Source organism: Gorilla gorilla, chromosome 6, assembly GCF_029281585.2.
Source record: "Gorilla gorilla gorilla isolate KB3781 chromosome 6, NHGRI_mGorGor1-v2.1_pri, whole genome shotgun sequence".
Lineage (NCBI taxonomy): Eukaryota > Metazoa > Chordata > Mammalia > Primates > Hominidae > Gorilla > Gorilla gorilla.
In genome coordinates, this window is record NC_073230.2 from 49682377 (window position 1) to 49754465 (window position 72089).

Below are 72089 nucleotides of genomic sequence, written 5' to 3' on the forward strand. Positions count from 1 at the left end.
GGTTTGTTTATTCTTTTACAAATAGCCCACTGGCTTCATTGCTGTAGCTTTATATTAAGTCTTGAAGTTGGGTAGTGTCAGTTCCTGACATTATTTTTGTCCTTCAATATTGCATTGGCTATTCTGGGTCTTTTGCCTCTCGATATAACTTCATGTCAATGCCCACAAAATAACTTGCTGGGATTTTGATTGAGATTGCATTGAATCTATAGATCAAGTTGGAAAGAAACAACATCGTGATAACATTGAGTCTTTCTATCCATGAACATGGAATATCTTTGCATCTACTTAGTTCTTTGATTTCTTTTATCGGAATTTTTTAGTTTTCCTCGTATAGATATTATGCATATTTTGTCAGATGTATACCTAAATATTTCATTTTTTAGCACTAAGGGTAAATCTTTTCTTAAACGTTGTAGTCTTTCAGAGTTAAGGTAGATAAACTTCAGGAATATTATTAAGTGAGGAAAAGACCAAACCCTAGATATTCTGGAGAAAGATTTTTGACATTTATATGTATGACAAATATATGGTATATATATGTGTATACGTGTGTGTGTGTGTGTGTGTCTCCAGAGAGAGAGACAGTTTGGTCTCTAGATTTTTAATTGTCTCCCACTTACAGCTTCTACAACCAAGGTTATAGGATTATAATATTTACAGTGTTACAATACGTTTTATTATATTTCACAGAGGAAATTGTATCCTATTCTAACAACATTCATTTCTGATTCTTTTTAGAGAGATCTTGGCTACTTTAGCATATTTATTTTTCCAGTTCAACTTCAAATCTTTTTGTCAAGACCCACCCTGCCCCCAAACATCTCTTTGGGACTTTCACTTCAATTTTGTTAAATTTATTAAGTAACTTGGGAAGAATTGACATCTTTACAATACTAAGCCTTCCCTTCAAGGAGTGTGGTATAAATTTCTAGTTCTTCAAATATATTTTTATGTCTCTCATTAAATTTCTGTAAATATGCCATGTTCAGGCACATTTCTTCATAAATCCCTAGATACTTTATACTTTTTTTTTTTACAGTTGCCAAGAGGGTCTTATAGACAAAGTTATACACAGACACACAAAAACACATTCACACATATAAATACATTATTGTTGCTGGTATATAAGAAAGCTATTAGTTTTCACTTGTTTATTTGTAATGCAAGCCTATAATAAATTCTCATTCATTCTTATAGGATTTTAGACTAATATATGGTTGTATATTAGTAAAATATTTTTATGCAAATATTTTTATCTCTATCCTATTCCTTTACCTAATTCCTGTTTTTTTCTATCTCATCAACTTCACTTAAGCTCTTAGAAAATAAGAAAGCAGAAGTGTTCATAAAGGGGATAACTTTGATATTCCTAATTTTAGTGGGGTATTTCCTTTTGACCATTTCATATAAGATTGACTCCTAGGCAGGTTTGAGATAAGTATTATTTGTCATGTTTGGAAAATATTCTTCTCATTAAGTTTTATTTTTTGTGTTTGTTTTGTGTCCTCCTTTAAATCAAAAATGGATACTGAATTGTATCAAATATCTTTTGAAGCACATTAATAAGAATGATAGTTACAATGGCCATCCTTCACTGTGGGAAGACGATTGTCTCTCTCCTTTCTTCTTTGTTTTCTTCCCTGTGGTGTGCTGGCCTAAGTCACTGTCCTAGCCACACACCATGTGTTCTAGGCCTGTTCAACCTCAGGCATTGTGAGCAAATGCTTTCTTTCTTATCATGCCTCAATTTATTTTTTGATACTAGAAAAAATAGTCTTTAAATTGTTATTTCCCAGAACATAGACAAAATTCTCTTATGTTTGCAAGACAACCAGAGAGAGACCCAAAAACAACCTCTAAAATATTGGTCCCCTATGTGGACTTTGGATGAAAATGTTTAATGACCAGCATTAGGGGCAACAAAACAAGGCTAAACTAAAGAAAGAGACATTTTCCTATCTCTATTATTATTATTCCAGGACTTGTGAACTCATCTCTGTCATCCCCATCTTTTCCTCCTTTCATCTCCAGTTAATAATCTGACAAGACAGAGAACAAAACCTCTATTTGTCCATTTTTATTATATAGAGAAAATAATATGTATGTTGGTAGGGTGGGGGCAAATAGTCAGAGCTATTGGATGTCTATGTGATAACTGCATTAAAAATGCCAAGCAAATCTTGGCCTCTCTTTCACTTCCTGGTTTCTTATGTTTAGGTGGGTCAATTGGTTGAGAGATTCTCTCTCTCTTTGTTCATTTGTCTCTTTCTTCCCCATGTCTTTTTCTCAGCACAGAGAAGAAGTTACACTTTTGCACTGTGATGAATCCAGTACTTGAGTCCCAAATTTTACAAGAAATAACTCTATTCAATAATAATGTTTAGTAATAGTACTTTTACCATTTATTCCTGCTATGGTTCCCTCAAGAAAGATGCTAGGAATGAGTAGGTGCATGATTTATGGGAAATGATACATCTAATGTTTTTGCTTTCATTGTCATTTTTTCCGAGTAAAATCTGCTTTATACAGTAACACTATTGTGCAATCTCTGCTTTATTTAGTTTATACTTTCCAGGTTTTTAGATTTCTTAAGTCTTGCTTTTCATTTTTCTGAGATTTTTTGCTTATGGGTCACTTTTGAGCCTAGCATAGAGTATATGTTGTCTCTCTCTCTCTCTCTCTCTCTCTCTCTCTCTCTCTGTGTGTGTGTGTGTGTGTGTATCTTTTGATAGGGAAGTTTAACCTACTTGCATTTATTCTCATAGCTGATTAGCTTGGTTGTCTGTCGCCTTATTTTAGGCTCTGGTTTTAATATTTTTTCCCCCTTACTGTCTCCCATGAGGTCCATGTTTAGCTATAGTGGGAGAGCAGAAATATTATGGACAACTCATTGCACTCTATCAGGTGGTTCACAATTTCTATTTTCCTTATTACTGATTATCTTTACTCATTTGACTGAGGTGTTATTATTCAGCCTTCTCCACAGTAAAGTTGCACTTTTTCCGTTTGTATTTAAGAAGTATTTTGTAGAGAAATACTTTGAAATTCTGTATAGATCATATTTTTCATAAAACTTTTTAAATATTTCTGTCAACTAATCATTTTCCATATCATTCCATGGATTATAATCTATTAACACTGTTATTTATTTTAATGCTCAAATTGCCCCCTCAATTAGGCAGTGGGAGTTCCTTTAAAATGGCACCTGCATCCTTTTGCTGTATCGCCATAATTTCTTGCACAGTAAAATGCTCAATATTTATCTTGTATTTTTCCTGCTCCAGTCCTGAATCAGCCACTTCTCCAAGAAACCCTTTTAGTGGAGAATGGTATTTAGAAACCAAAATCTGGGTGCTAGGTGTGCTCATTACTATTGAGGTATTGCTGCTTTCCAGCATTCTCATTGGACAGAGCTAGCAAATATATGTAAATACATATACACACAAGCACACACACATTTTTAAAGGGCAGAATCCGATGGCAATGCCAGCATCCAGGTATCCACCCACTGCATGCAACAGAAGGACTTTGGCAGAATTACTTTGGGAGGGCAGGAGGCAGGAGAGAATCCCAGTAACTTTCCTTGGCATAGTGAGGAATATTCCTTGAAACAGAGCCAGCTTGATTTGGGAAGTAACTGTTCTGGGAGCCTTGAAGTCTGAAAAGGTGAATCTGGAATCCATTTAGAGTGTCTGTGGTATTGAAAAATGTGATTAGTGATGTGGAGAGCCAGGTTGAGAAACAGAATGTTGAGGCAAAGGACAATAATCAGAAAAAAAATGTTGACCACTTAAAAGTAAAGGCAACAGAGATCCATTGAAGAACAAACCATATGAAGTAGAACAGAAATAATACAGAGAGGCATAAAAGCACACTATTTTGTCCTAAAAAAGATCTGAATTTGGGTACTTAAAGAAGTCCAGGGCTATCCGCAAAACAGTAAATATAGACCAATGCATACAAATAAAATTTTCAACTACTAGTACTACAACTACTATGATTACTGCTAGCTGTACATATACATTTCTGAATATACGTGTTACTCTCTGATGCCAACACCCACCTTAGGCCTTTAGACCAGGGAATGTTCCTGGGGTTTATTATCTCCTCTGTTGTTTTCTTATGAAGTCACATTGTTTTCTTGGCTTTCTGGGGAGAAATTTTGTAGGAGCCCTGGGTGTCCTTTTAAAACTTGATTTCATCTGTAAAACATCTAGTGGAAATTCTTGGACTTTTCCATCATTTGCAAGGCAATCTTTCCTAATTTATAACACTAGGACAAGTTTTATAATGATGATGATGATGATTTTGCTTTTCCTTCATTGTAAAAGTTATTTGGTAAATTCTCTCTTTTGAAATTGGAAAGGAAGGGGTCAAATATCTCCTCTCATGCCACTAAATTTTGCAGACATCTATTTGATCTTTGTACAACATTTCCTTTTATTATTATTATTATTATACTTTAAGTTCTAGGGTACATGTGCACAACGTGCAGGTTTGTTACATATGTATATATGTGCCATGTTGGTGTGCTGCACCCATTAACTCGTCATTTGTCATTTACATTAGGTATATTTCCTAATGCTATCCCTCCTCCCTCCCCCCACCCCACAACGTTTCTTTTTAACTACTCTGATAAGATGAAGAAAATGTCACAGCCAAGACAGGAAAGTAGATTAATGTAAAGTTAGCTTCTCCTGTAATATCTTTCTCTCAGAATGAATTGGCACAGACCATTGACCACTCAGAAAGCCTTACTCCTTGATGACAAGTGGAAAGTAGATGCTGGTCATTGGTTATTTGGCTCAAGTTTCCCCAGAGGTGAGCTCTGGACAGTGTACTAGGCTTACAAATAAGGACCCTCTTGTTTATCTCTTGTCCATTCAGAATGGTAGATTTAAAAAATTCCCAAGCAGTCTATGGCAGTCTCACTTAACACAATGTTTCTGGCCTTTTAAAAGCTCTGAAAAGTTTTGCTTTGTTTTGTTTCAGTGCCACTGTTGTGGTTAATGGAATATTGTTAGGAATTAAAAACAGAACTTGACTTCAAGGCCAAAAGCTGAAATTCTGATAACAAAAGTCCACCAGAAGATCAAATCTCTTAAAAACTGTGGTACATTCCTGTGAAAATCCAGATTCTGAAAAGGTAAAAAAAGATCTGACCTTCAAAAAAGAGAATGTTCTCTGAAGATAATATTTTCTCAGCAAAAAACTTGAGCTCTAGCTTCTCTTCCAAAGATAAGTATATTAAAAAGATTTCTAGAGTTCTCAGCTATTACTGCAAGATTGACCACTTAAGGTTACATGGTTATAGAAAATTCATTACACCAAAACTTCCAAAACTGAGTTTTGGAAACAAAACACTACTTACTCTTGATTATATGACATATATGTTTCTATGTCTCAGTTTACTCATTTGAATAATGAAATAATTTTATCTGTCCTGCCTTCTTCACAGGATTGTTTTCAGAATCAGATACAGTAATGGAAATTAAGATCCTTTGTAAAGAAAAAAGAAAAAAAAACACTACACAGATGAATAGTATTATTTCACTACGATTACTGTCGTAGCATCTTCCTAAATTGATTCTGAGTCCTAGAACTAATTTCAGCATGTGGGCCTAGAACTCAGTTCTGCAATTTCTTGAAATGGGCAGTTTATCCCAAAGCATTTGCTTTGATTTCAGAAATAGAAAATGAAAAGAAAAAATGATTCATAAGGGAAGTTAAGAAATGATAAGATTAGAGTCAGTCATGCAACATAAAATTACAGAAATCTAAGAATTGAACTTGATTTTGGATGTGATCTAAGCTAGTGGTTGAAATCTTTTTAACTGTGTAAACGTTTATACAAATGAAATTTACTCAGAGGCCCTATGTGTGAATCAGGAAGCATCAAAGCTGCTCTGCTGAAGCAGTCGGCCCTGGGCCCCTCTTCCTGGTTTTCTGTGCTCTGTTGAAGGGCTCAGTTTAGAAGCCATCGATTTTCTTCAAAATGATTTATTTAGCTACAGGATCCTTGTTCAAGTTATGCCTTACATAAAGGCACAGTGCCAACAACAGATAAAGGAGTCATTGCTCTGTGGAAGCATTTGGGAGTTTTGGGGCTCATTTCTCCTGCCACACAGCTTTAAGTGGCCCTGAGAGAAGGGGTTCCATCTAGCACAGTTAGGAAAGCTTTGATCTCATTCACTCTTTCATCCAATCAAAAAATAACTTGGATAGCATCTTTGGCTAGCCGTCATCCATTGACTGCTGTTCTCTCTCACTCCTTAAAGAGGCAGCACACTCTGACATTCCCCATGGTTCTAGCTGTTTAAAAAATCATCCTGGCGTGGGGCTGAAAGCACAGTGCCTGCAGTGCAAACACACTGCCCCTGGCTGTGTCACTCAGAGCCTCTCAGACTCAGTTACCGTTTCTTCTCTGTGGTTGCTCCCCATGTTTTTGGAGCCTTTACATCTTCTCTCCAGTGCAAACATTTCTCGTTTCCTCCATTTTCTCCAACCTCCTTGTTATGCTTGCTACTTGCCATGGGGCTAAGTGTTCATCAATATCCTTCTTAACATGTGGGACTCTGACATGCACCCAACACTCCAGATCTGGTCTCCTCTACACATGTTCACTAGAAGCATTGCTACCTGCAAACTGCACATTGTACATCATCTTTTAAGGTAACTATAGCTCAGAGTCCATTTCTTGAAGAGTTATTGTTTATTGAACTCCTTTCAAGTTCAATAAACAGTACACTGGGCTGTGATTTGTTATGAAGCGTGAGAAGTCTACCACTGTTATTAATGCATGCTAGCAGGGGATGATGTTGTAAAATTTTATCCTACACACTTTGCTTTTTTCGCTGAGTTTTCTTTACTCCTTTAATGCTTTCTTCTTATTTAAGTTGCTATTCAACTGCCTATCAGCTAGTTATCAAGGCGGCCCAATAACATTGTTAGATCTTAGCAATCTTCTCTTGTGTAGTCATCAGGTAGGGGCTAGAGGTCATCACTGAGATTTTTCACTGACCAATGAATGGGCCTCACCTGGGCCCAAACACTTAGCCAGCTAGAATTGTGGAAAAGTCTTGAACCTGTTTAAGAAAGTTTTAGCTTCTTCACAGTTGTACAATCCATCAAAAATAAATAAATCCGTATATTTTAGAATTTTCAGATTAGGAGTTTTTGACTTTCACAATAGTCACCCAATGCCCTTTTAGCACCCCAGATGGAGACATTTTGAACTAATCCAATATTGGAATTACATTAAACAGTTTAGGAGAGTCTGTGAGTATAGTAGCAGCGGAGCAGGGTGTTACTGCTTTTTAAAAATATCTCAAAGGTCCACATGTGTAATAATATTTACTCTTGTTTTAAGCATTCTCTCCTGGGTCTCTGTGGAGTTGTGAGCTTTGAGACACAAAGGAAGGAAAAGAGAAGTAAACAGTTTCTACAGCAAGTAGAAGACTAATAATTCTGAAACCATCTTCCTCCCTAGGGTGAAAACTGGGGTCTTCTACTGAGAACCTGTAGTGGAAAAAACAGCAGTTAAACCATCTCCCTTTTGCAATTGTCTCTCATTTCTGAGATCACACTGTGTGGTAATTCTAAAACCTCTGAATGGAAATTGCTGCCATCATTATGTAATCCCTCTAAGCCATCAGTAGCACCTTTGGCTCCCCGTTTTGTTTTCATAATTCTAAATACACAATTTAATGAGTGACAGAGCTAGATGAGAAGTCCCCAAATAATGAAATCCAAGAAGGGAATGGCTGGCTGCAACCTTGGCTAATGCCAGAGTCTTTTTGTTGATCCAGATATTGTCCTCCATGTCTCCCCCTCCTGTTAGTCCAGGAACTAACCCATTGACACAGAAGTTACTTTGTGACTTTATCTATAACAAGCAGCATAATGTGAGCATTTAGAATGCACATCTAGTTTTCAATATGTCAAATCTAAAACTTTTCACCACAATGTTACAAAAGGAAGCAAATCAGTGAAAAACAAATGTTGGGGGTCAAAATATTGAAAAGGTTTCTGTAGTTATGTGGAAACATTTTTTGCTCGGTCAGTTATCAGCAGATGGATGCATATCTTGAGTCATTTAATCAAAGCCGGACTGTACTTGTCCAATATATGACTGTTTCCTGTTTTGGGGTCTAGCTTAGATGACCCTGTCTTCTGCTTTCTAGTTCTGATTTTCATAAAATCAAATTCCTCATTTTATCTTTGGACTTTCTTCTTTGGGAGCCAATGCTGGTTGCCTTCCTCCTGGGTAAACTGATATTTTAGGGGTGAGGGGATGCAGGGATAATGTGTTGGTAGAAAGGATTTTTAAATAGCAATGCCTAGGGGCCACTTCCAAAGACAGAGAACTTGAGCTCTTCAGGTGGAAAGGAAGCTCGGTGAGGAAGGTAGAGGTCTGTCTCTACTCATGCCCCAAGTTCATTGAACCCTTATCTTTTCTGGATAAACCTAGAGTTGTCACCCGATCCCCTGATCGTAGGAGCTCCCTGAGAACCACAGGGCTATCGGAGCCAGGAGGCTGGGAATTAACAATGGGGTTAAATAAATAGATAAAGCGCTGACATTGGTTATATGATTATTATGTTAAAGTTTTTACATGCATTAGCCTCTCTAATGCTTACCACAACATCATGTTATTACTGAAGGACAGAGGAGTACAATAGATATAAACCCACATGTTCTAGAGCAGGGCTGCCTTGAATAAGCTGAGTGACCCTGGGGGAGTTGCTTCACCCCTCAATGGCACAGATTTCTCATCTGTGAAATAAAAGTAAAAACATCAGCCCTAAGTATTCATACCCAATTTACAGACAAGGCAACAGAAGTTTAAGACCTTACTCATGATCTCATGATAAGTAAGCACGGAGATTTGAGCCCAGGGAGTCAAAGTCTTTTTAGTTGACCATGATTCTATCTGGCCTGTGGCAGTTACATTTATAAATTGTTTTCTCCTTTTTAATTTTCTCACCCTGAAATAGTATCTAAGGCTGTGCTTCTACCGCTGGGATATAATAAGATGGTTCTAGTGGAATTAAGCGTCTGTCTATGCATTTTGGTCAGCTATTCCCAAAGTTTTTCAGCTCCTAAGAACCTTCCCAGAATAGATCCCATAGATTTCCTGGGTATGATGTGTGAAAGGCTTCTTGCTCACATCTGGGATGTGGTATTTCTTTAGCCACTGCTGCATAATAAGTTACAACCAAACTTAGTAACTAAAACAATAATATGCATTTATTACTCACATGTCATTTGAGTATATGAACCCAGGCGCAGTTTAGCTTGGTGCTTCTGGTTCAGTGTCTCTCCTGAGGCTGCAGCCAGGATGTCAGCCTGAGCTGCAGGCACCTGAAGGTGACAGGGGCTGGAGAAACCACTTTCCAGATGGCTTGCTCATGTGGCTGTGGGCAGGAGGCCTCAGTTCCCCACCACATGGACCGCTCTGTAGAGTTGCATGACTATTTTCATGATTTGGCCGCTGACTTTTTCCAGAGCAAGTGATCTGAGAGAGAAAGAGAGGGCAAGGCAGAAGACACAACGTCGCATGCTGTCACTTCTGCTGTATTCCACTGGTCCCACAGACCAGCCCTGGTATCATGTGTGGAGACAGGGGGTGGGGGCCTATAGCATAGATTACACAGGAGGTGGGGCTTATTGGGGTCCATCTTAGAAGCTGACCTTCTGTCTTAACCTTGTGGGTCTAGTCATTGATTGCAAGTGAAAGATAATTGACTTACATAACCCCATATTTTCCTAAAAATTGTTGTGATTCTTCATGGTACATAGCATATTGTGGGTCAGTTTTCTCCCCCGGAAGTGGAGAGGATGTCATTTAAACAGTTGATGACCCTTCTTCACACATCTCTTCTTTCTCAGATTGAGACAATCGAGGAAGGAGATCACATGAAGTGAGTCAGCTTTCATGGCAACGGAGGTGGAGGAGATGTAGGAGGGCACAGCACATGTGGTGTCTGGAGAAAAAAAGACTGGCATGCTTAGGGTAGCTCCTTATTACCGAAGACTAATAAAGATGGCATTGCACCCACGGAGTGTCCATAAAGTCTGGGAACATAGGTGAATATGCATAATAGTATCAAAGGCATATTCACTTTGTAGAAGAAACTGTTTCCAGGATTTACGGCCACACACTTTTTTTTTTTTTTTTAGACAAAGTCTTGCTCTGTCACCCAGGCTGGAGTGCAGTAGCTCTATCTCAGCTCACTGCAAACTCTGCCTCCCAGGTTCAAGTGATTCTCCCACCTCAGCCACCCAAGTAGCTGGGATTACAGGTGCTCACCACCATGCCTGGCTAATTTTTGTGTTTTCAGTAGAGACGGGGTTTCGCCATGTTGGCTAGGCTGGTCTCGAACTCCTAACCTCAGGTGATCCACCCTCCTTGGCCTACCAAAGTGCTGGAATTACAGGCATGAGCCGCCGCACTCAGCCTCTTTTTTTTTTTTTTTTTTTTGAGACAGGGTCTCGCTCTGTTGCCCAGGTTGGAGTGCAGTGGAGCGATCATGGCTCACCGCAGCCTCAACCTCCTGGGCTCAAGTGATCCTCCTGCCTCAGCATCCAGAGAGCTGGGACTACAGACGCATGTCACCAAGCCCTGCTATTTGTTTATCTTTTTGTAGAGAAGGGGGATCTAGCTATGTTGCTCAGGCTGGTCTTGAACTCCTGGCCTCAAGTGATCCTTCTGCCGTGGCTACCAACACACACATTTTAAAAATGCATTAAATAGAAGTTTCAGGAGGCTTTGACTCTCAAATAAGATGCATTTAACATGGACATCTTATTTGTTTTGAGAGTCAAAGGCTCCTAAAACTTCTATTTAATGCATTTTTTAAATGCATTGATATCAAAGTTAACTGGGGAAGACTCTCTTCCACAATTTTTAATTATTTAGCCTATACTTTATGTTTCTTTTTTTTTTTAACTAGGTTCTAATTGCTTGAAATTTAATGCATTTTAGACTTGTAGTCTCCTTCGTTTCATGTCTGCTTGTCTTGGGAAAATGTTTGCATATAAAGTGAATTCTGTCTTAGGGATCTGCTTTGCTGTGTCTAGTCTTCCCTGCATATGCTCAGAGGGCAGAGCCTACCTCATTCTCTCCTCCCTTTTCTAACCCTCTGTCTGCCCACAGGCCCACTGCAAGGAGGAATGTAGTGAGGGTTCATTTTGATTAAGGGGACTGGACTGCATTCCATAGAGAGCACACAATATCAAATAGCTAGACTGCAGAATGCTAGGGAAAACCACTATTGGTGGAGGACTAACTATATTGCAACTTCAAGAGAGAGTCCCAGCCCCTTGTTGCCCATGGTCTTCATGCTGCACAATAAGAATCTCTAGGACAAAATCCTAGAAGATCCTATTAGATTCTACTACCCTCCGCTGAATGACTAGGACTTCTTGAACTGATCATGCTAGGTTTGTAAACCTTGCTTTCTTAATATTTTTGCTTTGGGTGCCCTTTTAAAAATGAGTCATCAAGAGTCTAAAATATAACCAGCTGTTTGGAATGTAAGAACATGGGTTATTATATTAACTCCAAAATGTAGAGAGGCAAATTGTAGGTACGTAGTTTCATTTCAAGATCTGGTTCCTTCGGGTCTTTCTTTCCTTCTTCCTGTCTCCAGTTTCCCTTCCTAATACTAACTCAATTATTTCCCAGGGCCAAACTAAATTGTTCTCTTTGTCAGCACATTTACGTCTAAAGAAGCCTGTCTGTTTTTCTTAGCCTGTGAACTTCAGGTTTCATTCAAATCTACTCTTAGAAGCTTCTGGACATCCTTGTCAGCAAAGCCCACTGATTTTCCTGGACCAGAAATTTCCCTAACTGTCTCTGTAAGTAGAGTGACTTGTTCTCCTGGGACAATTCCAGTTTCTGTGTGTTGTTTTGGCGTGATTATTAAGAGTGGACTTCTTCGGTCACAAAGGTGTTTTGGTTTCGACAATAAATTATACAGTCACTTTACTTATAAGGCGCCTTTCTTATTAGTTCACAGGATAAAATACTGGGCAGGCAACTGTGGGAGATGCTTACTGAGATCCTATTTCCTAGCAAAATAGAACAATACATCTCATGTAAAATTTTAATCAGTCCATGCTTTGGGGTTAATATCATCTCCATTTTTCTAATGAGGAAGTGAAAGCTCAGAGAGGTTAAGTAACTTGCCTAAGGACACCAAGACAGCTCATTGCAGAGATCATGTCCTGGACCCAAACTTTCCTTCCTTCATAGACCACTTTTTCCATATGTCCTCCGTCACCACTGTCAACCTAGTCAACATGGACGCAAAGCCAGACTTTTCCTTTCTTTCTTTTTTGAGACAAGAGTCTCACTCTGTCGCCCAGGCTGGAGTGCAGTGGAGCGAACTCGGCTCACTGCAACCCCCGCCTCCTGGGTTCAAGTGATTCTCCCTGCCTCAGCCTCCTGAGTAGCTCAGATTACAGGCACCAGCCATCATGCCCGGCTAATTTTGTATTTTTAGTAGAGACAGGGTTTTGCCATGTTGGCCAGACTGATCTCAAACTCCTGACCTCAGGTGATCCGCCTGCCTCAGCCTCCCTAAGTACTGGGAGTACAGATATGAGCCACCGCGCCTGGCCCAGACTTTCTTTCTCTGTGACATCCTTTGTTGTTGTTGTTGTTACTCTCACTTTTGTTTTTCCTATAACTCCTGAAGACAATCATCAAGATATTCCTCATCTTCCACTGACCTCTGTAACATGTGGCACGCAGCATACAACAATGCATGTAAAATGAGTTCTGCCTGCCTGCCATGATCTAGAGAATGTGCTCAAGGAAATCATAGTTGTAAACAAGGTTGCCCTACACTCCTCTGCAGCTACTTTCCTCTTCAGAACCAAGGGAGGTCTATAGAGGGAATCCTGAACCCTCAGCAATTTCATCGACAGTAATTTGCAACAGGGATGGGCAAAGGTTTGTAACAGGTGAGACATTATATTAAATAGTGGGAAAGTAATTTAAGTCATTTTTCCCTACCTGCCTCATCTGTGAACCAGGAGTAAAGATTTCCTTAGCTCACAGAGCTGTAACTGACATTATATGCTCAGCACAGGGTCTGATACAAAGTAAGGGCTCATGAAATGGGATTGCCTTTCTTCTTTACCCTCCAAATGTTTGCTACTGCATTTTCATGTACCCTGAGAGATTTTGGGGAAAGGAGAGAAATAAATATAAGTTGTGAAATTTACAAACAAAATTAGAAAAAAATTATTTTTTCATTCAAAGAAAATAGCTCTTGGTTTTGTACAGCAAATATGTGGGCCAAGACCCTTTTTTGGCCCCCTCAAGCCCTGGAAAAATTTAGTTTACTCAATACGGAGACAACTTGCTTGCGGAATACAGGGTTAGTGGGGGCTCCCTGGGCACTGCCTCCTATCAGGTGAGGTCCACCCGGACTCGGGCAGTGAAAAGGGGTCTATTTACTTTTACATTTTCGATCACAACAGCTGATGGGCAAGAGTTAGGTGAGATGGCCTGTCGTCATTCTGACCTCATCTGTGCACACTGACACTGTCATTGTCCCCAGAGGTTCTGTGGAGGTAACAGAATGTGAGCTTCGAATGTGCCAGCCTGCCTAATTCAGAGGCTTGTGAGAAGCCATCTCCTTTTTTTGTGAGGTATCACAGAGGCTCAGGAGAAAGTGTGACTCGAGGCTGAGTCCTTGCATCCAAGGGACGGGAGCGGGCAGTGTAGGTGGCAGAGCAGAAGCCAAGAGCAGAGCCCAGGTCAGAGCCTGAAGGAGGAGGGAGGCAGCTACAGTCGGACAGGGAGGGTGCAGACTTCAGAGTCTCCAGGCCTGCCAGGGGACCCCTGCAGTACCTGAAGTCTCCTGGCAGCTCCAAACAACAGCTAGTCCTAAGCCATGGAGAACTTTTCATTTCCTAGAATTCCTCTAAGGAGACATGATCTTGATAGGAAACTCTGATGTGAGTTTCCTCAGAAGGTAGGATTCGGGTCCCCGGCTGTGTCTGTTGGAAACCATCACACTTTTGTGAGGATTAAATGAGATATGTGTGAGGTGCTTAGACAGTGGTGGGCTCGATGGGGAGTGCTATGCAGAAATTTGCTACACCTCATTGCTGCTGCTTATGTTGTTGCTATCATCACTCAGCCACTGACTGCTGCTCCTTCTGTTGCCCTTTTTAACTTTTCTACTGCTAATATGGAAATGGTTTCTTGTTTTCTTTTTGCATTAATTAATTTATTGTCATTATTATTATTATTATTATTTTGAGATGGAGTCTTCCTCTGTCACCCAGGCTGGAGTGCAGTGGCGTGATCTCGGCTCACTGCAACCTCCACCTCCCGGGTTCAAGTGATTCTCCTACCTCAGCCTCCCAAGTAGCTGGTATTACAGGCATGCACCACCACTCCCGGCTAATTTTTATATTTTTAGTAGAGATGGGGTTTCACCATATTGGCCAGACTGGTCTCGAACTCCTGACCTCAGGTGATCTGTCTGCCTTGGCCTCCCAAAGTGCTGAGATTACAGGTGTGAGCCACCACACCTGGCCTTTTTACATGAATTTAAATTATACAAAGTTCATGAACAGTCTCCTGGCAGATTTTTTAAATATTGTAGATAAGACAGAAGCTTTTACTGCTCCGAGTGTTGTACCTTTCCCATCTCCAGAGAAGTAACCACAATTTTCCATTTTCAAACGTGTATATATATTTTTCCAGAAAATATACTCACAGGATATTCACAGGGATATATTTATACTCCTGTATATAACAAGGAGTGTATATTTACATACAGATATTTGACATATAGCAAATGCCTGCATAGCACTCTCCATCATGCCCACCACGGTGCTAAGAACCTCACACATATCTCATTTAATCCTCACAAAAGTGTGCAGATTTCCAACTGGCACACCCAGGGCCCGGAATCCTACCTTCTATATAAAGTCCCATCAGAGGATATGTGTATATTTATTCCTGTATAAAAGGAATATATGTACACACACGTCACTGTTCTCTTTATCTCTAGGCACACTCACTCATAGGAAATAGATGGCATTGTTACTTTTAAATAATTGTCTTTTAGATAATTGTTAAATATTGAGCTACCAGTCTGTAACCTGCTTTTTGTCTCAGTAATACATTTAGAAGATGCCTCTGCATTAACGGGAAAAGATCCACTTCCTTCCCTTAAACTGCTATAGAGTAACCTACAGAATGGCTGTAACTAATTTAATTTGACACTCCACTGCTGAAGGAGATTTAGGTTGCTTCAACTTTTTCCTGATTACAAGTTATACTGCCAATAAATATCCTTGCCTACATGAATGAGGGCTTCCGTAGGGAACTTCTGTACCACACAGGATACATTGAACTAAGTTGAAATATAAATGAGCAGCAGAGAGAAAATATTTGCAACATATATAACAAGCTGTGACATATATTGCAGTTCTGGATTATGATCCAGAATCATATAAAGAATGCTTACAGATCAATAAGGAAAAGGCAGAAAGAACCAGAGAAAACAATGAAAACTGGGTAAAGGGCACAAACAGGTAATTCTGAGAAGAGAAAATTAAATGATTGATAAATATATAGAAAAATGATCTTCCTTTCTTGCCAGCAGGGAAATACAAATAGTAACAGAATATCTTTCATACACTAATTTCACAGAAATTAAGATCCTGATGCTATCCAGTGTGTATAAGAGTAGGAGGAAGCAGGTTTTCTAATCCACCACTGGTAGGAGCGTAATTCGACAATTCACTACTTTTTTTCCATTTATCTTTTATTTAATTGTTTAATTTTCTTAAATTTTAATTGACAAATAATAATTGCATATATTTATAGGGTACAATGTGATATTTTGATATATGTATACATGGTAGAAAGATGAAATCAAGCTAACTAACATATCCATCGCCTTACCTACTTTTTTGTGGTGAGAATGCTTAAAATCTACTCCTTTAGCAATTTTGGAATGTGTGTTATTATTAACTATGGTCATCATGCTGTGCAATAGACCACTAAAATGGATTCCTCCTGTACAACAGAAACTTTAAAACCTTTGACCAGCGTCTCTCCTTTCCCATCCTGCACACTCCCCGGGCTCTGGCTTTTAAAGCAGGACACCCAGGGGCCCAGCACGCCTCCTGCCCCCACTGCCAAATTCCCTTCCACCTGCAGATTCATGGCTCCTTTCAATGTGCCCCTTTCAGCCCAGGGGCTCTGCAGGGTGGGGAAGTGTGGGGAGGGAAGCCTTGATCAGCCTGGAGGCAAATACCAAATGCCCAAATACCAAATAACTGTTCTCCTCCCAATCCCAGGCCCTGTGGCTGATAGCTAATCACCCCTCATTCCTCCCCCACAGGGTAGAATTTTTCTCCAGATTCCTCCAGGATCCCATTATAGTATAGCTTCTTTCATCCTCTCTACGCCTCCTCCACCAACATGTTCAAGGCAGACTGCCCGAGTTCAAGTCTCACCGTGTGACTGTGACTCCCTTGTCTAACTCACCTAGGTTTCCTCCCCTACCTAATGGGAGGCTATTCAGGGCACCTGCCTTATGGGATGATGGTGATTACGTGATGAACTACGCCATTAAAACATCAGAAGAGGGCCTGGTATGAGCAAGAGCTCAACAAGGTTAGCTCCATCAACTGTCTCAAGCCTATCTGTGGATGAGGTTTCAATTATTCAGTGGGAAACTCCTAATCCCCCCTCTCCCCAGTAAAGCAAATGCAGTGGGATCTGGGGAAGGAGATGAGAGCAAAGGGTGTATTCGTACCCAGCATGGGCCTAGTGCTCGTTTCTACTTCCTCCCGTGAAGTTTCAACTTTCTTTAGGTCATTATGCTTTATTTTTTGCATGTACCACGAACCACAGAATAGGACCAATGACTTGTATACCACGCACTTTAAAGATGTAAGGTATGTGTTGATCACACAATGGGTGAATACTTGAGGGCTGGCAGGAGCAGGAAATGTGAGGTACAGAGCTCTTGTGAAGAGAAAAAGACAATTTGGTATAAGGCGAGTGGAAATGCAGTGGGAGGAGGAGGAAAAGCGGTAAGAAATGACAGGTAACAAAGGCATGCTACAAAGTTCAGTGACTGACATTAAGTGGGGTAGGGGACAAATATTTGCTGAGCACTTGCTCTGTGCGAGACATGTACTGGGTGAGTTCCTATATGTCACATGTAACCCTCACAATAATAATGAGGTCATTTTGGCCAAACTCATTGCTTGTGTTTGTTCGCATTTGTTTTGTTCTGAATGAAGAAACAAGGCTATCCAAAAGTACCTCTGACTGATCCCCGATACTCTACTGCACCTGTTTTCTAGGAAACCTTCTTGAGAACTTTAGTTAGGGGATGGTAGATTACATGTAAAACCAAGAATGGAAGAAACAATTAATTCTCTGGCAACAGCAGGATGAAAGCACTTTTGTGCACCAATGATTAGCAGATGTTGATCTGGGGTTGCAGTTACTGATGGAAGAGGAAAGTGGGCAAAGGGTTAAAAGAGAGAAGCAAAGTGGGGATAGCGGATTTAGGAATCATTTACTAAGAAATCTACAAGAGAAAATGAGAAAACACAAAATGCTTGAAGCAGTTTTAAGCAAGTTGGAAGCAGAACCCCCCAAAAAGCCAAATAGGTCGGAGTAAGGTGAAAGAGAAAGTAATCAAAGCTGTTACAGAAGAAAATAAGAACAAGGAGCCATGAGTTTTGAGTCGAGGATGCGTCTGAATAGCCATCTGCTAATCTTAGCCTGAAGGAGAATAGCCCAAAATTCATGCTCACTTAATAAGGACAGAAGGACTAGCTGATTTCATAGACACAGTGGCATTGACAGAGGGTGTTATTTCAGTAGATTTGTTATATCGTTTTCCAAAACCAAAGGCACAGTGTGGTGCTGTGAAATAGAGTTTTTCAGAAGACTCTGATTTTCGGTGGCACAGTGTTTCCTGGCACTGTGGTAGTTGAGTAAAGGGATGTTTGGTTGTCATTACCTGGAGAGCAAATTGTGGCTGATTTCAAATGGAAAGATGCTGATGCCATGTAAGTAGCACCCCCCAAGCAGTTACAACTCCTCCACTTTTGATACTAAAAAAAGGAAATCAGTACTATACGCTGGCATAGCAAAATTTTCTTACCTTCTAAATTGGTTCCCTTTGCTCTTTCTGTGAAAATGCCACACAGTCCGTAACCTTCTAATGTCCACATTGCTGGGAATTATTAGGAGGACAAAAGTTCCCAGGACAAAGTTTCACGCTTTATGCAAACACAACCTCATTTCTATTATTTTCCTTTTAACCCTGAGCAATTAAGCTGGAAACACAAACATGAATTTTATTTGTGATGACTTTGCATGTCCTCTGACATGAACCTCATTCTCTTTGGGATCAGCAGAACCCTTACTGCCATGTACCGATGTCTTTGTTGCACTCCTCCACTCTTGCATGATTAAGTCATTTATTAACTTGATAAAACACGAAGCTTGATTGTATAAGGCCAGAGTCGAAGTCCTGAATTAACATTCTTGTCTAAAACAAAACTCTAAATGACAAGTACTGGTTTGAGGAACGTGACTTGCTCTTCTTCATGCCAGATCTCCTTGGGGGTTACTGCTGCACATATGTGGGTGAGAAAGGGCTTAAGGGGGGGGATAGATTTTTTTTCCACCTGTATCCCATAAAACGTCCTGCAGATAACTGTGACCTAGTGTAACAAGAGATTTGGAAAAAGAATAAGAAGAATGTTAAGAGAATATGAGAAGAGAATGAAAGCAGAAAAAAAAATGTAGAAAGGCTCCAGAAAGATTCGTTTTTATTTTTAGTACTTGAAGATATCTGCAGATTTTCTTGTAATAACTTGGAAATAACTAGAATTAAACTGCCATCAGAGAAAGGAACACTGAATGGTTCAGAGATTATATAAATACCCTACAGAGAAAGATGTTACCTCATCCTTATCCTCATTAACTCTTTACCTGATTCATGAAATTAACACGACTAAAGAGAAAACAAGTTACTTGTATGTGGGATCTAGAAAAAGTTGAACTCATAGAAATAGGAGAAGGATGGTCACCAGGGGTCAGGGGTTGAAGTAGGGGAAATGGGGAAATGGTGGCCAAAGGATACAAACAAGTTATAAGATAAGTCAGTTCTGGAGATCTGTTATACAGCATGATGACTATAGTTAATAATACTGTATTATATACTTAAAATTCTCTAACACAATAAATCTTAAGTGTTTTCACCACACACGCAAAAGGTAACGATGTGAGGTGATGGATACATTAATTAGCTTGATTGTGGAAATCATTTCACAACATATACATATATCAAAACATCAGATTGTACACCTCGAATGTATACTATTTTTATTTGTCAATTATACCTCAATAAAGCTAGGGAAAATATAAGCTTAAAAAAAAAAAGAAGAGAAAACAAGTCAATCCAGGGGGATGGTGAGAGAGATTGACCAGACAAGAACAAATGAGTTACTAGGACACATAGTCGTTGTCGCTGGAGGAATATGTGGGGAGATGGAATAGTAACCAAAGGATTTTGAAGATTCCAGGCCCCCTGGCAAGACTACAGACTACCCTCCATGTGGGGATAGACACAGGGTATTGTAACCAGTGGAGTTCAAAGATTGCTGAGCTTTTGGCAAATCCAACCCTGTGGTGAAATGGATTTTTACCTGATCCTTTCAAAGGTTCCATTCAAATTACTCTTCTTTATTTGGTTCCATGTTCACCCAAAATACCCTCTAATTATGCCCTTTGTCCCTGGGAAACTAAGCCTAGGGAGTGGAGTGACTATGCCCTGACCTTACAGACTTTGAACATGGAAATGCTTGCAGAGTCATTTGCATCATAAATCAATAGATTGGCACTTTGTGTATTGCTCTGTTATTACAGTGAGACAAGCAATACATATATGGAATCATACAGATGACAAGAATCCCTCTTTATGTGACACTTACTTCCATACAATTGATATGTTGGCATTCTTGTATATGCCTCAATCTGCCCATGAGAGTGGAAACGTCATCAGTGTGTTTACAGAATCAAGCGTCTCTGCCTATATGTTTGGACTAGACTCAGAACCATGGAAAATTTCCCAAAGCAAGTGCCTCCCTGCTAGAATTCTCTCAGAAGACCATCAGCTGACCTCTCAAGCTCTGAAAGCAGAGAGTTAAACTGTGCCCAAAGCAATGCTCAAGCCTTGTTTCTTCTAACTCAGGGAAGGGGCTGGAGCTGTAACTGTGACAGATACCATATGAATGCAGTGCCTGGGCTGGGTGGAACATCATCCATTCTTCTACAGCATCATTACTAAGTGTACAGATTGTTAGCTTATATCTAGACAGCCATGTGCAAAACATTGGGCAAAGCCTTTATGTGCATCATTTCATATATCCTTCATAGCAATTAAAAGAGAAGGCTGAATTATTGCCCCATCAGGGATTTACCTCTACTTTGATCATGACCCTTCTCCAGTGGAATTTCTGATTTTTCTGCTCTTTCTCCTTTCACAGATGTTAAATATTCATCTTCACTTAGACTTCTCCCAAATCTTACCACCCTTATAGACATTCTACTCACATCTTCATGAGACTCAAAACCCTTCTATTTTCTTTTTATAAATCCATACTGACCTGGACCTCTGCATTTATGCTATCGCCTACGAATAATGAGACCAGAACCCAGAAAAATTATGAGCGTTTTCTAAGTAACACAGTGGTGCCACCGGGCATTGAACACACCAAGCTGCAACACAGTGGTGCCACCGGGCATTGAACACACCAGGCTACCTTTTGCCAGAACCCATGTGCCTACTGACTCTCTTGTTCTAATGACTCATTTCTTTTCTTTCTTTTTTAACACCTTTGGTTAGCGAATGATACCATTCAAGTTTGTGGCTCATGATCAACCTAATTGGCTAAACCACTCCATCTATGTCAGAGGGATGCTCTGCTCCCGGTTGAGTGTGACTGCATTTGAGTCTTCCCAAGCTCACTGTGGCTGGAGGGAGGGCTTCATGCACCACCAATAAAAAGAGACATTGCCATACTGACTGATATGCACACTGTGTGTGTGGAAGAATGCAAATACAAATATCATTTTATGTGAGGTCCACGGCTCTGTTATTTTCATCTGGACTTTAGCCCATAATTTCATTGCCATCAGGGATTTACCTCTACTTGGATCATGGTCGTTCTCCAGTGGCATTTCTGATTTTGCTTCTCTTTCTCCTTTCATAGATATTAAATATCTATCTTCACTTAAAATTATCCCAAACTTCATGTCCTTATAGGAACTCTACTCTCCTCATTTTAAGACTCAAAACTCTTCTACGTTCTTTTTTTTTTGAGACGGAGTCTCGCTCTGTCACCCAGGCTGGAGTGCAGTGGCGCGATCTCGGCTCACTGCAAGCTCCGCCTCCCGGGTTCACACCATTCTCTTGCCTCAACCTCCCGAGTAGCTGGGACTACAGGCGCCCGCCACCATCCCCGGCTAATTTTTTGTATTTTGTTTAGTAGAGACGGGGTTTCACCGTGTTAGCCAGGATGGTCTCGATCTCCTGACCTTCTGATCTGCCCGTCTCAGGCCCCAATCTACGTTCTTTTTATAGATCGATGCTCACCTGGATCTCTACATTGACACTGTCTCCCTCAAATACAGTCCCAGGACCTGATGTGCTCCATGCACCTCCAAATGAACGATGAGCAGGTTTCCAAAAATTGTGCTGCTATGACACAACTCCCAGTCAAACAACTCTTGGGTGTAAGCGACTAATGTCAGAGAGCATTCCCCTTCTCAGAGCCAGACATTTGACTACTGTCTGGAAGTACAGCTGGAAGAGACTACACAGGGGAGCCTGTTTTATAGTTATGGAAATGGGCCCACTGAAGCCATTTGATTTTCCTTCCTTGCTAGCTAGTTGACAGGTGAGTATACAGAAAGTGTGGAACACATATTTATTGAATGAATACATGAATGAAATAATGGATAATGAATACATGCTTGACTATTGCCTCCATCTAGTACATTCTAAAACATAAACCATATAATATCTCTTCCTGCTTGCAACCCTCCATCAGCTTCCAGTTATTCTTGGTATAAAACAGATAATTTACCATGACCTCTAGGGACCTCTGTGATCCCTGACTGCCCATCAGACCCAGTCTCTTACACCTGGCTGTCTCCTTCATTCCATTCCAATTCTAGTGACTTTGTTGCTCTTCAGATATTCCAAGTGCATTCCCATTTCAGGTCTTCATGGATGTTAGCCCTACTGCCTGGAATAATTTTCCCTCAGACCTTCACGAGACTTAGTGCTTTAGCTCATCAGGTCTCTGCTCCATGTCACCCCTTCAGGCAGGTATCATTTATGTCTGTCTTTCCTACTCAACCAGAAGCTTCATGACATGGCCTGCCCTAGTTATATCTCCTGGACCTGCATCTCTAACACTGTGCATGGAACATATTTATGTCCAATCAACATGTGTTGAATAAACTAATGAGACCACATTGCCTCCACAATAAAATATTATATGATCTTCTGAGACAATGGCTACATCAACTTATAAATAAACATTACACATTATACAAGAAAGTGAGATCATCAGATATCAAATACAGAAATATGGCCATTCACAGCTGTTAGCTTTAGGGTGAGACATTTATTCGATCTGGAGCTATCACACGCTTGGAAACTAAAGGATACATGTGTTTCTACAAGCATTGTGGTGTATAATAGTTTGCATCACATGTAGAGAGCGATGACCAGTTAATTTCCCACATAGATGCCTTTAAAAAAATTGTGAGGCCTACTCTCATAAATTTTTAAGGGCAACATATAATGTTTACTATAGGCAAAATGTTGTACATCTGATCTCTAAAACTTATTCATCTTGCATAATTGAGACTCTACACCCTTTGAACAGAAACTCTCCATTTCCTCCTGCCCCCAGCCCCTGGTAACCAACATTCTACTCTTTGTTTCTATGAGTTTGACTGTTTTTGATAGTTTTGATATCCTAAGTGGAATCACGCAGTATTTACCCTTCTGTGATTGACTGGCTTATTTTAGTTAGCATAATATCCTCTGGGTTTGTACACATTGTCACGTATTGCAGGACATCCTTCTTTTTAAGGCTGAATAATATTCCACTGTGTGTATGTACCACATGTTCCCTACCCATTCATCTGTCAATGGATATCTAAGTTGTTTCCATAACTTGGCTATTGTGAATAGTGCTGCAATGAACCTGGGAGTGAAGATATTTCTTTGAGATCCCGAATTCAATTATTTTGGATAAATACTTTGAAGTGAGGTTGCTGGATCATACGGTTATTTTTAATTTTTTTGAAAAACCTCCATACTGTTTTTCCTTAGTGGCTGCACCATTTCGCATTATCACCCATAGTGTACAGGATTCCAATTTTTGCACATCTTTGCCAACACTTATCTTTTTAAAGTATAATAGCCCTCCTAATAGGTGTGAAGTGATATCTCAGTGTGGTTTGATTTGCATTTCCCTGATGATAAGTGATGTTAAGTTTATATTTTCATTTACTTCTTCGCCGTTATCCTTAGTTCTACTTCACCTATAGAGACCAATTTTCCACTGACTGTAGAGGAATACCAGTCCCATTTTCCTAAAGTTACAGCACATCTCTCTTCTAGATGGCCTTGACCCTTGTACATCCAGGAACATCTGCTTAGAATGAATCCACTTAGTTTACATTTATTCAACCCAGAGCCTTCTCCTCCATAATTTCTGCTGGTCACCCTTGAGGGTTCTAGGATAAGGAAGGTAAGACCCCTGCCCTGGAGGAGTGCCCACACATGAGCATGTACAAGTCTGGGAAGAAAGTTGAGTGGGGAGTAGTAGACACATGTGGCAAGTAGAGTTTCCTTTTTTTGCCCCAAGCCTCATTTCCTGTTTCATCATCACACTGAGCCTGTAGTCCCATGCCGAAGAGCAGGCTCACAGGACAATGCTCTTCACAAAAGGAGCCAGACAGTAAACATGGTTGTGACATGATTCTGGAGCCTCATCATTTTGTCCTTTATTCTTTTTAAAGCCAGTTCTCTCACCACGCATTCCCCTCTGTTGGCTGGGCAGGGCACCTGGTCTCTAGGAAACCACACACTGTGTAGGCTGCTTCTGGCCAAGCTGGATCCCCTCGCAGGGTGATGGCTCCCCAACTCTGCTGAGCAGCTGTGAGGTCTGAGTGTCTGCCGGGCCCTGACCTCTCCCAAGGGCTCCCGCAACTGCATCTGATTACTCTTTGGCCAGGGGCAGAGACCTACCCTGGGCATAGCCAGTGCCCTTCCTGAAGCTATGGAGATGATCTAGTTCTGCAGAAACTGGAGGCAGAGCCAAGAGAGAGCCAGAAACAGTGATGCTCTGATCTCAGAGATTTGTTTTTCTTCTTGTGGCTTTTCAGAAGAGAAAAACCTTAAGGTTGCTTAGGACTTCTGAATCAAAAATACGGAAAAAAAAAAAACAAAAAAAAACAAAAACAAAAAAACAGAAAAAAAATCAACTCTTTCCCTGAATTATGAACTCTCAAGAGACAGAAAAAGAAGGTAGCTCTCCAGGAGGAAGAAGAGCCAAGTTGCTGCTTCAATCGCTTCCCCCAACCACACCAGGAAGTCATAGTGTGGGTCATGAGGCTTCGGGAAGGGTGACAGAACAGTTCTGCTCTGCCTGGTATGGGGCTTACAACAAAGCACGTATTAAATTGCCCAGCATAGGGCAGACTAGAATAAAAATATTAAGATATTCAAGTATTTTTCTTTTCTTTAACTTCTCATTGCCCACTCCATTTTAAAGTGAAATGTCGGTAAGGGAGGTACTTAATGAAGCCAATGGTCATGTCTTCATTTCTGGATGAATGCCTATTTTTAGATAGAGACACATCTTGAATGAAAGTTCATCTCTTCCCAACACCTTTATCTTTCTACAAAAAATGGATAATTCAGGATTTCTTTTGTGATGAAAATGGTGAATAAATGATGTGCCATTCTTTGAACTACCAACATCCTTGGATGTTGGCTGCACCTGGGTTCCCTGCCAGGCTTGGCAGCCTGCTTTCTAGCTATTAATTATTTCTACTGGCCAGGTGCGGTGGCTCACACCTGTAATCCCAGCACTTTGGGAGGCCAAGGTGGGTGGATTACCTGAGGTCAGGTGGTCGAGACCAGCCTAATCAATATGGTGAAACCCCATCTCTACTAAAAATACAAAAATTAACGGGCGCATGGTGGCATGTGCCTGTAATCCCAGCTACTTGTGAGTCTGAGGCAGGAGAATCACTTGAACCCAGGAGGTGGAGGTTGCAATGAGCCAAAACAGTGCCACTGCACTCCAGCCTGGGCAACAAGAGCGAAACTCCATCTCAAAAAAAAAAAAAAAAAAATATATATATATATATATATATGCATATATATATATATATGGTTGTTGCCATTACTCTGGTTTCCAGAAACAAAACACAGAAGATTTCATAGTTCAAAGAATGGCACATCATTTATTCACCATTTTTATCACAAAAGAAATCCTGAATTATCCATTTTTTACAGAAAGATAAATGTGTTGGGAAGAGATGAACTTTCAATTCAAGATGTGTCTCTCCTATTCCTATCTAAAAATAGGCACTCATCCAAAAATGAAGACATGACCATTGGCTTCATTAAGCACCTCCCTTACTGACGTTTTACTCTAAGATGGAATGGGCAATGAGAAGTTAAAAGAAAAATATTGAATATCTGAATATTTGTATTCTAGTCTGCCCTATGCTGGGCAATTTAATGTGTGCTTTGATATTCTCATGCTTATTTACTGTCCACAAAAAAAAGGAAGAAGAAGAAAGGAAAGAAGGAAGGAAGGAGAAAGAAGAAAGAAAAAAGAAAGAAAGAGGAGGGGAGGGGAGAGGAGGAAGGGAAGGGAAGAAAGGAAGGGAAGGGAAGGGGAGGGGAGGGGAGGGGAGGAGGGGAGGAAGATAAGGGAAGAAAGGAAGGGAAGGGAAGGGAGGGGAGAGGAGGGAAGGAAAGGAAGGTAAGGGAAGAAAGGAAGGGAAGGGAAGAAAGGAAGGGAAGGGAGGGGAGGGGAGGGGATGGGAGGAAGGGAAGAAAAGAAGGGAAGGGAAGGGAAGAAAGGAAGGGAAGGGAAGAAAGGAAGGGAAGGGAAGAAAGGAAGGGACGGGAAGGGAAGAAAGGAAGGGAAGGGAAGAAAGGAAGGGAAGGGAAGAAAGGAAGGGAAGGGAAGGGAAGGGAAGGGAGGGGAGGGGTGGAAGGGGAGGGGAGGGGAGAGAAGGGGAGGGGAGGGGAGAGAAGGGAAAGGAAGGGAAGGGAACCTTGAACAAGTAATGTTGCATAACAACCAGTTTTTATTATGACTGGAGTTCAGAGTCTCATGAATATTTCTCTTCAATAAAATTTTAGATATGAAATATGAAGAGGACAAAAATAATATAATGAATACTGATATTACCACATCCAGAATTAACAACTGTCAACATTTGTCTTATTTGCATCTAACAACAAAACATACTTTATTAATAATAACAAATTTTACCTAGTGCTTACCCTGTGCTGGTTCCCTTTCAGCACTAGAACAGTTTCACATCCTGTCCAGAGAGGAAGCCCTGCCATGAGTTTAGATGTGGATATTTAGTCTTTTTAAGTACTTACATGTGTTTGCACATATAAACATGTATAAACACATCTCTATATAAACAACATATAGTGTTGTGTGTGTTTTTAAAATTTTCATGAATAGGATTATGTTTGTGCAATTTGGGAGTTTCCTTTTTTCACTCAACATTATGGGTTGATCTAGCCTTGTTGATATAAATATCTCAAATTCATTTCTTTTAATTGCTGTGTTTAATTCTGTATGAATATATCATGTGAACTATCCATTCCCATAAAGATTAACATTATTCCAAATCATGCTTTAGTGAACACCATTTTACATGTCTCCTTGTGCTCATATTGGATAACTTCTTTAGATTATGTATTTAGGAGTTGAAATGTTATAAACACTTTCATTTTTCTTAGTTGACTACAACATTTTCTCGAAATCACCTATGCCAATTTAAGCTCTCAACAGTAGTAAATGCAGTACATTGCAGATGGAATTTCAAAATGGAATAACCACTATGGAAAGAAAATTGTCAGTTGTTACACAAATTACAAATTCGCCTACTCTTTGACCCAATAACCCTACTTCTGAAAATTTGTCCTACAGATATCCCTGTATATACATTTGCATAATATGTGAGCAAGATTATTTACTGAAACATTTTTTATGACACCAAAAGACTAGAAACTACCCAATTATCCACCAAGAGGACCCTCTCTAAATTAATTATGGTATATTTAAATGTTAAATACTATGCAGCTGAAAAAATGAGAGTCTTCCCAACAAACTAGCATGGGAAAATCTCCAGAATACATTAAAACAAGCGAAGTGCAGAAACAGTGTATTTTTTTTTGGTGTAAGAAAGGGGAACATATAATCATATTGCTTGATTTTGCATAAAGAATTTTTTTATAAGCGAGAAACAAATAAAAGTGGTTACCTAGAGTTGAAGATGGGGAATGATGTAGACTAGGACAGACGTAGGAGCAAGAGTTCTATATTGTATTTTATGCCATTTTGGTTATCATACCATGTAAAAGTACTGCTTATAAAAAGTGCACAAGTGTATATTTTTTCACATCATCACCAAAATCATATTGTTTGGCTTTTAAACTTTTGTATGATTTACATTGATCTGCATTAATTTCTGTTATTCTTTAATAATAATAATAATTGTGATGAATATTATATTTGTAGATAAGAGTTTTATAAGATGTATAAAGCACATGTTATATGCCTATAACTGTTTTAAGCATTCTATATTTAACTCACTCATCACAAAACATTGAAGTAGTTGCTATTGTTGTTTACAGCTGACAGATGAGAAAATTAAGGAAGAAAGGTGCTGACTTGCCCAAAATAATTATTTTAGTCTACATTCTATTTTGACTTACGTTAATTTACAACCACTTTTTGGTGGTGCGGTATTTATTTTTCCTTGTATTTGTGCTCACCTTTTTATACTGTCTTGTTTTAAATGTATGTCTTGCAAATACTTATAACTGGATTTTAAACAATCTAACTTGAGGTCTCTATCTTTGAATTGAGGGAAATTACTGACATTATAGTTGCTGAAGTATTCTTTATTTATTGTTTCAATCATATTTTATGCTTTATATTTATGATTTCTTCTTGCTTTATTTCTTTATTAATTTTCTGAATTCTATTAAGTTAATTACATTTTTATTCTCCTCTCCCCAGTTTGGAAGTTACCCTTTTGTTCACCATTAACTCTTTCATTCTATATTCATTGTTCATTGAGAATAGCAAACTTTTTTATGTCTACAATATTTTTAATTTCTACTATTTCATGAATAATTGTTTTCTGTATTTTATGTAATATTGTCTGTAATTATATTTTCCCTTAATGCATTGAAGCCAGTGTTCTATTGCCTTAGGTTATGTATTATTACTATTGAGAATCATCAAATGATTGTCATTTCTGGGTATTGTCTATTTTATTAGCTTTTAGAAATTTCTCTTCATCTTCAGATTGTGCATTTTCTCTACCATGACTCTATGTAATATAGTCTCTGTTTTTAATCCTCAAAACTATCCATCAATGGAAAATATTAGGGCTTATTTTCAGTTATGGAAAATTCTAAGCCATCATCTATTTGAACTCTGTCTCTTAACTCTTCTCCCTATTCTTTCTTTCTGAATCAGAGAGTTAAGTTGAACTTTTGATCTATCCTGTGTCTCCTGCCTTTCTTCCATATTTTCCAAAACTTCATCTTTCTATACTGATTTCTTAGTTTTGTCTTCCGTCTTAAAAATTCTGTCTTCATCTTTTCCCAGTAACCAGTTTAACTCATCTAATGAAACTTACATTTGGTTTTTTGATACATACATCTGTTCTTGTTTTTGTAACCTTCTGTTTTGTTTTTGTTCTTCATTTTTCATGAATAGTATTCCATCTTTCCTCTCTTTGAGAACACTGTATTTTTTTATGAATGAACATTTTTCTATTATCTCTATTTTCACATGTGAATTTTTCAATTTGGTGATTCTTTTTATGCATCTAGACTTCCTCATCTGCTTTGTAATTCTCATTTTAGAGTCTGTCTGTGGGGAATTTTTTCCAGTCTGTGGTATGGGCTGCTGCCACCATAGTCTTTAGAAGACACATGGTTCTAAACTAGATGTCAGACTTTACTACCACAAAGATGGCAAACAGGTAGGCCTTCTATTATGCATGTTGAGTCCTGGCCTCGATTGGTAATTCTGCTTCTATTCCTGAATATGGAACTCCTCCTGCCTTCATTCATGTGAGGCAGCTTGGTCCTACCTCCCAAACTTCATGCAAGGAGCCTGCCACATACGGTGTGTGCTCAACCCTGTCCATCCCCATGTAGCTGTAAAACCCAAGGGCAAGGGTTTAAGTCCTTCTGATCTTTAACCCCTGCTTCCTGCTGTGGATTTGATCTCTGGTTCTGGCCCACAATACATCTTGTAAAGTGCTTTGTCAATTTATTTGTATTAGAAGCTTCAGGTTCCAGTGAGTGTTCAATCTGCCATCTTGAGCTTTCCTTTCCACATATATCCAATGTCTCCTTCTGGAAGAAGAAAAATCTTTTAGGTGAAGGATCATAACAAAAGCTATGTGAGCAGAGCTGAGGTTATGTTTGTCAGGTTATTTATAAGAGAGAAGAGATAAGTTGGAGGAAGAACACACAAAGCTTCATCGTTATTGCAATAAACTACTGGCTTCAATGTGTTAAGGGAAAACATAATTATAAGCAATAATATGTAAAATCCAGGAAACCATTATTCATCAAAAAGTAGAAATTAAAAATATTTTAAACATACAATATATTTATGTTTTTATAGTGCTTTTATTTTTGGTTTATAGAAATGGAAATTTCAAGTGCAGCCTTGTTGGTGGTGGAAGTGGATGAGGCAAGCACCCATTCATCACAGCTCACTGCTCTTGTCACTATTGTCTCCCTCACAGAGAGACATGATGCTCTGTAGCCATGTCTTTAGCAAAAGTCAAAAGGGGAAAACAAGATTGTCTCCAGAATGTGTTTTTCAAGAAAAAAAGTGAGACTCCATTTCTGGAGAATGAGCATGTGTTCCCTATGCAGAATGGTTTGTCTCTCTCAATGGGATGAGGCTGCCTGTTTTGCCTACCACTGTTTGTGGCCTGCAGGCTTTTCTATTTTCCATCCCCATTTCAGACTTTACCTGTGATACACAAGGTTGCCTATCAAGTTACAGAAACTCTGCTCCAGATGGGAGAGACTCTTGAGGATTGTGGATATTTGTTTTACGTATTTTTAATCGTAACTTGAAAATGGACATTCATGTGAACCTAAGTGTAAATAGTAGCCAACTCTTCTTCCTTTCTTCCTAATTCACATTCTATGGTACGTATTGCAATTGAAAATGAGATTGATTTCATTGTTTGAAGTATTCTTTACACTACTCTCCTGATTTTTTGTTTGTTTGTTTGTTTGTTTAAGTCTAGTTGGATCCAACTGAGACCAGGACATGGTAAGCATTACGGAAATACTACTAAGTAGGCAGAGTGGGAAAGAAAAATGACGGGATGAAGAAATGTCTGAAGGAGATGAGTTTATTTATTCCTGTTTATACATCTTCAGCTCCTTTAATATACCTTCAACTCTTAGTTCATTCCAGTTGTTCTAATAAAATACCATAAAGCAGAAATTCACTCTTCACGGAGACTGTGAAGTCCAAAGTATTGGCAGATTCCGTGTCTGGTGAGGGCCCATTTTCTGGTTCATAGAAGGTGATTTCTCACTGTGTCCTCACATAGTGGAAAGGGCGAGGGGTCTCTCTAGGGTCTCTTTAATAAGGGCACTAATTCCATTCATGAGGGCTCTGCCCCATGACCCAATCACCTCCCAAAGACCCCACCTCCTAATACCTTGGGGGCATGTGGGAAGGATTTCAACATATACACTTTGGGGAGACATAAACATTCACACCATGGCAAATGCCCCTTTTCAAAGGGAATGCTGACTCTGACAACCACAGGAGCCCAAAGGAAAGTTTCCTCTGGAAATTAGGGACAAAGCTTACTGGTAATGCAAGTACACCGGGGTCACGCATTGGTTTTGCTCCTTCGCTGGCACATGAAGAGAGAGGTTATTTCATCCTTCAAAAGTATCTGCTCATGTGTAACATAAAAACACTGAAGTCAGTCCTACTGTGTTAGGAGTGGCTGCCACACCCCGAGTGCTCAATGTCGTCGTGATCGTTGCTTCAGAAAGATCATTTCACCTCACCAATTTAGCAGCAAAATTGCTATTAAAAATGGGCGACAATATAAATAAATATATTTTATTTTCTTTTTTTTATTATTTTTTTGAGGTGGACTCTCACTCTGTCACCCAGGCTGGAGTGCAGTGGCGCGATCTTGGCTCACTGCAACCTCCATCTCTTGGGTTCAAGAAATTCTCCTGCCTCAGCCCCCTGAGTAGCTGGGATTACAGGCACATGACACCATGCTTGGCTAATTTTTGTAATTTTAGTAGAGACAGGGTTTCACCACGTTGGCCAGGCTGCTCTCGTACACCTGACCTCAAGTGATCTGCCCGATTCAGCCCCTCAAAAGTGCTGGGATTACAAGCATGAGCTACCACGCCCAGCCAATAAATATATTTTAAAGTAGACAAAAACTCTATTCCGCAAGGAAGGCTTACTGACTCCTCTTCTGCACTGAACCACAATGAAGAATTAGACTGTGATGACAGGGGAAGAAGACCCTAAAAACTGAGGAGCTGTGAGACATATGATGCGTTACTATACAAGGTGGTGGACTGCTGTTTCCCAACAATCTCTAGGAAGGCTTGGAGATTATGTGGACACACTGGGGCCTCGGATGGTTTCCTGAATTCCATTTTTACTCTGATTTCTTCCTGTTTCTTCTACTTTATCCTCGTTTTCTTACCGAGACTCTCTCCTACATTAAAGCTGCCTCTTCATTAATTTCATTCTAGATTTTTGGCTTTTCCTTGTACTTTTCTTCTGCTCTGTCTCTGTGCTTTCTTTCTACCCATCAAAGGTTAACAAATAATAATAATGGTAACGATAATAACAACAATAATAGAAAACCAGTCAAACAGCTACCATGATTGGACATTTGCTGTGCAGTAACAGATGTTATCTCGTAACAGCCATGGTTAGTGGGTATGAGTCTATCAGATCTGGAAAAGAAAATGAAGCTCAGGTAGGTGAAGTGATTTGCCTCATGTCCAGGTAGTAGCTGACAGTAGAGTTGGGATTTAGACATAGATTGGTTGCTCTAACTCATCTGTGCCCTGTGCTTAACCTAGATGTTAAACTAATGACTCATATAAAATAAAATAATAACATCCACTTGTTAAACATGCCAGATAGTTTACTTAAATTCTCTCATTTATGAAATGGGTACATTCTCCAATTCTACCAGTAAGAAATCTCAGGTTGTTTAAATATTTTATCTAAGGTCAAATAACTAGGAACTGGCAGAGTTAAGTCAAATTAGCTTTACCAGACTGTAAGCCACATATATATATTTTCACTATGTTAATGTTTACCCATTTTTGGAGGCCTAATCTTTTCCAAGAAATCATCTCCATAGTAGACTTTCTTTTTTAGAAAATATGCAGGGTAGTTTATCTACACATTTTGGCTATTTAAAATAACCTGTTTGGAATTTCCTTGAATATTTCTTCTGTGTCTGTGTTCTATGAGTTCCAAATATGTTATTTATCCCCATTGAGACTGGGAACACCCTGAGGCACACACAGAGCTTGGTTTTCTTTTGTATTATATACAGGGCTATACGTCACAGGGCTAGGCACTTAGCCCCCAATTCAATTTTTTGTAAACCAATTAGTTCATTATTACTAAATTTTTAAATTCCAGTAAGTTAATTGATGCCCTATCCAGGGGATTTTGGATTCTTGAATAACAAATATATTTCTGGATTAATGCATTTTGGATATAACAAGCATATATCTCACTAACTGAGGAGAGGAAGAAGATGGCTTTTATGAAGTGCCAGCCCATGTCTTGGGTCAGGAAATGCCAACCTCCCATTTACACACACAATAAGGGCAAGTGTTTCCTGAGCATCTCACTATGTGCAAGGCACTTGGCTGAGCAGTCCATAGCATCCTCTCCTTTATTCCCTACATCAAAACTTTTACATACCATGCACACAACCAAAGCTTGAAAATGTCAAAGGACTTATTCCAATTCACTCACCTGCAAAACGGCCAAGCCGGGATTTGATGTTTGCCTCTTCGCAGTCAAAGGGTACAGTGGGTGTTTTTTTCCCTGGACTGCATTCCCAGAAAAGCAAGGAGATGTGCCTACATAGAGCTGGGTCAGATAGGGCAGGCTTATGAGCCCATGCTTAGAAGCAGATGTGAAGGCCCAGGCTTTTGAATCTGGGGTAAGAAGTGAAACATGAACTCTAGCACAGAAACCCAAACTACAACGCATTGGTAAGGCCTTGTTTCCAGCTTCCTCCCCCAAGCCTTTTGAGCTCTACCTTCCTGCCGCACTGGAATTCCAACTACGCTGGAGCCAGGAGCCTTTGCATTGCTGTTCCTTCTGACGAAAATCCTCTGATTAAAATCCCACCACAACACACGTGCACCACACATGCATGCACACCCCTTCAACTAGTCAGGTCATTCTCATCTTTCAGCTTCTAGTTTGAGATCACCTCTTTAGCAAAGCCACCCCTGAAGGCCACCCCGCCCTCACCCTGTCCAGTGTGGGTCATGATGTTCGTGTGTTGCTGACTCCTCCTGAAATCTGGAAGAGTTTTTCCTTCAGAGAGTCGTCTACATGTGTAGTTAAACAGTCATCGGTGTGGTTATATGATTAACTTTTCCTTTTCCCTATCAGAAAGCAAGCCTGTTGAGGATAAAACGTTAAATTTTTTTGCTCTTTATTCTATGTCTACCAGCTGGCTGTGTAAAATAGTTAAGTGTTCAGCAATTAATTGTTCAATGGATGAATAAATCAATTAATGAAGTTTTCTTTGTTTGTATGTTTGTTTGTTTGTTTTTTCAGATAGGGTCTCACTGTCACCCAGACTGGAGTGCAGTGGTGCAATCTCAGCACACTGCAACCTCTGCCCCATCTAACTCAAGTGATCCTCCCACCTCAGCCTCCTGAGTAACTGGGACCACAGGCACACACCACCATGCAGGGCTATTTTAATGAAGTGTTTTAAAGTCCCAAATAATGCATCTCTAGATTAAGGATGGTAATCCTAATTCCTAAAGCTGCGATGAAAATAAAATGAGATCACCTGTAAAGTGCCCAAGAAAACATTGCTGTTCAATACATGAGCGTTCTTGTACTCTTTGGCACCAGCCAGCGGACCACGTCAACTAGTGCCAGCAACCCAGGGTCCCTCCCACTGTGGGAGGTAACATTGCGGGTGGTTACAGTGTGCAGACCTAGTTCAAGTTTCAAGTTCCAGATTTTCAATGTACACGTGTGTGAATTTCAGCAACTTTCTCTCTGAGCCTCACTTTCCAGTCTTAAAAATGGAGTTAATACTCCATATAAAACTCTCAACAGTGCCAGGCAAATAAACATGCCCCATGGATATTGTTGGTATTCTTAGGATTATTTCCCTCTTCAGAACTGCTCAGTAGCAGAGCCCACACTTCCTACATGATCTGCATGGTTTTTTCCGTTTTCCATACCTATTTCTCTCTATTACCCTCCTTAACAATCATTTCCTTTTACCCCCTGATCTTTCCCCTACTTCCAGTGGGGTGGGGGATGAGCTGACAGGCCAGGGCACTAGGGGACTCCCCCAACGTTCATGAAGCTGGGTGAAATTCCAAGCTCTGGAAGCTGTTGGCACGAGAAATCACATTCATATGCTGGTATCGTTATGAAGGCTGATGCTTTTCCCCATTCCAGATCCCAGAGGCTTCTGTGAATTATTTTAAGACTGCATTTATATTGGAAGCAGGAGGAAAAGCTGTAGAGGGGCATCATTTTTATTGGCATCTGTGAATTCTTTGAAGATTTTATTGTTGAATTCAAAGTTTCTAGCTGGGCAAGGAGAGGTAGCCACACAGTAAGACTGGTCCATTGTCACCTGCCCCCTATTGCCATCCACTCCTCCTGCCAACCCCCCAACCCATACACACACCTATCTTCCATAGGAATAGTTGACTGTTCTCTCTCAGCCCCAATATTGAGCTATTCTCAGCTTTTCAACCTGTCTCCCACACCTATCATCTCAATCCAAGACCTTCTGCAATAGGACGTTTCAACCTAACAAAGCTGGCATGAGATCTGACAAGGTTGCAAGTGCTGTGGGCCCAGCAATATGAATAAATGCTGGTTTTATTCTGGTATATTTTGGATGTATACGTGAATCTGTGAATCAGGAAATTTCAAGTTGGGGAATGGAAAGGTAAGAAAAATGTCACTTTTGCCTGTCCTGATGCAGCAAATTTTTTTTAAGTAAATTATGATTGCCCTCATAACATTTGTATTTTGGTCACTTCATAATTTTTGTTGTCGTTTTTCTGCTAATATGATGCATATTTCTTGATGCCTTGTTTTTACAACTTTTAATGTAATACTTCCCTTTTTACACACATTTGCATATTATATTCTTGTTAGAGAGTCCTCATGGGGATCCCTGGTTATGGACCTGAGAGACGCCTAAAGGATTGTGTAATACTATCGCCACCCTAGTGGTATTCTATTTGGAATTTAGGTCCAACTAAGGTTTACTACTAAAATAAAAATTCCTACTTTATAAACTCTGATTATTTCTTTATTCCTGCATACCTGTTTCTAAGGGAAAAAGAGAAAATACAGAGTGTTTGCTTGCTGTAGATTCAGCTATCATTGCTGTGCTTGAAAATCCACAGGCACTGTATTTGCTCCACTGACTGGACATTTCTGAAATAGTACCACTATCAGGTAGATCAGATTGTTGGCAAAAGCTTTGGCACCAAAGAGATTCAACAAATACATTTCACCACACTGACCCTGTACTAAGAGCAACTTTATGTGGATAACCTCATGGGAATGGAAGTTGAGAAAGAGCTATTTCAAGGCTGCCAATGCCTTAATCTCTGCTCTGTTCAAAATGCAAACTTGCTGCTTTTTATGCTCACAGTAGTAAAACAAATCTGTGGGATTTTTTAATCCTCAGCATGGGAAGGTAGAGAGAAAAGTGAACAAGGGGAATCCCACAAAAAATATCTACAGTCACAATAGAGAAAAGATAATGAGCAGTAAAACACCTTCTTAAAAAAAAGAAAAAGGGAAAAAATTATATAGGAAATTCACCCAACCTCAATTATAGGAGGGCAGAAAATAGCTTTTATTTGAAGCACCAACACTCACTTCTTTGTTACAGAAAACTAGAGCAACACTCGGCAGACTTGGAGGCTCCTAAGTTATCAGGGAACTGTTTCCTGGGAATATGTTCACCCGTTCCATGCAGCCTGCTTCATAAAGGCAGAATGAGTAGCGCAAATAAATTCTGTAAAACAGATGAGTGTTCCATGCTTTGTTCTAACAACTATGATATTGATGTAATGGAAATTTCAGGAGATGTCTGATCAGCTCTGCCCAGAGTTGGATGGTTGCCGGGGGGACCCTGACTATTCTTGCTACAGCCAAGCACTCTCCTGCCACTCAAGGCCTCTATGCTGACCAACCTGCTATGTTCTGGCTGGAATGAAGGCCCCCGAGAGGCGCTCATTCCGCCCAGGCTGTGAAATACGGACATCGCTGTGAGATAGGAAGGTGGACCAGGGGCACAAAGACACGGACACGGAGACCCACTTATCTTGACCACAGTCTCCAGAGCAGCCATGTGGAAGGGTTCCATGGCCTTGGGCTCCCAAGTATCTGCTGTAAGCCTGTCTGTGACCCTGGGATCCTTCTGTGCCTTCTCACACCACCCTCATAACTGCTGGGGAGGATCAGGAGAGAATGGGATTCCAAGTGGTTTTCAGAACATTGAGAAAGAGGCCCTTAGTCCCGTTTCTCTGTTAGTCATTACCAAATGATGGTTCTCAGCGGGCGATTTAAACAGTGTGGTAGCTTTGTTATGACTATATAGAGTGATTCCAAACCTATTGAACGATTTTTTATTGTGATTTATTTGTGTTCCTTAATTGAAACAAAATGGTACAGCATTCTATAATAATGGTGCCAAGGCTTACAGCCCATAATAATGTGCAATGCTACTTTTTTTTTTTTTCTTTTATGGGGTCTGGCTATTTAAGTTCGTCCTAACTACTTGTATGTCGGAGTGTGACATTCCAGATTGGCTACAACTGAGAGAGCCCTGCAATGTTCATTTCTAAATCCAATCCTCACAGCCTTGTTATCTTTGTCAGAACAACCTAGTAACTGCTTCCTCAATGTTTTAATTTAGATTTCTGAGATACATGAGGAATTTAGATGTTATCCCCGCCCCCCACCCCCACCTTAAAAATGTGGCAGTGCCTCACTGTTTCTAGGACAGGCTAAAAAGAAACAGATCAAGCAGCAGTGAAGCCCTGAAATGTTATTCTAAGGAGTTTTCAGATTTCAGTCCTTCTGTACAGTAGTTGGGCCTCACTCAGGGATATACTGCTCAAGAAAACAGTCACGGCATGGCCAAAGGGTGATGGTGATGCTCATTTAATGTTAAACAGCAGGCAGCTAATTGTTTCAATTCTGCAGTTTCAAGGGGTCATAAATGAAAAAGAAAATGAGAACAACTCCTATTTCTTTTACTATTCATCTTGAATACAAAATTTTTTGTCAAGGCCCATGTACAACACAATGCATCTTTTCATAAGTTTTTTTGGAACGTTCGTAGTTGTATATATTTAAGTTAAATAATTATTTGGGTGGGACTGAAAGGGGAGACCAAGTCATTTTATGAGTGGAAGCTTTCTGGATGAGAATTACTAGTCTTAGCTAGCCCCAGATTTTTTCTGGCAAAAAGTCTTTGTAGCAATTCCATCTAACCCTGTTCGGACTAGAAAATACCTTTGCATTTTTTCCCCCATTTTGTCCTTGAGAAAGTCAGGTGTCCATAGTTAGTATATCTGGACACTAAACCAGACACTCAATCCAAATTCAGGAAAGACAAAGACCTATTGTGATAGGATAAATGCTTCCTTCTCAGGCGGCATTTGCAGTTTCACTGTCTTTGTTTTTCAGTTCACTGCTTTGGTGAGGTCTCTAGCAGCTGACAAACAGAGCCTAAAATTTAAGACAGTCTGCAAAGGTCAAGTCCGCTTTCCTTGCACTTTTTGTGAAAGAGGGGCCCAGGCATCTTGCCTTGGAAAAGTAGCAAAACAAGACAAAAGAGAGGCTTAAGCATTTATCTATTGGAATTCTTCTGCATCCTAGACAACATCCTCATATTGACGTCCTTGTTACACTGTTGAACTCCACTGTCAATAGAATTTTTTACAGAGTTTTGGATTCTGGGACCCTGAGATATGATAAAGTAGTGTATTTGAAACCTCTAGAAAGAAAAAGAAAAAGAAAGCAGCAATCTCAACAAGGGCAAGGGCAAACAGAGTTGGGACAACAAAAAGAAAAACATGATACTAGCTTACTAAGCCAACTTCTAAGTGTAGGGCACTCCAAGTTAATTTCAAAAGCTAATTGCAAGCATTAACTATTGTGATCTTTGTAGAAAAATCCAATAAAGCTGTCAAAGGGCTTCAGTAATAAGTACTTTGCGGTTGGGAGATATCAATTTGTTTGCTTTTGGATTTGTTTGTGCCTTTAGTCATTTAGGTGCTGTTTTTTATTGTGATGGTTTAGCTTTTTTTGCATAAATATAACCATTTTTCCATTATTGAAGCAAAAGAAACAGTTACAGTTTCTGCACATTTTGGGCAGATAAAGATCAGCAGGGAAGTGAATATCCATTGTCTTCCTTTAACTCTCTCCTCAGTCGGTAACTGTATCCTTTCAGTTTTCCCCAAAAAACTTTTTCAGGTTGGGAACACAGCAACCAGCCTTTTTTTTTTTTTGAGATGGAGTCTCACTGTGTCGCCTAGGCTGGAGTGCAGTGGCGCGATCTCGGCTCACTGTGCAAGCTCCGCCTCCCGGGTTCACGCCGTTCTCCTGCCTCAGCCTCCCTAGTAGCTGGGACTACAGGCGCCCCGCCACTACACCAGGCTAATTTTTTGTGTTTTTAATAGAGACAGGGTTTCACCGTGTTAGCCAGGATGGTCTCTCGAACTCCTGACCTCGTGATCCCTCTGCCTCGGCCTCCCAAAGTGCTAGGATTACAGGCATGAGCCACCACGCCCGGCATTTTTTTTTTTTTTTTTTTTTTTTTTTTAGAGAAATGGATACTTCTTAAAATAAGGTTTTCCCTTCCCCAACTCCCCACCCCACCCCCAGGTTAATTCTCACCATTCAGGTGGAATATGTTTGCCTACCAATTGCATCTGGCACCCCAAAATGAGGAGAAGGTGCCAGGTCAGAATAGCAGGGAGCAAATCTCATGATGCCAACAAGTAGAGGAAAAAGACATCTCAAAATAAAAAAAATCTCTTTTTTGGAGGACAAGGTTGGAGGTAATGGAGAAAGAAGGAAGTTCTCTGAGGAGATAACTTTTTCTTTTTTTTTCTTCCTTTTCCTGCTTACAAGGAAAGGAAGTGTGCCAGGCCTTTGCACTTAGAAGCAGCTGTGGATATACATGTTGGTTGTTCAGAGAAGAACACATTCATTGCCTGTTGACATTCCTACTCAAAGCCAGGATTATAATTATCTTTTCCTAATGGCTTTCAAAATCTTTAAATAGAAAAAAAAATGTATCTGTATTTCTCTACTGTTTAGCTCCAATTTCTGTATGAATTATAAGTTTAAGTCTTTGAGTTTGCCCTTAGTCCATCAACACACCCATCTCAAACTGCTAAAGGCAGTTAATTTTATTTATTTATTTATTTATTTATTTATTTGAGACAGGGTTTCACTCTGTCACCCAGGTTGGAGTGTCGTGGCGTGATATCAGCTCACTGCAACCTCTGCCTCCTGGGCTCAAGCGATCCTCCCGCCTCAGCCTCTTGAGTAGCTGAGTTGACAGGCGCACACTATCACACTCAGCTAATTTTTGCATTTTTGGTAGACATGGGATCTTTCCATGTTGATTTTAATTTTTAAATAAAATTATCATTATATATGTCCTGTATGGTCATTTTATACCATATATGCCCTGTATGTTCAAATGTTGAATAAAAAAATCAATCCTTCATTCTAGTGTATGAGCTTGACCAGTGTTCAGATACTTAAAGTTTGCGTGAGACTTGGATTTTGCTAGAAGGTGGAAATCACAGCCGCTGGTATTGTATTATTGAGCCCAGTATCACAGACAGCCAAGCACTTATTATAATGCTGTTGAAGGAGTGCCCAGGGCATGTAAAATGATTTTGATTTAAATTTAAACTCTTGGTAATGAAATGTCAGTACTTACAGAAAAAATGATATTCAAGTACATTTCAAAAAGAAACTCCTTTACTTTTCATCAATCAGTGGTTTCCTGGTTTGCCACTCTAGTGAAAATCTCTTGTCTGCTAGCCCAGTATCCATTACCCTCCTTTTGGTGACACTTCGCATTTCCTCAGGGGACTATCCACCCCCACCACCCTCCTTCCTCACTGCTCTCTCCACAGCCCCTTCCACCCCTAACCCCTATGTGGTTTGAATGAGACTATCTCCATCCCTGGCTGCAAAGTTGGGCTTATAACCCAGTATTAAACACAGTGTTTATCCCACTGGCCATAGTCATTGGTTCATGGATGAAGATAAACGCAGTCAAAGCAAATCAAACCTAACATGGGGTTTCTGTGGGAAAGATTTAGAGATGCTGAGAGAATTGGCCATAATATGGGCTTCAAGCTGCTGAGGAGCCATTTTGCCATCAAGAAGGAAGTACATAGAAGGACTAGAAAGAAGTGGAAAATGTTTCCACACACTTTTAGAAGGTAGAGCCAACAAATCTTGCTGAGTTGACTGGATATAGTTGTGGCTTGAATGTAGGTGATGAGAAAAGTCAGAATTCTTGGATATGTTCTAGATTTGGGGCTGAAAAACTAGGTAGATATGATTGCCATTTGCTGAGTTAAGAAAACATTGAATGACACAAGATTGAGGTGGGAAAAATCAACTTTTGTCGAGTTAGGTTTGACATGTCTTTTAGACATTCAAGTAGAGATGCCAGTGTGGAAATCTGAGAAAGAGGCAGGTTTGGATAGGTGGATTTGGGGTCACCAGCCCTTGGTTGGCATTTAAAACCAACCAAGCTGGACTGAGTTCTTGGGCGCATGCCAATTTGTGTCCAGGGTCAGGAGGAGGCCTTAGCAATAAAACCGAAGTGTCTCTGCATATTAAACAATTTATTGTCTATTTCTTTATATGTTTCCAACCTTTTCTCTCCCTATCTCCTTCCTGTACCTTGCATTTCAGACATTTTAACTTCCTGCAGCCCTTGACTAAGATGGCTCAGTTTTCCCCTAGGACTCTGAAAGACTTGTCTTGTCTACTGGAAGTGTCCTTCTGTCCCACTCCAACACACCTTTGGTTTTTCACAGTTTAATTTAGAAATAACTTCTTTTCTGACTCCCTCTCTGAGTTTGGATTGGGGTCCAACAGGAATTTAGGTGTTCCTCTTGCTAGTTTATTATCATGCTCGGTCTATTTGTTTGTCTCTTTCACTAGAAATCTCCCTGGGATCAGAGGCTGTGTGATTTGTTCACCTTTGCATCTTCAGAACCCTCAGTGGTAACTGGCTCTTAGTAAGTGCTTAAAAAATATGTACCAGTCCAGTACATATCTGACCAACTGATTTGCCACCCTATTGATTGTTCTACCGCCTGAGTCAGACCACTGCTCTGGAAGAGATTCACCTAGTACTATGGTTCTCACAAATTAACAAGCATCAGCATTACCTGGAAGACTTGTTAAAATGCAAATAGCTCTATTGTACCCTGAGAGTTTTTGACTCAGTGTATCTCAATGGGACTGAGAATTTGCATTTTGAGTAAGTTCTCAGGTGATGGAGAGGTTTCTGGTCAAGGTCTACACATTGAGAATTACTGCCTAGGAACTTCCTCAAGTAAATCATTCTCATTGTCTACTCACCTCTACCCTATGCCTGCCTAATTAGCTCAGCCCCCAAACTTGGAGATGCTTCAAATTTTAATTACATGAAGCTGTGTACAAATGGCTTGATTTCTCAGTGTTGCACCAGATATCCATGTGGCTAGTTTCTTCTGGTGCGCAGAGACACAGAGATATGCCTAAGTGAAATTTACCTATCTTATGCAAAAGTTTATTAAAATGCTTCCACGTAAAATTACACTAAAACATTCCATTGGCCAAGCCTGAATACAAATTTTTCCTATGTCTCAGGTTGTGCAAGGGGCACCAGTGTTAAACTTCATGTTGTTTGAATTATTAAGGGAAGTTCTGTCAACACATGAATCAGAGATTTCCAGAGCCCAGTTCTCAGTGAAAAATTACCACGTGTAAGTTGGCTGGATTTCAACCTGTATCAGATACCACAAGGGCTCACCATCTTAAGTCCTCTTGGCCTCACTTTGCCTTCGTGTGTGTGTGTGTGTGTGTGTGTGTGTGTGCGCACGTGTGCGTAGAGACAGGGTCTCATTTTGTTGACCAGGCTGGTCTTGAACTCCTGGCTTCAAGAGATCTTCCTGCCTCAGCCTCCCAAAGTGTTGGGATTACAGATGTGAGCCTCTGCAGCTGACCTTTTTAAAAATATTTTTAAGGCAAGGTCTCACTCTGTCGCCCAGGCTAGAATGCAGTGGCGCCATCATAGCTCGCTGCAGCCTGGAACTCCTGGACTCAAGCGACACTCACGCCTCAACCTCCCAAGTAGCTAGAATTACCAGTGCACACCATCGCATCTGGCTAATTTTTAAACAAAAATTTGTTGTAGAGATAGGATCTTGCTATATTGCCCAGGCAAGTCTTGAACTCTTGGTCTCAGCAATCCTCCCCATTGGGCCTCCAGCCCTGCTTCTTACTCCAGCCACTGCTGCAGTGACTTATTTTGTGCAAACTTCAAACAGCTTTGTTCAGGTGCAGTCTGATGGTGCTTCACCTCACCTGGGCCATGTCCTTCTTGATTCTGCCACAGATTTTTGCTGACCCTCTGGTGAAGGGTACCTGCAAGATCTTACCCTGTACTCATGCCTGCATAGCTCTGTGAAGTTCAGGGATCCAATGGTTACACATTTTCCCCTTTTGTCCTTGGACACACATTGATAAGGCTTCTTTTGAAGGTCATCTGAGACAGAGCACCAGCCTCTGGATGTGGCCAACTTGATCCTGTATTGCTGAATTGGCTTTTCCTGCTCACCATTACACACCTCAGTCCCTTATTTCTACTCCGTGGGATCACATTCTCAATGAAACTATTCTCATACAAGCTTTTGTCTCGGCTTTCGAGGGAATCCAGGCTAAATTATGGCCCAAAGCAAATAACCATAGTGAGAGGTGAAGATTTAGTTTTAGGAGGTATGTAAGACCAATGTGCACTGCAAAGCCAAATTACAAATAAATATAAAATAACAGTAGATGTGATTATTTTTCACTTTACTGCATAGTAGGAAGTCTGTGACTTGAGTGATTTGAAAGCTTTGGAAGTAATCCTCTGTATAAGTTTAGAGCACTGATTAGAAAATTCTGTGTTTGTTTGAGAGAATATGTAACAATTATACTGAGCAGAGAGAAAAGAAAATCTTCCCTTTGTAAAACTTTTGGAAATTCAGGGGCAATGAAAGTATTCACATCTAGCTAAATGTGGGAATTACTAATGATGATAAAAACTATTATTTAGTGATATGTATATGAAATATTTTCTACTTTAAATTGTGAATAATAGTGATTATTATCTCCTTCATTTGTACAACAGTTTGTACAACCTCAAACTTTTTAAGCACGCTGAAATTTCAGTTGATTTTCTTCAGCCAGCATGGGAGTGAGATAAGGCAGGTATTAGTTTTTTCATCTGTAAAATGAAGTAACTGAAGCTAAACTAGTTTACTTCCCTCCTCCAACAAGGTCCCTTTTTGTTTCTAAATTTTCTATGATTTTATTTTAAGGTTAAGGAAAATGAGAAGTTAAGCAACTTACTTAAAATGGCAGAGCTAGTGAATGTGGAGAAGAGGGAGAATCCAGGTCTTCTATCTCCCAGGTTACAATCTTTTAAAATGACCACCCTAGGCAGTGAGTTGATAAGGCCCCCAAGGCCACTGGGACGAAATCTAACGGTGATGATTCCTGGAGCCCACCACTTTCTCCAGGGATTCCAGGGAACATGTTTTGCCTTTCCAAAATACTGCTGCAGGGATTGTAAATCAACACAACAGGTTGTCAAGAGCTGCTAGATTAAAAAATAATAACACAGCAGGAAAGAAACACCAAAAAGTTTAGTTTGAATGCATGCTTGTCTTGAAAATTATTTTATAAAGACTGAAGCTAATTCGGTTGCCTGTAATGACTTTCTAAAGCGAGCACAGCCCATGAGCGAGCCTTATCACGATCGTCTTTTCTAATTGGCTTTATTTCCATGGCAGCCAGAGCTTTCACACATAGGACAGGGCCTCTTGCTTATCCTGGAGGGCACACAGAATCCGGGTCCTCACATGGGGTGGCCAGATGTCCTAGATTAACCAGAATGACAGGGGAGCTGGAGCTACTGTCTGTCTTGTTGTGTGCAGACATTCTGGAGGGAGTGTCCTTCGAGCACAAGGCTCTGAGAACTCTTTGAAGGGGAGACACTCATGTCTTTCACCATTTTGGTCTCAGGAGGATGAGGAATGAATCTCTCAGGCCCAGCCCTAGGGAGTACTTGATTGCTTTTGTTTAAAAGGAAATGTTTCCAGTTCTATAAAGAGCTTTTCTTTATTTCTAAGAAGAAAGGAATGATACAACTTTACACATTTTGTAAGACTCCTAAGGGCGGGCATTCCTGAAAGTTTGCCACTTGGGATAGATTACTAAGAGATTCCAGGGAGAGAAGGAGAGAGGGAGTCAGGGACAAAAGATACTGACCCACAGGAGATATTGTCTTCTGCACAGTAATAGCGGGAAGGGGTTCTCAGGAAGCAAGAGTGGGAATTTGGGACGGGGGCAGAAATTCCAGCGTATTGCTAGAGCGCCATCTATTTACAGGGCCCACAAGGCACTCTTGAAGTTGTCATTAATCACCGCTTCTCCTTCTGAAGAAGAAATGTGTTTTCTATAAGCCAGTTCTTGTGAATAGGGCTGATTACAAAGTCAGACATGAATTAGTGTGCAGTCCCTAAAGTCCCTGAATGCCACACCAAGGCAGGACTTTTAAGTGCAATTATAACTTCTGGAACCAGCATAACACGATGTTCTGCATTTGAAAATCTGGGAAAGCATCTGCATGAATTTCTTATTCCATTTGCTATTTGCATACTTGTAAAATGTAAAAACCTGCTTTGGCATATGTCAGAAAAACTACAAAATCCCTCTCAGAATAATGGAAGTAAAAAAATATAAAATGCAGTGTAAATATTTGGGTCAAAAGCTTGACAAGGGCAATGCCACATTTTTCTTTCGTTTTGTTAATAGTTTCTTGCTTTTCTTAGCACAGTAATTTCAATGGACAAGCAGTTAGGTGAAAAAGTCTCGATTTCCCTCACTTACTAGGGGAATTCTGCTCTAATTAAATGGCAGAGCTAAAAGTTGGCCTTTGCCAACCAGATTTTAGTGCCAGTTAAACTCCTAGTGGGTTTTGAGTGGCCCATGGGTGTATATTACCAAGCCAAAACTCCTCTTGAGTTTCAGCATCTCTGCCCCTTCCCACCCACCCCCCCACCACTACAGCTCCTTTCCGTAGCCGCCTCTGAATTGCAGTGGGTAATTTTTCTAAGTCTCAGTGAAGATATAAGCAGACTCATTTTGCTGCTTTTACTTTGAAGTCTCAACTTTGTAGATTTGCTATCAAATCTGTAGTTAGATATGCGTTCTCAGGGGTAGGGGATAAGGAGGGTAATTAGTTGAGTTTTAATTTTTTTCTTTTTGAGTTACATTTCCAGGCATATAGACAATAAAATCCTTGCAAACAAAGTATAAGACCCTTTTGTATGGTCACGAGTGGACATAAAGTATAACTTTTGAATGAATAACAATGAATGAATGCGTGAATGGGAGGTTTCAGAAACCCCACAATGAAAAATTCCTCCTGGCCTCCCTGTGTGTGGCTATTTGCTGAGCACATAGGTATCACATGTCTCCGTCATGCCAGGTGCTGTTCTGTGCACCATGAATAGGAAGATGAACTGGCTTTTGTATTTGAGAAGCTAATTCCCTCTTGAAGATGAGAAGCCTGTAAATGGTCATAATGCCGGATACTGGAGGCCACAGCGGAAGAGTGGGTGGGAGCTACCAACAGTCACCAGGGGAGACAGCAAGATCCAGGGGCCCTAGATTAGCTCTTAGCTAATTGACAACCAGGAGGTTGTCCTCAATCAATGGGCGGTCACTTCTGCACCAGGACATTGGCCAGAATAAATGATTAGTGCAGCCTCTGGGGCCATGGGCTTTCATAATAGGCAGGGTCATGGTCTACCCACACTATTTTTAAAATAATCTATTTTTAAAATAACCTTTTCCTTAATTCCAAATGTAATGCCATACAGGTTCATTGTAGAAAACTTGAGGCCACCCATCTGGTAACTCCTGACTCTGCTACTCTTGCTAGCATGCTTTATAAGTTTCAATTATTATTAACAGTGCTGATTGGGCAAAAAGTATGCCCAATCTATGAACTAAGCAGCTGCCTCGTTGAGGTGGTTTGGTGCCAAAGCTCTGCCCAGCAGAGATGGTGATGATTAACTCGATAGGAATTTGATCTGAAGAGTTGACTGTTGAGAGCAAGGGCAGAGAGAGGCTGAGAGGCACAGGGAAAAGTGGAGGCACAGAGATCTGCTGGTCCAATATAATGGAATGGCATGACAAAGGAACCAGTAATTCTAATAGCTGAAATTGATTAAGTGTGTATTATGTGTCAGTCACTATTCTAAGTGCCTTTTACGTATAGTAACTCACTTCAAAGTTCACAATAACCTTCTGATGAGAAAATGGAGGAACAGAGAGGTTAATTAATTTGCCCAAGGTAACACAGAGAGGAAGTGGGAAGGCTGAGCTATAAACCCAAGTAATCTGGCTCTGGAGTCCAAACTCTTATCATTATACCCCACTGCTTATCAATGGAGTATATATAAACACATATATGTTTTTTATGTATGTATGTGTATATGCATATATGTATGTGTGTAAGTTTATATGCATACGCTGATATTTTGTCAGTGAAACTGGCCAGAAGGAGGGTGACCAGATAACCTCAATCAGTGTATCCAGAAAACTCTTCAGGTTCCTAAATCATGTCTCCTTGTCCTGGTAGCAGCTGCTACTCCTAGGCTCCTGCCAGACTCTTGGGTGGGTGACCAACTACCCTATTTTGTCCAGAATGTTTCTGGTTTCAATATTGAAAATCCTGTGTGGTTGGATTCTCATCTTCCTCATTTCTGCCCACTCCTCACAATAGGACCCTGCTGATTAGAAAAGCCTGACTATCTCTCTTCTTTGTAACCTTAAAAAGCTTGGTCGGCATCCCTGCCTTTGAACACTGAAATACCTTTGCAAATCCTTTCCCCTCAGACACTCACCACTCTGCCCTTCCTTTCCTTCTGATGGTACTGGAAAGGTGGCAGAGTTCCCGTTCTCTCCCTCCCCTGTCCCTACAGGATCCCCTTCAAGCACTGCTCCCCACCCCTTATGCGGTAGCAACAATGACTTACCACACCTCGGCAAAGCACTTTCCTCATAGGTCACCTCACCTGATCCCCTCTGATGACTCTTCAGCTCAGAGGAGGGAACCCATTTGAGAAAACAAACTCAAGGTGTGTCAGTTCCATCTTCCATCTGATGCAAAAACTCCTATTCCTGTATGGCGAATTATACTTTTCATTTTCCACAGAAGCCACCAAGAGTAAAGTTTGTACCAGTAAACTAATGGTCTCCATGAAGAGAGCAGAGATCACAGAGAGTGGGAAGAGGGATGGATTCAGAAGCTGACCTGCTACACAAGGGAATGGAGAATGTGGGTAGCGCAGTTGAGGAAAATAAATGCACCCACAGGTCGGGCGCGGTGGCTCAAGCCTGTAATCCCAGCACTTTGGGAGGCCAAGGTGGGCGGATCATGAGGTCAGAAGATCGAGACCATCATGGCTAACATGGTGAAACTCCTTCTCTACTAAAAAATACAAAAAAATTAGCCGGGCGTGGTGGTGGGCGCCTATAGTCCCAGCTACTTGGGAGGCTGAGGCAGGAGAATGGCACGAACCCAGGAGGTGGAGCTTTCAGTGAGCCGAGATAGTGCCACTGCACTCCAGCCTAGGCGACAGAGTGAGACTCCATCTCAAAAAAAAAAAAAAATGCACCCACAGTCCCTCGGATGCACCAGGTTTTTAACCTAGAAAGATGACTAGCAAACAAAGTGAGCCTGGGCACTGCTAGAGAAAAATAGAAGTAATAGTTTTCAGAAGCGATGTAATGGCTTCAGGGAAAACTATAGAATGGTAGTGCTATGGTTTGAATGTGTCCCCCAAAGGTGTGCATGTTGGAAACATAATTCCCAATGCTACTGTGTCCGGAATTGGTTCCTTCTGGTGGGTTCTTGGTCTCGCTGACTTCAAGAATGAAGCCACAGACCCTCGTGGTGAGTGTTACAGTTCTTAGAGATGGCGTGTCCAGAGTTTGTTCCTTCAGATGTTCAGATGTGTCCAGAGTTTCTTCCTTCTGGTGGGTTTGTGGTCTTGCTGGCTTCAGGAGTGAAGCTGCAGACCTTTGTGGTGAGTGTTACAGCTCATAAAGGTAGTGTGGACCCAAAGGGTGAGCAGCAGCAAGATTTATTGCGAAGAGCAAAAGAATAAAGCTTCCACACCATTGAAGGTGACCCCAGCGGATTGCCATGCGTGCTCTGGTGGCAAGCTTTTATTCCCTTATTTGGCCCCGCCCACTTCCTGCTGATTGGTCCATTTTACTGAGTGCTGATTGGTCTGCTTTTACAGAGTGCTGATTGGTGCATTTACAAACCTTTAGCTAGACACAGAGTGCTGATTGGTGCGTTTTTACAGAGTGCTGACTGCTGCGTTTACAATTCTTTAGCTAGACAGAAGAGTTCTCAAAGTCCCTATCTGACCCAGAAGCCCAGCCGGCTTCACCTCTCACTACCATATTGGGAGATGGGGCCTAATAAGAAGTGATTGGGCCATGAAGATACACCCCACATGAATGAATGAATGTTATTTGCAGGACTGAGTTAGTTATCATGAGAATATGTTGTTATAAAGTAAGTTTGGCCCCTGGTGCCTTTCTGTCTCATGTGCTCGCTTCCACCTTGTGCCATGGGAAGACCCTTGCCAGATGCCAGTCTCATGTTTTTGGACTTCCCAGCCTTTAAACCATGAGTCGAATAAATGTTTTTTTCTTTATAAATTACCCAGTCTTTGGTATTCTATTATAGCAACAAAAGACAAACTAAGACAGGTAGCAAGAGGAACTAAAGGGGGGTCTGAAAGGACCATAGAGGTCAACACTCTCATTTTCCTGTTGAGCCATCTGAGGCATAGGGAGAGGACAAGACAAGGATCTAAATAACAGTGGCTGAGGTGGAGGCAGGGCACATCCAGCACGGTGCATGGGCAATGAATAAAGTGAGGTGCAGATTAAAGCTAATTTGACCAATCATGAAGAGTTGTTGGAGGAGACACATGACTGGAAGGCAGTAGTGCAATCATACACTTTCTACAAGGCCAATTGGGGCAAGTATCCAACCTTGATGGCACAAGCAGAAGGGTGTCCAGTGGGTTGGGGGACACATGAAAAAGAGTGCAAGGAACGTCACCCTATTTGTTCGGGAGACTTATGATCACTGTTTTCAAATACAAGACATGCTCTTATCTGGAAGAGTTAAGAAAACTTCTTAAATTAAAAGTACGTGTGTTCATTATATTTATTGCTTAACAATTTGGAAAGATATTAAAACTTTTGTAAAAGTGACTGTTTCTACCTGAAAGTAACACTATTAACATTTTATTTAAAAATTTCCAAGTGTCTTTTATGCCATGCATATTTTTTAAAAGTTCAGGTCATATTACCTGTGCAATTTTCTATCTTATTTTTAATACTTAGCATATTATTGGTATTTCTTCATGTTATTGAAAACTTTTCATAGCTATTAAGAACCAACATAGCCTTACATTGAGTGGATAATTTATAATTTATCTCATAATTTCTGTAATAGATATTTGACTTATGTCATCATGATATAATTGCACTGCGACAAAAATCACACGTTGATCTTTATTTTCTGTTTGTGAATGATTATCTGGTATATATTCCAAGAAATAAAATTATTTGGCCAGAAAGCATACTGTTTTAGAGTTGTTGATAAAATTACAAAAAATCTTTACAAAAAAATTGTAAAAATTAACACCACCACAGCATTGCACGCAGATGCCCATTTCACAAGCCTTCATCTACAAAGACCTTCATCTGTAATAATCATATCATGTATTTGCTAATTTTGTAGATGTAGCTTTCTTGTAATTTTAATTCACTGATAATAACTGAGGTTGAAAATCACAATATATAAGAACAAATGTCATGCAAGAAGAGGTGGAAAGCCTAAGAGACCAATCACATAAATACAAGTTTTAAATTTTCTTAAATAATCTCTCCTTATACTCTAAAATAGTACTCTGTTTATCCACACTAGTTGGAGCCATAGGGGAGTTCTTTTAAATGTTTAAGGGACAAGTAATTGTAATTGTGTGGAAGAACAAAATTTGAGGAAAAAATCAGGTCATTTGTTATCCTACCAGAGATGATACAAACACCTGAAAAAAGTAACACATACACACACACACAAAGCTGAAGGTAATTCACTCATAAACACAGATATTAAGTTTATTATTAAAATCCAAATCCAGAAATTCATTTTTAAAATACCCCCAAAAGCCAACTGGGTGCTATGGCTCACACCTGGAATCCTAGCACTTTGGGAGGCCAAGGTGGGCGGATCACGAGGTCAGGAGATCGAGACCATCCTGGCTAACATGGTGAAGCCCTGTCTCTATTAAAAATACAAAAAATTAGCTGGGCGTGGTGGCGTGTGCCTGTAGTCCTAGCTACTCGGGAGGCTGAGGCAGGAGAATCGTTTGAACCTGGGAGGCAGAGGTTGCAGTGAGCCAAGATTGTGCCTCTGCACTCCAGCCTTGGCGACAGAGTGACATTCCATTAAAAAAAAAAAAAAAAGCCAAATAAGATTTATATAAGATGGCAAGGTAACTTAGTATTCAAAATTGATTAATTATATTCTCAGTCAAGAGAAAAAAAAATCCTACGATTATCTTAATTGATATTGAAAAGGCATTCAGTTAAATTTAACTTCAATCTTTTAAAAATTGTCAAATAGCGATTCATGAATACATCTATATTGTAATAAAGGCTATATATCTCAAACCCATATCCAATGTAAAAATTAGTAATGAAATATTTAAGATGCTACCGTTAAAGGCGGGGAAAAAAGATGCTCACTTATCCCACTTTTACTTGATAAAAACCAAAATAAAATTATACATGCTAGAAAGAAGAAGACATATTATCATCCCTAGATAGTATGGTTGCAGAAAATCTAATAGAAAATCTCTAGATAGTGTGGTTGCAGAAAATCTAATGTGAAAAACAAACCAATCAAACATTAGCTTGGATACAGTAAGTAAATGAGAGGGCCAGTTACTTTGCCTCTTGGGTTCTTTGATCTTTTTTGTCTTTTAGGTACCTTGAAGTGTAGCCAGTTCTCACCATGATGGCCATTTTGCTCAACAGTTCCAACCGTAGTATAGTGGTTCCAAAGCCACTCCGCTGATCAATGGCTCTTCCAACACTTGCCTCCTCATAGGCTGCTGGCCAGTCTATAGGTTTCTCTCCAATTCCTGGACCAATGAGTAATGTAATTGGTAGTATGGAAGTCTTATTTGTAATAGAAACAAAACATATAGAACACCAAAGCCTGAGCCTAAGATATGTAAAGGACTTGTACATTTGAAACTTTAGAAGTATAAAGAGACATGTTTTATTATATAGAAAGAACTCTCTTATTTGGAGGAAAGAAATGTTAAGAAAGCATACAAAATTTTTCAAGTATGATGGTATAAGTGGGTGAGTTTTCCAAAGCTGAAATTAGTATCTTTTAGTATGAGATTTTGATGATGGAACACAAAATGGAATTTCTGGTTCTGAAAATGACATTAAGCTCATGCATTGTGCCAAGCCAACAATGGCCACACGAAAAAGCTACGTGGGTGGTAAGAAGAGGGTTAGATATGCTTCAGTGTGGGCAAATGGAAAGAAATGAATTTAGAGCAAAGTCATCTAAACCTGACTCATAAGATAATGGAAACCAAATTACCAGCTATAAGCCAGAGAAAGGAAGTAAGAGAAACTGACTTTTTCCTAAATTCACTGGCTTCTGTATTGAAGTCACATATAAAGGTCAACACAATTTTGGGTATCACTGGGAAGAGCACAAGAAAATAATAATGGAATGCATGCATTTACTGCATGGTCATTCAGCAAATATCTAATCGATGTCTACATTGTACAAAATGGCCCTCTGTAGAGACAGGCCAGTGGAGCAACAAAGGGTAATAAAGGAAGCAAACAGCACCCTGTGTTATGAGGAGATGGCAAGCAAAATTGGGACCAGCAGGTGGTCGGGTAGCGGGGAGTCAGCAAACAAAATAATTATGTTATATTCTCTATAGGAAGGTATGAGTGCTGGCCAGGCATGGTGGCTCTCGCCTGTAATCCCAGCACTTTAGGAGGCTGAGGTGAGTGGATCATTTGAGGTCAGGAGTTCGAGACCAGCCTGGCCAACATGGTGAAGCCCCATCTCTTCTAAAAATACAAAAATTAGCTGGCCAAGGTAGGCGGGCACCTGTAGTCCCAGCTACTTGGGAGGCTGAGGCAGGAGAATCGCTTGAACCCTGAAGGCAGAGGTTGCAGTGAGCCGAGATCTCACGTCTATACTCCAGCCTGGGTGAAAGAGTGAGACTCCATCTCAAAAAACAAACAAACAAACAAACAAAAACAAAAACAAAAAAAAAAAAGGAGGTATGAGGGCTTAGCAGAAAAATAAAGCAAGGAAAAGTAAAACAAGTGTGAAGAATGACAGGATATCAAGAGGTCAGGTTCTGGGAATTTTTAAAAGAATGAAAGAGACATGTTGATGTTTTTGAAGTAGGGTATAAAAGAAAAGGGGAATCAATTCTGGCTAAACATTTGGGCTAGATAACTGGAGAATGGAGTTGTCTTTATTGAGATGGCTAGGTCAAGGGAAAAAATAGGTTTAGGAGAGTATCAGGAGTTCACTTTGGGGCATGGTGAATTTGAAATGTGGTTAAATAACCTAAGATGATGTCAACTAGGCAGTTGGATTGATGAGTCTGGAATTCAGGAGAGAAGTCTCAGCTGAAGACATACCTCTTGGAGTAATTGGCACATGGGTGAGATTGCCAATAGTGTAGATATACGGAGAGAAGAGAAGCACAAGGACTGTCCCTGGGCACTCCAACATGAAGATGTTGGGAAGATAAGGGGAAACTGAAAAATGAGCATGGGAGGAAGTAGCCAGGGAGGGAGGAGGAAAACCAGGCGAACACTGTGTTCTAGAAGCCAAGCAAAGATGGAGTTTCAAGAAGAAGAGAGTCATCAACTGTGTCAAATGCTGCTTATAGGATGATAGAGGACCACTGATTGGATTTAAGAAAGTGGAAGTCCTTGGTCACCCTGATAAGAGATGTTTCAGAGCAGTGGTTAGGGTGACAGCCTGATTGGACCAGGTTTACAAGAGAATAGGAGAGAAACTGGAGACAGCAAGAGACAGCTCTTCAAGGAATTCATCTATGAAAGGAAGGAGAGATACAGGACAGCAGATGGAGCATGAAGTGAGGTCAAGACAGCATTTTCTTCAAGATAAAGGTAAATGGCAGCCTTTTGTATGCTCTGGAATAGCCTGGTGGAAAGGGAAGGATTGCTGCTGCAGGAGAAACAGGAGAGGAAGGCTGGAGAAAAGTCTCTGAGTGAGAGAGAGCAGCATCTCGTGAACTCATGGAAAGTAAGTATAATCCAGGAGCCTGGCCAGTTCCCCCCAGGGAAAACAGGGAAATGGAGAAGTAGAGAACAAAGCCACAAAAATAGTCGGTGGGCAGGTGCAGAAGGGAGCTTGTGGAATTTCCCTCCCCAATGCTTCTCTTTTCTCGGTGGAGTGAAAAGCAAGGCTATCAGCAAAGAGTAGGCTGGAGGAGGAGGGTTTGGAAGTTTGAGATGAGAAGATACAAAATAGTGGTCTAGTAAGTGGGAGAGTAAGTGGACTCGGGAGCACTTTATGGGGAGAGCTAGGGCTTTGCTTGAGGTTCATGGTCATGAATAATAAACGCCACCAGCTATCATGGTGGTGTGTCCTCATTCTTCTCAGAGCACTCAGTGACTCCACTGTCTTCAGAAAACTACGAAAGATCCATTATATGGTTGACAAGGGCCTTTAAGATCTTGCTGGAGCAATCTCCTCCAGCACAATCTCTCTCAATACTCACCAACTTATGCCCTTTTTTCCAGCCATTTACCCAAGTGCTGCTGCTTTGGGACTTGAAGTTCTCTCTCCTTGGATCACCTCCTCTATTAACTATTTCTCCTTCAATATTTAGTTCCTCCATTGCCTCCTTTGGGAGGCTTTTCTAGAAATGTCTCAATGAGTTATTTGTTTATTATTAATAATTCTTCCATCTTCTCATTTATTATATAGCACCTTATGAGGTAGGTATCATCATCATCATCCTTACTTTATAGATAAGGGAAAGGAAGGAAAGAGACATTAAGTAACTTGCTGGGCTCCCACGAGTAGTGAAGGTTAAGGCTGGGAATTGAATGGAGATGTTACATTCAGAGTTCATACACTTGTCCAGTATGTCACGCTGTTAGTTTTAGGTCAGATAAAGATGCTATCATTGCCACAAAGGGAGACTGAGCCAGCTGAATAATTCAGAGCTAATTCAGTTGACTATTATGAGGCTAAATACAACACCATGGAATTTGGGATTCTTTTTTTGTGTATATTTGTGCGTAATGTGTGTATTTTTTTCCAGAATGTGAGTGTGGCTACCTCTGGAGGTAATTGCACTTACGAGATTTAATGTCCTTTCATGTCATTCTATTTAAAATAATTCTGCTGTTAACATTTTACTGTGAGATCATCGTAGAAATGTATATACTGCCTACATGTTTTGATTAAGATATAAGCTTTCGAATTTGAATTCTGAATACCTTCCCATGAAAATCCTTGGGGATGGATGTTCAAAATCCTTCTGGCAGCAGTTGCCTAATTTTCTAAGCTTATGTAGAAAGAAGAGTTTTTGAGGGAAAATCATATTCTCCTACAGTTAAAATCAAAACGGCACACATAAGAGCCAGCATACTTGACACGAGTACTTTCAAGACTTACTTCTTGGAAATGAATACACGTTTCTTAAAAACTTTCTCCAATGGAGTGTCTAATAATAGTGAAATATAAACTATTTGGCTTTCTTAGGCAACTTCTTCCTAACATATTATCTAATGGCATTCATCTCCGTCTGCCCAGATCCTGTGTTTTCAGCACTGTATAATCTCTATGTAGCAATACTTTGTTGTTCACAGCTGTGTCCTATTAATATGCTCACTTACAGAACTGCCATGCTGCCCCACAAGCTGAGAGCCTGCCAGTGAGTGTATGACTCTAAAGTCATCACCATCCCTAGGACATGAAACCAAAGGAATCACATAGATGGCTTTTAATTTAATTTAAGCCACTGGAAAGAGAAGGAATAGGAAGGTTACATGAGGGCCAATGTTGTCTGATTTTTGGATTCCATTTACTGTTTACCTTTTATTGGGCACAACAGTTTACATAAATTATTTCATTTAATATTCATATCAACATTCAGCTTCAGAGATTTTGTTTGAGAAACATTTATTAAGAAAATGAACAGATCCCAACATTCTGCTCTGCAATGAAGTGAATTTGAACCTCAATAACAGGTAGTCTCTGCCTTTATAAAGATCACCATCTAGAAGGAGCATGTAGGGACTTCCATCAAGTGACATACAGTAGAGATAAGCCCTTGAAGGAGCAGAATTGGCTGGTGAGGGAGTGTAAGAAAACTTTCAGGATCACAAAATGTGGCTCTCTAGAGAAAAAATAAATGAGATTTGTCAATGTCATATGAAAAAAAATAGGTGTAAAAAAGAAGAGGGAGGGAGATACCCAACAAAATAAACAGGCTTCACTGATATAACTCTGGGCGAAATTCCACCAGGTTCTCATAAGGTGGCCAAGCTGTGCATCGTGGAGAAGCCCTGAGACCTCAAAGTATACTAAGTTGGATCCGACAGGGCTTTCTGCTCTTCTGGATGTTGAATATTAGGGCTTATTGTAGAATGTGTTAGCGACCTATTTGGATATGTGTCCAAAACAGGTCTTAGAGGGAATGAAAGTCAGTTCCTCAGTGGAGTTCTGCAGAATGCTATTGCTTGATCTTCAAGATTACAGGTATCTCAAGGTTTTGTAAAAAGTGTGATAAATACCTTTTAAAAACCAAGCCATTTTATTAAGTGTCCCCTGATGTTTGAGTGTGTGTTATGCACTGTCAATTAAACCTCTTCATGTTATTGGAGGAAGATAAATTTATCCCACATTTGAGAAGTTTCTTGAAACACAGCTTTTAAAAATGATTTATTCAGGAAAACTTATGCAGCAAACATGCTGATTCACTTGTTACAGGTGGTGAGACAATTATACAAAAAACGTTTAAAACGATAAATGTGAAAATCTGTTAAGAGAGGTACACAAAGCAGAGGCTTTACAGAAGGTTGAGAATATTAAATCAGAGGAACTAATTAAGGCCTTACAGATGAGGTGTCTTTTGAAGGAGGGATCAAAAGTGATGGCTAAGATTTCAACCAGTAGAAATGAGGACAGAAGTTCTTGTTATTCCAACCGTATAAGCAAAGGCATATAGGCAGGCAAGGTCAAGTCCACTGTGGATACAAGTAGGAAAGTTTTAAAAGGCTGGAAATTTAGGTTAGGGTCACACAAAAGAGGGCTCTGAAAGCCAGGTCAAAGGTTTTAGTTTTAATTCAGTTGGCTGCTTTTACAGGGATGAACTATGAAACATGATTGGAGTAGCCCTGTTGGAAGACTAACCTGGCAAATGTCATAATTGGAAAAGAGATGAAGACAGGTACCCTGGTGACAAAACCATTAGGTGGGAAGATTGAGGATCTGAATTAGTTTGGGGACAGTGAGACGGAAAGAAGGGAATGGAGGTGAAGATGTGGCAGGGGCCTTGGAGCTTTCCTAGCTATGGGAAAAGATACAAAGTTTTGAAGTTGATAGATAAAAACAAAGTCATATAGCAGATATGGCAATATGATAATGTGGACCCTAGCAATGGCCTTGGCTGGAAAACAGAGGTACAGCATAGACCTAGAAGATTCAATTCAGTAATAGCTTCTGTCCAGGAATAAATATGGAGATGAAGAGAAGAGTTGGTATACAAGTGTTCAAATAATTCCTGAGTTATCTTCTTTTAATTTCAGGGAACTTGATTCAATATTTTTTAATACAAATGAGTAAAATAAGAAGAATCAAAACACAATATGTGGATTATATCAGTGGTTCTCAAGCTCTGTGCTCAGAAGAACCGCCTAGGGAGCTGGTATAAATTCCAGACACTCAAGAACACCCCTAAAGATTCTAACTCATAGGTTCTGGGTAGGTTCTAGAAATAAATAATATTCTCACCTATGCTAGATAATTATGAATTAAGTAATCAGAAAAAAAAACATGAGAAACAATGGATTATGCATGCAAACTAGTACCTGACACATACATGTAACTTCAGATAATTACGGTGAGTATTGGGTATCTGATGTGGCCACCAACCTTCTTTCCAAGGAAAGCGAAGAATTTCCCATCATGAGTAGCCAGAGGGTTAGTCTCTGACTCATCTTAATCTTTGTTCTCTTTCTGAATCATGTTTAAGCCATCCTCTACTTGTTTATGAACTTTGGGAGCTTTCATTCCCTTGACTGCTGTCTTTATAAGAATGCTGGCTATAGGAACTACTTATACTCCATTTACGTATAGTCCAGTCCATCTTAAAATAGACAATATGTAAAACTGTGATCTGCTGCTGCTGCCACTGACAATAATGAGACCCTGGGGAAGTAACCTCACAGAGTTTACATTTTGTCATCTTTGATATGAAGAGGTCTGACTAGATCATTTTTATGATCCCTTCTCTGATTTTATGGTCTTGTGAGTTATATTCTGGATGCAAATACATTTCAGGGTTAGAAGGAGTCTCAAGTGGGATTTTGCCAGTCTGTCCTTCCAAATGTTGAAACTGCCCTGCCTTTCCTGTCCCTGTTCAGCATAGGGACTTCAGTTTCCCCAAACAGCTCATTCCTACAGAGGGAAGAGGAATAGCCTCTGTGGCAAGACTCACTTAGGTGAAGCTGGAACGCATCTGTCTGTGTTGACTCTCACACTTCAGAGATTCACCAGCCTGAGATATTCTTCTCTTACTTTTAGAGTTTTATGATCTCAGCAAACTTTTCTCCACAGTTTTAGATGAAAAATAATAATTTCTGGGCAAAGCACTAGGAAGACTTGCCCTGAGGGAGCTATAGATTCCTTTTCTGAGGGAGAGATGTTGAAGGGTTTTCAGTGGTGGACCACATGAACAGAAAACAGTGAGGAACGGATCATGGCAATGTTTCATTAACAAAAAGAATGAGTTAAGGGAGTTCATGATGGGGTCTGACTATTAAATAGATTGAGGCATACGTGCATATTTCTTTTTTACTTTTGTAGTTATCTTTTATAATGGCCCAGTTTTATGCTGTAATTTTATGTATTCATTTCTTATCATGAGATAATACACCTTCAGAAAATAGATTATTAAAATGAAGAAAATTCATCTAAATATTTCAAAACAGGAATGACTAATGCTTTAATATATATTATTTTAGTCATTTCTTTCTCCCTGTCTCTGCCCATCTCTGTTTCTTTAAGTGTGTGTGTGTGTGTGCGCCTGTGTGTGTGTGTGTGTGTGTGTGTGTGTGTGAGAGAGAGAGAGAGAGAGAGAGAGAGAGAGAGAGAGACAGAGAGAGAGAGAGAGATTTTATTTTAATGGGCCAATACCATAGATGCTAACCTGATTTTTTCCCCCAGGTTTTTTCTTTTTAGATTTATTCTTAATGGCAGTCTTGAAGTCCATCTTATGAATATATCACAATTTATTCATCCTATTCTCTTGATTTTAGTGGGGTTAATTTTAAATGACACATATTATGTAATGACTAATCCCTGCCTGGAATTTCAGCTGTGTGATCAAACCTAGCAGCAAAGTTCCTCAGCACCACATCAGGGCAGTGGTCAGTCCTAACCAACCTGGCCCAGTTGAACAAGACAATCTACTTCCTCGGGTTTTTCTAGAGTCTTTCAGTGGGCACCAGTGGACCCACAGGCCTCATGTGGGGTGCCCAAGGTCTTGTATGACTTCCCCCTGGAGATTGAATGAGCCATACTAGCTGACTGTAATACCAAAAGCTTTAAGCTTTATTGAAACTGCCACTCTCCCAACAGAAATGGCCTTTCTGACATTATTCCATCCCAGGACATGTGGGCTATAGCAGTTCTTTGGACTCCTAACAGTAAAGAGGTTTTCTGTCCAAACCAAGCAGCTCAAATTAAACCTTCCCTTTTTGTTTTTGTGAGGCTTACTAGCACATACTTAAACCTAGGGAAGAGACCTGTACATTAACAGCTCCAGTCATAGCACGGGGAAAGATAAGTCCTTCTCATTCCAATAAACTATTGACAGGCTCCTCTGCACATACATTTGTGCCTCTTGCCTTGTCCAATCGAGCCGGAGATTCTAGATCATTACTGCCTTGCATGCTGTGAGCATCTCGTGACCAGTGTGGGCTCTAGCCCTTACAGAGACTCTCTTTGCACTTAACCTTTCTAAAGTCATGCTTATAAACCCTTACATTACAGCCTGGTTAGACTTGCTGACATCTCCCTGTGGAGTATGTACCTGGCTGAAAACCACTTGCAATAACTTTTAGCTAAAGTATAATAATACATGGGTCAGCTATAAGCACCATACCAGGAGGAAAGAGATGAAGGTCAAGCAGAGCTATCTTGGGAGTAGGTTGGACCAAGAACAAGAAATACATATGCTCTGCCCATCGTCTCCTATATCCACACAGCTGACATGTCCTGTGAATTCTCCCTCTAAAACATCCCAAACTCATTCTTGTCTATTCATCTCTATTAACTACAACCCTTGCCCAGGTTACTAGCTATCCTAGTCAGTGCAGGCTACTATAACAAAGTACCATAGACTGAACGGTGCATAAACAACAGAAATTTATTTCTAACCATTCTGGAGGCTGGAAATCTGAGCTCAGGGTGTATTATGACCAGGTTTTATTAGAGCCTCCTTCTTGGTTGCAGACTACCAACTTCTCATTGTGTCCTTACATGGCAGAAAGAGGGCTAGAGAGCTTGCTGGGGTCTTTCTCTCTCTCTCTCTCTCTCTTTTTTTCCTTTTTTGAGACACAGTCTCACTCTGTCACCCAGGCTAGAGTGCAATGGCACGATATTGACTCACTGCAACCTCCATCTCCTGGGTTCAAGCGATTCTCCTGCTTCATCCTCCCCAAGTAGCTGGGATTACAGGCACCCGCCACCACCCCCAGCTAATTTTTGTATTTGTAGTAGAGACGGGGTTTCACCACGTCGGTCAGCCTGGTCTTGAGCTCCTGACCTGAGGTGATCCACCCGCCTCGACCTCCCAAAGTGCTAGGATTACAGGCATGAGCCACCACGCCCGGGGCCTCTTTTATAAGGTCACTAATGCCACTCAAGAGGACTCCACCCTCATGGCCTATTCACCTCCCAAAGGTGCCACTTCTTAATGCCACCACATTTTAACACACAAATCTTAGAAACATGCAAATATCTAGTCTACTGTACTACCTTATCTTGTCTACAATATTTCCACAGCTTCCTCAATTGATCTCTCTCAATATTCTTCTGTTACCACCCCATTCATTTCCTGCAGAATAGCTAGAGAGTAGTTGTTTTAAAATATAAGTCTGTTGAGAGGTCGAGAAGGGAGGATCACTTGAGGTCAGGAGTTCGAGACCAGCCTGGGCAAAAAAGCAGGACTCCAACTCTACAAAAACAAAACAAAACAAAAACCATTAGCTGGGTGTAGTGGTATGCACCTGTAGTCCCAACTACATGTGAAGCTGAGGCAGGAGGATGCCTGGAGCCCAAGAGTTTGAGGCTGCAGTGAGGCATGATTATGCTACTGCACTCTAGCTTGGGTAACAGAGTGAGATCCCAACTATTCTAAAAAAAATCTAAGTCTGATTATATCCTTCCCAATAGAGTTAAAACTCTGAACAGACTTCTTCTCAAATCTGGTCTTCTCAAATCTGGCCTCGGCCAAATCTCCAGATTCACATTGTGTCCCAATCTCAGATACAAACGAGGCTCCTTCTCCCAACTTGGAGGTTTTTATTTAAATGTCAACTACTCAGTGAGGCTGCCTTTGGCCATCTCACCCAAAGTTGTAACACCTGTCCCTCCCAACATAGGCCCTAGCCTCTTGGTAGTCTTTTTTGTTTTATTTTTCTCTTTAGCTTGTTTCACCTTCTAACATACTTTACATTTCATTTCCTTATTTTGTTCATTTTCTTTCTTCCCTTCCTGAATGTATGCTTCATGGAAGTCAGGGTTTGTTTGTGTGTTTTTAAAATTTTGTCTATTTTGGTTATTGTTTCATTCTGAGTACTTAGAAGAGTTCCTGGCAAATAGGAAATATTTTAAAAATTGTCAAATGAATATTTGTTGAATACACTTCTTATTTTATAATCTAGACACTAGTAATACATATTTATAAGCAGTATTTCTATGGCACTGTTATAGCATATCTATAGGAGATGGGTGTGTTACGAGAGGCTTTGTAAGTAACAGTGCAGGAGAAGGAGGCCAGGAGTAAGTGTTTTCTTCAATACTCCTCCTTACCACATCTCCTAAGTTAAATCATATGATTAAAATTTTTGTATTATGCTCTACTTCATTTTTGCAATTTTTATCACAATCATGACTAAGTAACATTTTAATGTATTTTGTGATTATCTGTTTTCCTAATAGATTAGAAGCATCATGAGGTAGGGACCATGTTTGTTTAGCCCAGGGCCAATGAGTGAATGAATAAGGTGCCTCTTTTCAAGCAGCCATGAATAGGCAGGATGGGAGATTTCAACCTGGAAAGTAGAAGACTCAGAGGTTATGTAGTGAATCTCATGGCCTCCTGTTCCTGCCTTTCCCTCAAGGCAGAAAAATGTAGTGATTAAGGAAAAGTGTGAAAATGGTCTCCTTCCCTTAGAAGGATTCGATCCTTGTCTTCTGAGAGAAGCCACAGAATTTCCTGCCTCTATGTTTTCCCCCAGCTTGCTAGATTTCCATGTGCTAGGTCTTACATGAATTAAAAGGAAGATGACTTTGCAAGATCAATCCCTGGCCCCCGGTGGTTGTTCTTTTGCGTTTGAGAAGAAACTAAATACTTGCAAGGGTTTTCACTTATCTCTTTACAAGCTCTTCAGATATTATTGAACAACAGTTAAGAATCCTATTTAAGAACTAGTATCAGAAACTGCTCTGGAATCAAAGCAAAGCAGAGGATGCTTTGCATGAAATCAGTCATTTAGAGGATTTTCTGCTGGTCTAGGGATAGCAGAGGGAGTTTTTCTTTCCTAATTATTCAATTTTTGCTCTACAATCATGGTAAAAGTGTTTTCATTCTACTGTGCTGAATGCCAGATGGTAGAAACTTATGAGGAAGAAAGTATTTGTGAATAATCACGCAGCCTTTTGATGGCCAGCTTTCATAGTCATCAACTCAACTTCTTGCCTTTTCCACCTACCACAGCATGGCTGGGATCATGAGTGGGAGCAGTAGCTGCAAGTGAACTCAACTTTGGAAATCTCCCTTCGTGGGAATTCACCCAGTCCAGGACTGGCTCCAAAGCAAACTGCGGGACACATCTCAGGTGATTAAAAATGCCAAACAGAGAAGCATGGTGCCTGTGCGATTTTCTCAGCAAGGATTTGTTACCAACTCCTTGAGCACGTTTAGCTAGAGGGGATTCTGCTGACATTTTTCTTTTCACTGTTTTCATGAGTTTTGAATATTGAAACAGATTTTGCTGGGGATAATGGAAAGCAGACTTGGGAAACACTTTTTTTAAAAGAAAATCTAGATCCGATCTAGCTTTTGATGTAGGGCTAACAATAGGAATATAATGAAACAAGCAAGTGGGATTATACAAGTTAGTTTTGTTGACAGTATCTAAAAACATTTTCACTTCAAACCATTTTCCTTGAATATAATACTTGCCTTTAAAAAGTCTAGCCTCTGCCAAATATTTCCCAATAAAAAGTTGGCCCATTATTCACATTATGGTTGCATTTTGATTTTCTGGTCATTGGAAGAATGTTCCATGGACATCTATCATGTAGTCATCTTTGTTATTACAACCACATATTGAAACAAAATGAACAAGAGTCACTGGAACTGTTAGAATAGCCAGACCGCAATGAAAAAGTATGTTCAGGTTGCTCAAACCAAAGAAATGTCTAGATTCAGAAAGAAAGACCGTGATGTTGCAGGTCTTACTCCAAGCACTCTATGTCTACCAACCAATTTAAATGGAGCTGCAACCCTGTGAAGTGTGGGCTGTTATTATCAATCCCATTTTAAAGAAGAAGAAACTGAGGCCCAGTGATTAAGTAACTCATCCTGGGTTATACTGCTACCTAATAATAATAGCAACAAGTAAAACAATAACAGCTGGATGTGAAACTTGGAAGCCTCAGCTGGAATTCTTATACTTAACCACTGCTCATATTGCCTACCTGTATGACCAACAACGTACATCAGAAAAACCTCTGCTTGACCACATGGCTAACAACATACATCAGAGAAACCATTTTTTATGAGAGGAATGATAAAAGATGGTGTTATTTCCTTTTTTATAGCATTCCTCATATTTCTTATCTTGGAAACTCAAGGACACTAAGAATCCTTTGTGTGAGTTGAGTGAGCATTTTAAACCTAAATTCCTTCACTTTCTCATTTGTGAAATAAAGTTATTGCAACGATAATGGTTGTGATTCCAGGTGTTCACTGAACAAGCCATTGAGTGTGTGCCTGTGTGGTTGAGAGTAAGGACCGCATGAGGGAGGGAGAGGGGCATGGGCTTGGGTAGGAGGATGAAGAAGAACACAGTTTTCAAAGAAAGAAAAAAATGAAACTGAATAACTTCTTGAAATGACAGTGAAAGCACAGTGACATCCCTGGTGAGCAGAGGGACCTTCATGACTTACTTCAGGTTTCAATACTTGTAAGTTTCATGCCATGTATCTACTGGTGGGGATTGTGCATTACACCCCTGACCATTAGCAAGTGGTTTAGATGCATAAATGTTTTTTTACCTCATCAGAGTTACAAGTGGAAGTAATTAGATTCTTCTGGTCACAAGGAAATCCTGTTTGATATCATCACTTTTGATGTTTTCCCAAAGTTGATCAGCAGAGGCGAGTCTGCTTTCTATAGAAAATAAAGGTATCTTAAAGACAGCAGATACTCAGGCTCTCTGGAGATATTTAGAAATTCTTTTCATGTGATTTGCAGGATTAATAAATAACAATAATCACAATTAAAGCAATAATAGTGTTATTTGGTAGGGTGCCTAATGGGCAGCAGGCATTGTACTACACAGTTTATATAAATCTATATAATCATCCCAAAAAACAGCCAAATGATACAATTATTAGCCACAATCAGTAAATAAGAAAAACGGGAGGCTTAGAGTGGAAATGGAAGAAAAAGGACTCAAATGCTGGCCTATATAGCTTTCACTACACACCATGCAATGCAATTCACTCCAGGAACACAAGCTGCTAACTTAAGAAAACAAACCATTATCTTTTTTTTTGGAATACTGAGATTTTCATTCTCTGGTCATCTCAATTTTTTTCTACCTTTCCATTATTAATTTAAGAGGATTCCTGACTCCTGACCAGATTCTACAACAATAGCCTAATTGTAGCTACTCATGGTGTCCTTGGATCCATTGGAACTAAACCTGAAAGTTTAAAAAAATGCAGCCTCTTGGCCCCACCCAGAGCCACTCAATCAGAATCTGGACTTAACCAGATCTCCAGGTGATGCACATACACATTATAATTGCTGTGTTTTGTAGCTCTCCTTAAGATTAACCTGCCTTCACAATCTACCCATCCCTGATCGTCTAACCTTTATGCTTTCTCAACATCAATTCGTCTCTGTAGTGGAGCAAGTCTCTGCTCATGCCCCAGACTGCTTTTTCACAAGTGGCTTTCCTCATGCCATTCCATCCTGCCTGATGTTCCCTACTCCCTTTTGCCCCCTAATCAAAACCTGCTCTTCAAAGGCTGCTTCATGATTTGAAAGGAATCCCAAATTCCTCTGATAGGTGTTGCTTTACCACACATGGTGTCATTTGTTTGGTTTCATGTGATTCCCTTGCAGCCTTCCTTGTGCAAACTTCGCATTACAAATATACTTGCCAACTCACCTAGGAATTAAGAGACAGCTAAGGCCCAAAGCACCCAGAGGCACATTTTAAAAACCACTGATTGAGTTTATCTCTATTGGTCCTTCTGTCTCTTACAGTCTAGTATTTTACATTTAAAAACCAGCCACACTATAACTGTATTGATCACTATCCTGTAACACCCAGGGCCTAATATGTCATAGAATATAACAGAATTAGATTTGTGTCTTTATGCTGCTGATAATTAAGAAAAATATAACTGAGCACATTTGATTTTTGTGTTTCTAAAATCGGTACCAGTATTTTAGATGAATCTGCCTTAACTGAGGTCAGCAAGCAAGTCGAAGCAGACCCAGAAAAATTCAGAGCATTTGGAAATGAAGTTGAAAGGCAATACATAGAAGAAGGTAGAAGCAATTAAATTACATGAATTATTTTTTATCATTTTAAGTAATTTAATAGACTTAAAACAGTTCAACTTATTTTTACCAGTTGCTTGCTTATGAATTATAGTAGCCAGGTTCAAGTTCGAGAAAAAGTAGGGATGAAGTATCAAGTATTTTGATCATCTTTGGTAAACTATTTAACAGTTTTTCTTTATTAAAAAATAAAAATAGCAATTGAATACGTGCAAATGAAGGAAGTATTAACATACACACATAAAATTTACCACTGTTTATATTTATTTAGATTAATTTTTAATTCCCAATAAATCTCACTAGGCTCTTAACTATAAAAGGTAAAAACTCAAGTTTTGCCACTGAGTGGACAATTTCATATCAAGTGGTCCTACCATTTTCTATACCAGTCCAGAGATTCTAAAATCATAGTTTAGATGTCATATTTAATTGGAATATATTTGGCAGTCATAGAATATTCAATTACTTATGACTTAAATGAAATGGGATTTATCTCACATGGCAAGATGTCTGGAGGCAGGTTGTTTCCAGAGTTGGTGAGCTCAGAAGCTAAGGATTCAAAGGGGACTTCTCCGCACTTCTCTTGTCCTTGCCCTCATGGTTGGCCACAGAAGTCTCAAAACTATGTCCTCACAGACAATGTCCAAAGGCAGGAAGAGTCCAGTGCCTGTACTGGGTCACTGTTTAAGAGTGAAGAAAATGTTGCTAGAAGTCTGTTCAGTAGAGCGCATTAATCAGCAGACCACATGACCATGCTCAAAATAATCACTAGCAAGAGGGAAGGAATTTACGTATTTGGGGAACATAACAAATATCAACTCTTCATCCTACCTTACTCACAACCCCACTTAGCATTGGAGGGAGATGCCTGGGATATAGAACTGTCCAACATCAAGATAGCATTGAGGTTTGATTAGAAAAAAAAAACGCAATCTATTGGGTAGGCAAGCAACATAGACTGCCCCAGATATCACTGGGTAAATGCAACTTTATAGATGACGACAAATATTTACACAAAAATCTCACAATAGCTCTTACTAAAGAGCATGTTGATGATCTATGTGAATGAACTGAGGGGCACATGGATTAAATTTCCCCTAAAATATACATGGGTTTAGATTGTGGGGGGATGTTCTTGGGAAAACATGTTCTGAGTTTTACCAAACTCAAACGTTTGAGAAAAAAATAGTCTCAGACAGCTGACAACCAAAAACATAGTGAGAGTTACCCACCCAGAATCCAATCCTAAGGGTGGTTTGGTGAAAGTTTTGAAACCCTTGTGGTATGGCCTCTGATGCGTCAGTGCCTCTGGCCACCTACAGCTTATTGTGATTGAATCAACCTGCAGCCTAAGCTCAGAAACAGGGCCAGTTGCAAAAAGGATAAGTGGGCTCCAGTTGATTCATTAATTAACCCATGCATCCATTCATTCATATAACAAAGTTTTTCACTCTCCTAATACATAGCAAACACTGTATTGTGTGATGGAGATTCAAAGATGGTAAGTCAGAGCCCTTGTTTGAAAAACAGTCAATTATAAGTGATAGCCTATAGTGAAGCATGTCCACGTGTAATGGAAGCTGAGAAGGAGGGCCTGCCTGTGCATGCCTTGTGGTTGCAAGTATACTCTTTCTATCCCAGTATGTTTAAAACTATAATGTGAATACATGAGACTGGATAAAACCCCAAATGCAGGTTTCCAAGGCATTTTCCCCTTTAATATATGAATCCACATGTATGTGAAAGGAAATTCAATCCATATGTTTCTGAATCATTCATACTTAAATCATCATAATTTGTTTTGTAAGAGCTGTTAAGGTCCAAGAAGCCTTTGAGAGTTGTTTCTTTCTTTCTTTCTCTTTTTTTCTTTTTTTTGTCAACAGGAAGTTGATTGAACCAAGAGAGAATGACCCCTGATAGCAAAGAAGTTAGTGAAGGCCCAATACTATGAAAATATGAATCCATGAAATTCAAATGGCCTGTGAGCTTGGCAGACTCTGCAACAAATTCAAACATGTTGACACTGGTGCAATCACATGCCTCTTTTCCAGGATATGGCCCTTCATCAGAATTCTTGCCCAGAGGTATTTGGATTATATGTGCCCAATTACATCTTCTTTGTGTGCTCACATGATGAAACAGTCCAAAGGCTAAAGGAACTAAAACTGAACCATCGATCAGGCCTATTGTGAAAACTGGAAAACTGGTCTTTCCCTGCTTGTAAATGCTGCCCCAAATGTCCCCAAACAACTGTTACAAAGTTTTCCTTGGGATTTAACTAAGATTCCTGGGGATTTAAGATACTGGCTGCCAGATTGTTAAAATGCATTAATGTTTATAGTGATTATGATTACGAGAACTAATAATAAATACTTGCATATACCTGGAATGTAGCCCAAATCCTACTGTTTCACAAGAAAGACTCAGTGTAAAGGCGTAGCCCTTCAGAAAGCTGCACACAGGAAAATATGAGACCAGTCTAGACCCACAGAACTGCGGCTACGTGCCAGATGCAGGCTAATCAAATTCTTCCCAGACCTCTTGCAATGCTTTAGAAAATTAAAAAAGAAAAAGAGCTATCTTAATTGTATCTTTTCATTGCTACCAATTTGGATAGGCTGACTCTATAAAAATATTGCATTTCTGATTGCACCAGGCGCAGTACAAGTAAAAGAAACAGTTGCAGACATAAGTGGCTCATAAATGTTACTGTCAGTGAATGACATGATTAATTACTCTGTGCCTCTATAACCTTAAAGGCTGAATTGCAGCTATCTCATCACCCTTCAGTCTGTCCCAGGATGGTTAGCTCAAGTGCTCGAAGCCTTTGCTGGCTAATGAAGCCAAGGTCGGAGGTCCAATTTATTGTGGGCCAGTTAGCTCTCCTGAACTGCTTGGTCACAACCCAGGATGGAGTCACTGGTCCCAAGGAGCCAAGTTGTTTCTAATACTCAGAAGCAATTCCAGGTATATTTGCTCTAATCACCAGCTAGTAGCACTGCTGTGGTGTGCAAGGTACGGAATGATCACCACTTTAATTCCAGAGTTTCTGTCTCTCTTGAACTTAAAAATCCTGTAACACTCCCTACCCAATCAACAACAGAAGTTGCTGATCGCTTTGTTCCCCACCAAAAAAAGTTTTCACACCTTTTGATGGTAATCATAATACTCAGGTATCATTCAGGAGATCAGTTTTCCTTTCACGGTCCTAGAAAAGGTTTTCATTGTAAAATATATCTCACTGGGGAAGATAATCAGAAGGGTGAAAATTACATGAAAATAGGAAAACATATTTTCAGAGTCGACAGAGGGTAAAGATCAAATTTATCCTAAAGAAATATTTGCTGTACTGAAAAAAAAAAAGAGTAACAACTCAGAAGTCGATAAACTTTTAAGGCTATTCAAGTCTCAGGGGTATTGTGTGTCCTTTTTATAGGACAAAGGGGCGATCTGTACCCCAGGAATAATACCAGGGACTATATAAAGCAAATGTTTACAAACTGTGCTGGATTGTTGAATCCAAAATGTTTCCCTCCTGCCTCAGGATTGTGTGTCTACATGAAGTTTAAAAGGCTTTTAAAAGATAAGGTAGACCAGCAAGTGCTTGAGAGCCAATGAGGTGGCCACTTGCTCGGTCAACCTGATATGGACTGATTTACTGATAGCCAATCCACAGCTTGAAAAGTGATGAAAGAAACTCAAGCAGAGGGAAAGTGTTGGTGCGGTCTCCAGAAAGACAGTTGGCTGAAGCCATAGGGTGAGACACAAAGAACATGGGAAAATAAAAAAAAAAGAAACCTACTTTACAATTTTACACTCCACTTGCCACTTATAAACAATTTTTTAAAGTGACAACCCTTCACTGGACTTGGAGTTACGGAATCCCAGTTAGAATCAGGGTACCTGGGACAAGTCTCCAAACTTCTCTGATGTTCACTTGTCTGTGTTTAATAGTTTACAGTTTAATTGTTTACACAGACAAGTGAACATTAGTTTGAACTATTTTAACTGTAGTTTTAACTATTTATTTATACACAGTTTATACACAAACAAATGGAAAAACATCCCATGCTCATGGATAGGAAGAATCAATATCATTAAAATGGCCATACTTCGCAAAGCAATGTACAGATTCAAAGCTATTCCTCTCAAGCTGCCAATGATATTCTTCACAGAACTAGAAAAAACTATTTTAAAACCGAAAAAAGGCCCACATAGCCAAGGCAATCCTAAGCAAAAAGAACAAAGCTGGAAACATCACATTACCCAACTTCAAACTATACTACAGGGCTACAATAACCAAAACAGCATGGTACTGGTACAAAAACAGGCACATAGACCAATGGAAAAGAGTAGAGAGCATAGAAATAAGGCCAAACACCTATGACCATCTGATCTTCAACAAAACTGACTAAAACAAGCAATAGAGAAAAGACTCCCTATTCAATAAAAGGTGCTGGGATAACTGGCTAGCCATATGCAGAAGATTGAAGCTGGAACCCTTCCTTACACCACAGACAAAAATAAGCTCAAGATGGATTAAGAACTTAAATGGAAAACCCAAAACCATAAAAACTTTGGAAGACAATCTAGGCAATACCATCCTGGATATAAGAATGGGCAAAAAATTCATGACAAAGACACCAAAAGCAATCACAACAAAAGCAAAAATTGGCAAGTGGTATCCAATTAAACTTAAGAGCTTCTGCACAGCAAAAGAAACTATCAACAGAGTAAACAGACAACCCACAGAATGGGAGAAAATATTTTCAAACTATGCATCTGACAAAAGTCTAATGTCCAGCATCTATAAGACACTTAAACAAATTTCCAAGATAATAACAAACAACCTCATTAGAAACTGGGCAAAATACATGAACAAACACTTTTCAAAAGAAGACATACATGTGGCCAATAAGCATATGAAAAAAAGCTCAATATCACTGATCATTAGAGAAATAAATCAAAACCACAATGGAATACCATCTCACACCAGTCAGAATGTCTACTATTAAAAAGCCAAAAGGTAACAGATGCTGGCAAGGTTGCAGAGAAAATGGAACACTTATACACTGTTGGTGGGAGAGTAAATTAGTTCAACCATTGTGGAAAGCAGTGTGGTGATTCCTCAAAGAGCTAAAAGCAGAACCACTATTCAACCCACCAATTTCATTACTGGGTATATACCCAGAGGAATATAAATCATTCTACCATAAAGACACATGCATGTGAATGTTTATTGCAGCTCTATTCATAACAGCAAAGACATGAAATCAGCCTAAATGCCCATCAGTGACAGAAGAGATAAAGAAAATGTGGTACATACACACCATGGAATACTATGCAGCTATAAAAGAGAATGAAATCATGTCTTTTGCAAGAACATGGAAGGACCTGGAGGCTGTTAAACTTAGCAAACTAATGCAGAAACAGAAAACTGAACACCACATGTTCTCACTTATAAGTGGGAGCTACATGATGAGAACACATGAACACAAAGAAGGAAACAGACACTCGGGTCTAGTTGATGGTGGAGGTTTGGAGGAGGGAGAGGAGCAGAACAGGTAATTATTGGGTACTGGACTTAATACCTGAGTTATAGAATAATCTGTACAACAAACCCCCATGACATGAGTTTACCTGGGTAACAAACCTAACATGTACCACCAA